Below are 72,089 nucleotides of genomic sequence, written 5' to 3' on the forward strand. Positions count from 1 at the left end.
TGAATTTGACAGTCTTTTAGTACTTATAAATATTTTAGCTTTATCTTTGTAAATATGAAAAGATATAGGAAGTCGCCCTTTGTGCCTGAATAAATTAATAAATTTCATTATCACAAGAATTGACTCAATTCAAGCCACTCAAGCTCCTTTTTAATTTCTTTTTTACCTCAGTTTCTCGCTTTATTTTTATTTGTTACCGTGGACTTCTCAATATATATTTTATGTCATACTCTGGAGGCTTTTACCATAAATTATACAGACACACTAAGCTCTCCATTTGCAGGACAGATGTTATTTTTCACTGAAAGAAAGAATGGGGCCTGCTTCATAATTTAGAAGCCATGCTGTCCAGACCCAAGAATAAATAAATAACAAATAAACATACAAACAAACAAAAAAAATCAGTCCACACACACTCTCTTACACACAAAAAACTGTCTCCTGAGCATGACTGTAAACACACGCATGAATAGATACAGCACACATAAATAAAGCATGCATGATATCATGGGCATATTCACAATAAACTTAAGATTTCTGTAAAACTAAATTAAACGGTAAAATTGGGTGTTAGTTTGACAGCATTTTTGTATTTGTGCATAAATAAATGAAAACACAGTAATCAACAGAATAGCAACTGTCTGTGTCTGGGCCTTTTAGTTATTAGTGCTTAGTAAAAAAAAAAAACTCAATTCAATCCATTTTAGACTGGAGAAAACACGTTCAGATATGCTCACTGTATCAGTGCTCAGTGGATATCCTAGGTTTTTACACAGCAATCCCATAAAATGTGCATGAATGTGACTGTCAAAGAATCAAGATACCAAGCGTCTCCCTCCATCTGATAGCGAGGATGCATTTAGATTGTGTGTGTGTGTCTCTCTCTCTTTCATTTATTCATGATGGGAATATTTAGACACTAGGTCATCTGGCTATCTGTCACACCACAGTTGAGGACAAACAGAGGAGACAGATGCGTGTGTGTGCGCATGTTTTTGAGTAAGTGATGCAGGTATTCCCAAATCAAATAGACACAAAAGGGTATGTCCTGAAATTTTAGGGCTATTTTTGTCCTCATGAGGTAAAAATAAAAAAATATGTTTTTTAAAACTGTAAAGAAAATAAAAATACAATAAACATGAACACAAAAATAACTGATGGATTTTATCAACCTCTTACAGACTTAAAGATCTCAATTATTGTCTTTCTCACGTTTTTGAATTTCTTTGAATCCCGACATGCTGTCTAGCTTGTGAGAATCTTTTGGTCTATTTCACAGGTGCTTTTTAATGTCTTGATTGTGAACAGGTGTGACCGTAATCAGGCATGGGTGTGGCTAGAGAAATTGAACTTAACTTATGTTTTAACAGGGGTGCAAACACTTTTTCACACAGGGCTAAAGTGTTACAAAGTGCATTGTGAGTTTGCTTGTATAATCTTTGACTAATATTTAAATTTGTTTGATGATCTGAAACAATGAAGTGTAACAAACATGGAAAAAATAAGGAATCATTCAATCATCTTCTTTTCGGCTTAGTCCCTTTTTTAATCCGGGGTCAACATATAAGGAATCAGTAAGAGGCAAACATTTTTTCAAACCACTTTATGTATACAGTGTATTTATAAACAACTTGTTATAAAAAACTTTTAAAAAGCCATTTCTAAAACTTAAAGGTTGTAAGAGAAAAGAGCAATTATCTAAAAAGGGCAAAAAACATGGAACCGTAGAGACCATTCCCAGGATTGGCTGGCTGACCAAATTATCCAAAGATAGCAACAACTCATCCAAGAGGTCACAAAAGACCCCACAACAACATTCAACTGCAGGCCTCAGTTAAGGTCAGTTTTCATGACTCCACCATAAGAAAGAGACTGGGAAAAATGATTTGCATAGCAGAGTTCCAAGATGACAATTACTACTGATTTAAAAAAAAAAAAAAAAAAAACAGAGACGAAAACCCCCCATAAAGGCACTGTCTCAGTTTGGCCAGAAAACATTTTGATGATCTCCAAGACTTTTGGGAGAGTACTCTGTGGACTGACAAGAAAAAAGTTGAACTTTTTGGAAGGTGTGTGTCCTATTATGTGTGGTGTTAAAGTAACGTTTCAGAAAAAGAACACAATACCAACAGTAAATGGTTATTAGGTAACCATTTAATATGTTAGGTGGTCAAACACTTCTTCGCACAGGGCTGTGTAATTTTGGATTTCGTCTCCCCTTAGTAATAAAAACCTTCATTTAAAACCTGCATAATGTGTTGCCTTTGAATAATATAAATTTTTTTTTGATGATCTGAAACCTTAAAATGTGACAAACATGCCAAAAATATGAAATCAGTAAGGGGCTAATACCTTTTTCTACATCACTGTATAAAGTGAGTAAACTACACCCTCTAGCCAATCAGAATCTTGCATTTAAACAGACCATGGAATATTTATTTATTTATTTATTATCTCAAGTTGAATGTGTATCATTATTGCATGTTCAAACATTAATATCACTCAACAGGTCAAAAGCATTTCTTTTTGAGTATATGATAAAATATATGGGACATTTTCACTAAATCCAAATAACTCAGATTTTACAAAAATCTTCTGACATTTAACTGGTTTAAAGTAGACTAGCTTGACAATTAAGATGACAAAAGTTTGATTAAAACTAAATGGATTTTAGTCAAACGAAATAAATTCATTTTATGTCAAAACTGACATTGTAGTTAAACGTAAAAATCATGTCTGTGAAATGTCCCTATAAACATGGATGCAAAAATATATAACAAAAAGAAAAATTCCTTTTTTAGCATCATCACCATCAGAACAATACAGAAATTTGGAAAAAATCAGTTTACTATTTTATTAATACTAACCAATTATTAGATAAAATTTTGTAGCAGGTATTTATAAAACCGTGTGTCTCAGTGTACCATAATTTGTCCAGATGAGGGAGCTGTTCCCAAACAAAACCAACAGCTAAACAGGACAACTCAAAAACACGATAGGAAAGAATTTCCCAAATACAAGGCGAAAGATATTATTTTTAACTAACAGATATACATTTTTTTCATAACACAACTAAATTAGGTATTTTTAGTTTTCAATTAATGATCAATGATTTGTAATCAATGATGATTTGTAATATTAAAGCTGAAACCACTGTCATCAAGAATAATAAACGAAAAGAAATACGTGATAGAAACTTTCTGAAAACATTTTTCAAAAACTGAAGTATATCAAATATTAATGTAGATTTTTATTCTCTCACAAAGTTTACTTTCTATTTTTATGCAGCACAAACAGCCAAGTCATATAAGACAATAAGCATCAATCTAAAGGTGTTAGACGTGGTTTTTTCATGTTTATTTAAATAACCCTTCGCTTACGTCATGTATCAGTTGACTTTTTGTTCTTCTGTCCCAGGCGCTCTGGCTCCTCGCCAAGGACGCACGCGCTGACAGCCGCCACTGATGCTGGTGATAATACAGATAGTCGAGATGAAACGGGACAGGTCCTGGCGAGATCCTCATTCTTGAAACAGCCAGGCTTCCATCAGCTTCATATTTTAGCTGAAAAAAAGGACACGATGATGAACTGACAGGTAATACAGCAGCAGCTTAGCTGTGCAACAGTATACTGCATTTAAACATACACAAACCTTTTTATCTATCGAATTTTTATGAAACTCTATAACTGAAAATGTATAACCCGAGCATTGGCATAATAAACAAAATTAGGTTTCAAGCATTAGCAATAAAAGCTCAATGATGATGATGATAATAATATATTTTTATTATTATTATTATTATTATTATTATTATTATTATTATAATAATGATTATATTAATGATAATAATGACTCCCATGCAAACAGACACACGACATACACTCACACACTCATAGGCTAATGTCATTCAAGGTAACTCCAGTTTATATGCCACCAAAATTGATGTTTAGAATCATTTGGTGACACATTAAAAGACTATACAAGACATTGCAGGTCTAAAATACAAGTTGTCATTTTGATTCATTGTCATTTGTTACCAATAGTTGTTAAATACATAAATAAAACAGTCATTGCATATTTTATATATTTTATTATGGATATTAAATATGTTTTAAAATTGGTTAGATATATCTTTTACACTGAATGACGATGGAGTGTTATTTATGCTGTGTGCTATTATCACTATTATTATTTTACGGGGGCATTTATAAACACCCCTGTCCATATAAATATAAACAGAATGCAATAAAACATGAAAACTTTTTAAAAATATGATAAGAATGAAATATTGTAATATCTTTAATCACTTTCTGTTGTATTTTCCCTGAGCCATGCTTCATTTCAGACCATGTTTTTTCCCCCAGTAAAACTGATTGATAGGTTTCAATTCATGGAATTTGGCATTTTACAGTTTTCCAAATGATTTATGAACATACAGAGAAAGTGAGAGAGAGTGCACAGGATTTAAAGAGTCAAGGGGGCTGGCAGCTGGGGCAGGATGGAAGTGGCGAGATAAGGGCCTGGATATAAAAGGGGTCATGGGGCCAACAGTGCTGTGAGAAGGAAACACGGGACTAGGAAATTGATACGAGCAACTTGAGGAAAACGAAATTAGAGGTGCAGTTGATCCCTGTGCTGTATGAAAAAAACGTGAAGATATTTAGAGAGAGCCCCCAAAAACTGATTGTTAATGCAAGCGAATGTACATTTACTCTTGTATCGGCAACAGCAAGTGCGCTCTCTCTCTTTCTCCCTCTCTCTGCTTAGTCAGCTCATTATCCGATGGAGCCTCAGACAGAATGGGTTTAAATCTCAGCATTGCCCCCAGCTCTCACTCTTCCCGTTGCATCCTCTTACCTAGTTTGTTTTCTTGCATCTCTTATGTCTTTGTTTTTCATGGCATCTTCTGAAATCTTTTATCACCACACCTCCACCTTGCTCATTCCTGTGGCCCCGCAGCACCCACGTCTGCTCTTTTAAGGGCCTTTTTAGAGGCCCTGGGCTAACATTTCCCATATGCTCACAGATTGTTGAAAGAGGGGAGATTTGTATCTCATTGCTGCGCTGTTTTTATGTCCTCTTTTACTCTGTTTCACCTTTAAACAACATCTGAGGTTTATACGTAAATGCCCTCCGGTTCTCACATGCTACTGAACATTGCAGTTGTGTGTTGAATATTTGAGATAGAGGCTACTGTATGAGAACAAATCTTAATGTTGAATATTTCTTTGAAAGATATTAAATATGTGCTAAAATTAATATTATAGTTATAAAATTATATGCTTAATTAGTCATGACAGCACATGGTTTTAGGTCATTATAACTTATTGAACTAAGTTAATTATGTTCTAATTTAATTTCAAAAGTTACGCAAGCTGTTTTAAGTCAGTTTAATGTATAAATTCAATAGACTCATAAGGATAATTTGATTCAGCTGAAAAATTTAAGGCAACCAGGATTTTTTTACAGTGTAAAGTCAAATACATAAATGTGAATAAACTATGTTTCCATTCAAAAGAGCGAATTTGTCTTATGAGCAGATTTAGAATATTTTTAATATAGGCTTAATTACAAAAACAAAGCACAAACTTGTACAGTGGATAAGTGATTAACAGCAGCATGCATCTGAAGTGCAGAAATAATCCATAATTTTTAATATAGCTTTAATATTAATATATTTTAACAAATCCCCAATTATTTTATCAGGCCATTCGATATCTATACTTTTTTAATAATCATTGATGAATTTAATTATTCATAGATGTCTTTCCGTCATAGTTTACATACATTTTTTAATGTGCATTTTATGAAGTTAGCTACAGAAAATAGTCAACCAAATCTTAAAAAGTAGTTATAATGTAAAGACATGAAAACGGATAAAGATCTTTAAGCTCAAAACCTATGTTGTTGAAACAACAATACTTGATGTTTTGTGCATAAACTTACTTGTATTATGTTCACTTAAATATGCACTCAAAAATGATTACTGCTGCTTGTTCAAACTACCTGTTTAAATAAGCGGAAACATCACAATTCTTGTATTTTCTTTGGCCAATTTATTTGTTTTTTGTTCAGTGCGCTTACATTTGTAAACCATTAAGTAACTTAAGCATTTTGTGTTGGACAACATGAAGGAATTGTGTTAGTCCAACTACCTGGTGAAGGGATTTGTACTTCCCAGCATACTTTGCTTGGGGTTGAATTAAGAGAGCGAAATGATGACAATAAAAGTAATTTCAGGTGTTTAAAGTTAATAGAAGACTTGTTAGAGTTTAATCTTTACTTTTAGTTTGAAGATTAAGAAGATTTTCACGTAGTGCTTTGAGTTTTGAGATTACCACCTCGCAGAAGTACCCATGTTTTGGCTGTTGGTAGCTTCATTAGCAATAATGCAGTTTGTTGCTTTGCTCAGTGAGCAATAAATGTCCTAAAATTAGTTCGGAGATCAGTCTCAATCAACTGTATATGTAACAGTTATGTAACTGAAATATGCTTAAAATGGTTGTTTTAGTTCATTTAGGAAAACTTCAAATAAACTAAGAGAATTTGAAATGTAGACACATAACAGACATACTGTAGTTTATATATATATATTATATATATATATATTATATATATATAGATATATATATATATATATATATATATATTTCCCAAATTATGTTTAACAGAGCAAGGACATTTTCACAGTATGCTGATAATATATTTTTTTTCTTCTGCAGAAAAGTCTTATTTGTTTTATTTAGTTTAGAATAAAAACAATTTAAAAAATTTTAAAAGCCAATTTAAGGTCAAAATTATTAGCTTCTTTAAGCAATATATATTTTCGATAGTCTACAGAACAAACCATCATTATATAATAACTTACCTAATTACCTAACCTGCCTAATTAGCCTAATTAACCTAGTTAAGCTTTTAAATGCCACTTTAAGCTGTATAGAAGTGTCTTGAAAATATCTGTTCAAAATATTTACTGTCATCATGGCAAAGATAAAAAATCAGTTATTAGAAATGAGTTATTGAAACTATTATGTTTAGAAATGTGTTGAAAATAATCTTCTCTCTGTTAAACTGAATTCGGGGAAAAAAATAAACAGGGGGGCTAATAATTCACGGGGGCTAATAATTTTGACTTCAACTGTACTTATATTTTAAGTTCAATAAAAATACAAATCTATTAATTTTTCGATGATAAAATCATGTTGGACCAACTTAATTGCATTTAATTGTGGTAAATAGCTTTTTTTTTTGTTGGTATTAAACAAATTTGTTGGATGGAAATCCTGCTCAAGTAAATCGAGTCCATCCAATCAGTTATTTTTTTTTATTTGTGTAAAACGTCATCATTTAACTTTCATGTTGTTCCAACACAGATTGATTGTGTGGTAGCCCAGTATTTTTTACAGTGTAAGGATTAACTACAAATAAGCTAAATGTTTTGGGAGTGTTCGCATCAATAATTTATCTTTGTTAACCAATAATTAATACATGATTTCCTAGGTCTTAATGAAAAATAACCAATCCAACCTTCCAACATCATTATAATGCTTTTGACAAAGCATACCTAACACACAGCACTATCATGTATCACATGGCAATAATTCATAATTCATTATTGGAGCTCACTTTTCATTGTTTACCTCTTAAGTACTGATTGATTTACACAAATTTTGAGCAACCCTGAAAGATAGTCTCATCCTTATGGTGGATCGTTTAACCCTGTTTAATTCCCACTGGAATATTATGTTGTGAATTGTTTCATATTTGCTTAGTAGGTCAATTTCTGCAGCACTGCATTAATGCTATCAACTACAATGGAGATGATGCTGAAAGTGAATTGTAAAATGACATAAGGATTAATATGTTTACATTGTGTAAAGTATGTGAACTAACAATGTATAATTGCAGCATCTATTATTAATATATTTTTATCATGTCTATTATTAATATAGTATTTGTTAATGTTCTTTAATACAAATATTCATGCTCATGTCAGTTCATGGTGCATATGTTTATTAGAAGTAAATTAAGTTTAGTTGTAAATCCTGAGATTAACTAAGATTAATAGTGTTTCAGATGGATTGTTCATTGTAGGGGTCATTAACTAATATTAATAACTAGTAAGTAATAGTTCACCTAAAAATTAAAATGATAATTTAATCACCCTTAGGCTATAAGTTTTCAGTATTCTTCAAAACTAATAAAAACCAGTCAGTTCTATTAAATAATATAATTATTATTTTTGTGATGGAGTGAATGGTGCCTGGGTTTTTGAAGCTCCAGAAAGTGCCATCCATCTATCTTAAAGTAATCCAAATGACTCCAGTAGGGTTATTAAATGTCTTCAAAAGTGAAGCAATGATAAAAAAAAAATCCATATTTATATAATTAAAAACTTCATATTTATGCTATGGATAATTTTTATCTTTTTAAGCAACATTTGGGCACCATTTATAGTCATTACAGTACTGAGAACTAACAAGTTTAGGTTCTAAGAACATTTATAGTTTTTGGACAATGTATTAACATTATTTTTTATGGAACTAATTTAAAGCTTTTAGCAATATTACAGATGTTTTGAGAATGCTCTGTTAGCCTGGCAAGAGGCAGGGTATTATTTAATGTATGAATAGGGGCTTCAGGATGTACACTTTTTTTTTAACAAGAATTTAATGATTTATTCAGCTCCAGTTCCCCAATAATCCAAAGACATTGCGCTATAAGAGAATTGAATAAAACTAAATTGGGCCATAGTGTATGTGTGTGAATGAGTGGGTTTGGGTGCTTCCCAGTACTGGGTTGCAGCTGGAAGGGCATTTGCTATGGACCCCCTGATTAATAAAGGAGACTAAGCCGAATGAAAGTGAATGAATTAATGTTTCCAGTACTGGGTTGCAGCTGAGAGGGCATTCTCATCTCAAACATAAGCCAGAGTAGTTGGCAGTTCGTCCACTGTGGTGACCGCTGATAAATTAGGCACTTAAGCCAAAGGAAAATGAATGAATGAATTGAAATGTATATTCATGAATAATCCTTTCCAGAATAGAAGAAAAAATATATCATTGATAATAAAAATTACTGTAAATACTACATTTATTTCTTGAATTGCTCCAGAATGATCATATGGAGAGCTCATTTAGTCTCCACTTTCCTTCCTAATCTGTAACTGCCTCTCTGGCTATACCACTAACTGTACTCCCTCTCAAACCTCCCTGCTCTTATAGTTGTGTGATTTGCTTCCTTGTCCTCATTTGTAAGTCACTTTGGATAAAAGCGTCTGCTAAATGACTAAATGTAAATGTAAATACTGAAGTAATAACACTCAAAATATATGTTTTAATTCATTTTAGTAATATTACAATATACTTGAGATTTTTGCAGGCTGAGTGTGCATAAAACATATTCTGGATAAGTTGGCGGTTCATTCTGCTGTGGTGACCTTAGAATCATAAAGGGACTAAACCGAAGGTGAATGAATGAATGAAATACTTGTTTTACTGTATTTGTAATCAAATAAATTCAGCCTTAATGAACACAAGCGGCTTACTTAAAGTAAACTCAAAAATAATTACAAGCTTTTGAACAGTATCAATAATTATGACAAGAAAGTAGTGGATATAAATAAATATACTATTATAAATAAACATGAATGGGATTTTTTGTCAAAACTACTGAATCATAGTATCAACATCTGCAAAAACATACAGTAGGCTATTTAATGTCTGTAGTTTTATAGGGTTATGCTTCAGTCAGATTATCAGTGTCCAAAGAATCGCATCATGTTTTTTTGGTCAGTTTGATTATTTAATATAAATTCAGGTAATAAGCTGCTAACCAATATCACAAAATATCAAAAAACAACTCTAATTAAATTCTCTTCAAAAGTAACTGGAGAAGCCCCTCTGCGTGATAGAGCGAGGCATCAGCTGAAGGATGACCAGATTCACACTCGTTCCTCCAGGAATTCAGCTTGACACTCTTGACTCTGTGGTTTTTTCCTCCTCCTCCCTGGGGTCAAATCCAGAGCGAAGGATCACAGCGATACCTTCCACACCCTTTAAAGACCCGAGTGCTACTCAAGGGGGCATTCAGACGCCAGCGGCCCGTGTGTGAAGTGTGTAATGTGCGTTAGGGAGCCCTGGAGGAAAAGAGCCGCAGGCTGTTCAACACGCTTGAATATCTGTGGCTCTCCTCTCGCTGCAGCCCAGTAGACCAGCGCTTTCTCCAAACACACGCACATCTTTAAATATTTCAGAGCCAGGAGGAGGGCGGAGGGACCGGCGACAACTTCATAAATACTCAATGATAAATGGCCCGCCTTGCCACCACCTGTCAAAGCCAGCAATGATTTATTGATTTCTTTATTTGTCACATAAAAAGAAGAGAACTCTCGCTCTCAGTCTATCCTTCATACCCCCCCCCCCTCTCGCTAACAGAAAACCAGCAGTGAGCAAATTGCTGCTTGATTGAAAGAGAGAATTCCTATCCTGATCCATCGAGGAGGACAGAAAGATAGTCAAAAACAAATCCCTCACTTTGTCCTCTTTATCACATGCCGTGTATCTCTTTGATCCCTGTGTTTCCTTCTGAGAGTTCATTGTTTGCTTTGGTGTCCTGTGTAACGTTTTTCAGATTCAATTCATTACATCGATTCGTTATCATTGAGAAAAGAGGATTTTTATTATGGATTTGATGTCACAAACCACATGATGAGCTCATGGGCTGTTAAAGTTAATATGCACCATAAATGACATGATGTTTCATGAATATTACTGTCATGTATAATCAAACTATGTTCCAGAACAGCTATGTTATGTTATGGTGTTGTTAAGTGACATTACAGCAGCAAATTTTCCCAACGTTTCTGTAGGTTTATATAAAAATAAAATACATAAAATTGGATCATGGCGCAGTGGGTAGCGCTGTCGCCTCACAGCAAGAAGGTCGCTGATTCGAGCCCAGCTAGGTCAGTTGGCATTTCTGTGTGAAGTTTGCATGTTCTCCCTGTGTTCATGTGGGTTTCCTCCTGGTGCTCTGGTTTCCCCCACAGTCCAAAGACATGTGGTACAGGTGAATTGGGTATCCTAAATTGTGCGTAGTGTATGTGTGTGAATGAGTGTATGTGTGTCGCAGGGATGGGTTGCAGCTGGAAGGGCATCCGCTGCGTAAAACATATGCTGGTTAAGCTGGCGGTTCATTCCGCTGTGGCGAACCCTGATTAGTAAAGTAACTAAGCCGAAAAGAAAATGAATGAATGAGTGAATGAAAATATCATATCAGCATCCACTGTATATTTCAAGTCTCAGACATATCATTCAAAGTTCTGTAGTCAAAATTTGTTAATTTAAAAAAAAAAAGTAATTGCATCCAGGTTGCATGGTGGCACAGTGGGTAGCACGTTCACCTCACAGCAAGAAGGTCGCTGGTTTGAGCCTCGGCTGAAAAGAAAATGAATGAATGAATGTTATTGCATCCAGTGATAATATAAAAATGACTGTTTAATAACATGTAGCTTAAAATGACAAAAAATAAAAAAATTAAATATTATATTTTTGAAGGATCATATGACACTAAAGACAGGAGTAATGGTGCCGAACATTCTGCTTTCCAAATTTAATACATATTTAATAATTAAATAAAAAACAAGGGATGCTGTTTTACTGTACTTTGTTCATAAACACAGTAGTTTGCAAATAAATAAATCAAAACCAAACATTTTGAACAGTACAGTTTAAATGTTTACGTTTTAATCACAAAGTTTCATTACACTGTAAAAATTCTGGGTTCCACACAATTTATTCATGTTGTCCCAACACAAATTGTTTAAGTTAACTGAACACATTTAATTAGATTGAACAAAATTAAGTTGTCAAGAAAAAACATTCTTTGAGCTCATTTTAAATAAAATTTATAAATAAATAAATAAAAAGTATTTAATTGGTAGCTAAGTGGTTAGAACTGTCACCTCACAGCAAGAAGGTCGCTGGTTCGAGTCCTAGGTCAGTTGGCATTTCTGTTTGGAGTTTGCATGTTCTCCCTGTGCTCGTGTGGGTTTCCTCCAGGTGCTCCGGTTTCCTCCGCAGTCCAAAGACTTGCTATAAACTAAATTGGTCGTAGTGTATGCGAATGAGCGTGTATGGATGTTTCTTAGTACTGGGTTGCAGGTGGAAGAGCATCCACTTTATAAAATATGCTGGATAAGTTGGTGGTTCATTCCGCTGTGGCAACCCCTGATGAATAAAGGGACTAAGGCAAAGGAAAATAAATTAATGACTTTGAAAAAGCTGCAAAAAGCGGGGCAGGTGTGCATCTGAGGAGGATCAGATTTCAGAGGTTCCGGATCCTGATTGTGCCGGCACAAATTAAGCCCTGCATGGACTACATTTGATTCTCTAGTGCATGCTTTGAAAGTTTAAAAGTCTTGAGTCCCATTCATTGTAACTGAATCCACTACATTCTTCAAAATTTCTCACATACTGTAAACCAGAGATCCAAACTAGGGCCCGCGGGCCAAAGTTGACCCATGGTAACCTTTGATTTGACCGCCCATGCCATCTGAGAATGGTTTAATGATTACATATTTCCAAATTTAATGTAACCTTATACTTGTTTTATTGTTAAACTAAAAAAAAAGCTATCTGAAATTAAACGTTTTAATGTAAATGGTGTAATTTAATCAGATTTAGTTTAAAGTGTACATGTGATGGAGAGAGACAATGCAGAGACTTTGGCCAGCGAATCAAGGCAAAGGCAGACTCTGCTTGACAGCATTGAACGCCACTGTGTTATAAATGTGATTGTTTTAATTGCAAGTTATATTAGTAATAGTTATTATATTAAGTTAAGTTATAAAAGTTATACTGCATTAGTTAATATGATCCAAAGTAATGCTTTCTATTTATTTTTATTGTTATGAAATTAATAAGGAAATTGGCCTTGCAGATTTTAAAGTAAAAATAGTTTTGTATCATTATCTTTGGCCCAAGGCTAACAGTGATATTTGGTTTTTGGCCCTTCATTCTAAAACGTTTGGGGACCCCTGCTGTAAACCATCCCTTTAAAAAAACATACAGCTGTTATTACACCTCTGCTTGTACAGCCATTATATACTACGTGTACATATCAACAATTTCTTTCCTTTTAGCCTCTCTCTTGTACCCCCGCCCCCCTCTCTTTCTCTCTCTGTCTCTCTCTCTGCTTTATACCTCTTTGTCCCTCTTTCTCATCACTCGGCTCCTGTCTCTCGTTCAGTGGTCCAGCAGCAGCCTGTCGATGAGAGTCATTGGTCGGCGGCAGGCGCAGTCAATGACCCTGACAGTGCGCAGTTATCGCCCTAATTAAGATGCCACACTTGAGTTAAACCGCTGCATTGATTTGATGGGGAATTGATCAGAGTGTCACAGGCCGCGAGAGCAGTCGAGAGAAATGAAGGAGGAAGGTCGGCTCTCGCTGTCGATGGCGTCTGAAACGCTCGGGTCAGAGGTTAAGACAATCCTTGATTCCAGTTGATCACCTCACTGTGTCTCCGCTCGATGGATTAATTACTATGATATTGAAGCCGCTTTCAAGCAAGTGTTTTGCATGGGCTGTATGCGCTTGTGTGTGTGCTTGCGCTTGTGTGTGTTGTGTGGGTCAAAATTAATTACTCTGTTATTCAAGCTGTGTAATCTCAAGTGGACTGTCAGGGATGTGTGTGTTTGGAGCATCAGGATTAATTACGCTGTTATTGGAGCGGTGTGATCTCTGGTGGGCTGTCAAACATTAGGCTGATCTGACTGTCAGGGGACGAAGGGACAAGAGGATAAGGAGTAGGTAATATCTGTGTAATGTTGCTGTCCCTCTTTCGTTTTCTGGCTTGCTGGTCGTGTATACACACATTCAGTTGGTCTGTGCAGTTTGAAGTTCTTAAAGACATAATTTTCGGTGCAAAAATCGGATAAAAAAAAAAGTAGTCATCTTATTTATGCTCACTCATAAATTTTTTAAATATATATGTATACGTTTTTTTCTTTTATCCCTTTTCAAGAGGTACTACGGATGCCTTGGTTGAATTATAGCCAGGTAGCAAAGAATTCTGGCCCAGATTTGGTATGTAGCTGGCACTGCAGGCATTCATCCAGCACTGGCATACAGCCTGTGGGCCAAACATGGCTCAGGTTTTACAGAAGTGGCACCATCTTTAAGGCGGCACATAAGACTTGGGCCAGATGTCAAATGTAGCATTTGGCTCAGATGTTATAAGTTGATATGTGGGCCATGTAGGTTTGGCCTATCTTGTAAAGAAAAAATTCTACCAATCGGGTCACTTCAAGAAAAAGTGTTACTATAAAGTGAAATGCTTCATGGGTTTATCAAATTCATTGCAGTCGTAACACCAACAATTCTGGCCCAGTTATGGGTTTATTAACTTGGCTGAGACTTGGCCCAGTTATGGTCCATGTTTGGCCCTTGAATGGAGGCCAGACTTGGTCCAATCATGTGCCGTCATTCACTGCGGAATGTGGGAAAGCAAAAGCTGATTGTGTGGGCCAGATCTGGACCAGAGAAATTTTGCTATGTGGGTGCATTTGTTCTTTTAAAACGTTATATGTAGTTAATACATTATGAAATAAATTTAATATAAATGAAACATTGTAGCTTCGTTTGTACAGTACCAAAGGTTTGTCACAATGAAAGTTTTACTTTAACCAAATCCTTTTTTAGACTTTTGCTCAAGTCTTTGTGGCTTTTGTCACACTATAGACTTGTAATACACACCCACAAAAAAGTGAATACACTACTTTAAGTACCAGTTCTCACTAATAACTAGTGGCACTTGTCTATTATAAGGATATATAAATATAAAGTACATATTCTGCATGATCTTATTTTACATCCCTAATCCCTAAAAACAACTACCTTAATAACTACTGTTAAGCAGTAAATTAAGAGTTTATTTATTTATTATTTAATGGTTTGTTAATAATGAGAATTGTAACTTGAAATAAAGTGAGCTAAAAGTGTATTTTATGATTTTTTTGTGATTTTTAATAAAAATCTTTCAAATTTATCCCAATGGAGTATTTTAAAACAATCTGGAAGTAAGATGTACTGTTGGTTTTCTTCTTTCAGCACTGAGTGCATTTAAAATTGTTTGTGTGCATTATAATATGTGTGATGATGCATGTTTATACGCCTGACTGAACAGATCCAAACAAAGCCATTATATGTGCACACTCTACACAGTGAACCAAACACAGAGACTAATGTAAGAGAAATAAAGAGAGAGAGAAAAAAAAACATTCCTGCCATTTTTTTATTTTATTTTAGTTTATTTTCTCTTAGTTTATTTTAGTACAATACTAACATTTTAGTTCAGAACAAATGACGTAATGTATGATTAAAAACATCATTACAGTACATTCAATACATGAGTCATCGAGGGTTTAGGTAGGATTAATAATAATAATAATAATTTAGTAAAGCTGTCATAAAATCTTTTACAATACGTTATTATGAACTAAGGATCCTTTTTTTATACACATGTTAACCAATCCAAATAAATGAATATATAATACACTGATTTATTGATTGATCGATTGATTGTCTACAGAAACAATTAAGTTAATAGAAATGTTTTGCACTTCATCGTCATTACTATCCTAATTAACTTTTTTTGGTACCAAAACTGTAGACTTTTTGCATTCCATCAATTAGCTGCCAATAAAAAATAAGTAAATAAATAACAGAGCAAAAAAAAAAAAAGTGTGTTAAAACGGAAACTGGTGGAATTGATGGAGGTCAGACCATCATTATAGGATGCTCCACTTTTGTAATAAACCAGTATCAGATTAGCATAAGAGTGACCAAGCGGCAGTCATAGTCAATAAGAGGTCAAATAGTCATGAAATAGGGTTATATGAGGTCACATATCTGCTCATCGCTCAGTGCATAAAAGTGTTATGTGTGGTTTCCAAAATAATGCATTTACTACATAATATCATGGTCAATTTCCTTGCCCCATCCTAATTCTTCACTCTCCTTTTCTCATCTGCTCGCCTTTCCTCAACCAGGCAAACAGAAAATCTGCTCCTTACCTCTCCTTTTGTACACTAGTCTTTCTATACATGCTTCTGTTCACAACCATCTCTCTCTCTTGCTCTCTCTTTCTCATAGGGTCATTTGCCTTTTCAGATGAGATTATGAGCTGTAATGGAGGGGGAGGTGGAGACTGCTGAGACAAGGAGAAATGGCCTGCTGTGAGGATGGCAGATTTGATGGCTAGTCGATACAGAGGTAAGAGAGAGAGAGAGATGAAGAGGGTATATGGAAGAACTGAAAAGTTTCTGTATCATGCTAAAAATAAAAATAACATACTTTGGCCACATGATTGTAGGTCTGCTTCATTAATAATCAATATTAATCAATAATCAGAAATAGATGCAGTTTTATTTTGCCTATTTTTGGGTGGATTGTAGATTTGAAAAGATAACTTATGGCAGGGGTATTCAATTACAAATTTAGTTGGGCCAGATTGTCAAACCAAGAATGTTAGCTGGGCTGGTGATTTTAGCGGCAAAGCAGCTCATATGGACAAATTTTAAAACCAACACAAACAAATTTATTGAAAAATGAGCACGCTTGCGTCATTGATGCGCTGTTCAGTTTAAGATGCGCTCTCGAGCAGCACAGTCAAGATTTCTTTATACCGTTATATTTTAGTGGTTTAGGATGCAGTGATATGCAGTCAAATATTTCGCCGAACAGATCAGCCACTTTTGACGCTCATAAACAATCATAAAATCCTCATAATGCCGGAATTAGAAGGTTTGCGGAAGGTGCAGCTGTGGTGCAGTGAGCGGTTTCCATCTTTAATATCTACGACAGTTTGCATTCATTAAACAGTAAGAATGATTAATGAATTTATATGAAACAGGCCCTTAAAAGTCACGTCTCGTCTTCAGTTTCGAGTGAACCGTGCTCAGGCACACCACTTCCAATCGGGCACGCTCTGCATTGTTTGCGTGTTGCAGTCTACGTAATTTATGTAGGAATTTGCGTATTTGGTAGTGCTGTCACCTCACAGCAAGAAGGACGCTGGTTCGAGCCTCGGCTGGGTCAGTTGGCGTTTCTGTGTGGAGTTTGCATGTTCGGGGGGTTTCCTCCGGGTGCTCCGGTTTCCCCCAGTCCAAAGACATGCAGTACAGGTGAATTGGGTATGCTAAATTGTCCGTAGTGTGTTGTGTGCGCGTGGGTGTGTTTGGATGTTTCCCAGAGATGAGTTGTGGCTGGAAGTGCATCCGCTGCGTAAAACATGTGCTGGATAACACTGGAATGTATCACATCTGGTTGGCTGGTCGCATACGGTCTAGTTCCAGGAGTTCAAATATTTCAACGTAAATGATCGGATCTCCACGCGCCCGTACTACTCTCCATTGGAAATGAATGACTTCCGGTCTGTCGCTTGTCATTTGTCGTATGCAGTGGAAAGGCGGCTTTTGTATGGGAGTCAGTTGCTCTAACAAGGAGGCTAAAGACCATGACCTCTATCGTCTGTTGCTAGTGAGGTTTACCTGCATAACACTCCACTAGCTGGCCTCCGTTACACTTATAATAGCAGACCTTAGTTTTGAACTGAAAGTTTTTGTATTGATTGGCTGATTTTTTATTATTATTATATTATTATATTATTATTATTATTATTATTATTATTATACCTAATATACCTAATATTTTATGTATTAAAATAATAGTTATTTAATAATAATAAATGTTTAAATAGTAACTAATTTTTACTACTAAATCAATGAATAACACCACTGTTCAAAGCTTTGTTTCATATATGGAAATATTATGTTAAACTTGTAAAATGTAAAAAAAAAATTTTATTGTAACAATAAGTTTTGTTCTGCATAGTGATACAGTACAAAAGAAACAAAACGTTTTTTCCACAATAATTTCGTGATTATATTACACTTTTGTTTGTGTCTTCAAAACGTATTGACCTTATGTTCTATACCTGAAAGATCATAGACTCTTCTGAACTAAAATATATATTTAAAAAAAATAGATAAATACCACTACTACCACCAGAAACACTGCTCCTTAAGAATAGGCTTCTTTAAATTAATTTAAAGTTCAATTGTGAATGCACGTTGTAGTTGCCAGAAAATAATGGCAAAAGCCTGTGTTTGTTCTTGTGTTAAAACTTGCGAACACAATGATTTACATCATTTCCAAGAACAAAAGTGACTATCCTAACTTTTGACTCAGAAGATGCCAATTGCTATTGTCAATCCATGAGCATGTGCCTGTATTTCTCTACAGACTCTGTAGTCTGTGCTGCTGAACTTACAGTGTGAGATGTGACCACTCAAGCTCCTTAAATGCCCTTTATGGGTGCTTTGGGAGACAATGGAGCGACGCTTGCCTAGCATCCCACTCCCCATGTCCAATGTAATGGAGCACTCCAATGGCACGCTGAGATGGATGGAGGATACGGATTAACCTTGGCTTTATGGTTGAGGGGCGGGGCTTGATGGAAGACCCCGCCTTTATGCATCATAAACAGGCCAAATGGTGCATATGCAAAGTGCCTCCAAACGAGGAACAATCCATCAGAGTCTTAACGAGGGATTTCTAATCAAACAGAGGTCAGTGTGAATGGGGACAACGGCAGGAGAATGGGGTGCATCAGGAAATTGAAAAGATTACACTTTCTCTTTCTCTTTTTATGTTCACCCCATTTTCTTTTCTATAGTGCCCTGCACAAATATTGGCATCCTTGGTAAATATGAGCAGATAAGACTGAGAAAAAAGCCTTTGTTTATTTTAATTAATCAATTAATTTATTTTTAACGTCTGTTGAGTATCTTTTTGTATGAGAACAAGTTTTTTCTGAGACCAAACAAATTTTTAGCCATCACAATTTCTTAAAGGGGTCCTATTGTGCTCTTTTACAAAGTTGTTGGTTTTGTTTGGGGCGTATTAGAACATTCACATGCTTGGTGGTTCAAAAATGCATTACTTTTCACATAATTTACATTATTACAATGCCTTTCTCCCCAGCCTGGCACAAAGAGCTCCATTAATTGTTTGATGAAGCTCTCTCTTCTGAAATACAAAATGTGTTGTGATTGGTTAGCTGTTCCAGTGTGTTGTGATTGACAAACAGCTTATGGGGACTAACTAAATGTATTTTTGAACTGAGCAAGTATGGGACAGCCATCAAAAATATTTGTTCTCTCTAAAAATCTAAATTGGTGTGACTGTGGACACCATGTATGCGTGTCGGCGTTAAATCAATGAAAAGAGTTAATGAGGATAATGAAATTTAGTAGATAACCAACAATCGATTGGCATTCAATCCAAAATTTCAGGTCATATTAAAATGGAGTCAAATAATAACTGAATTCAAGTTAAATTACTTTGTGTGAAGAAAACACATGCAATAAACCTTCAACTTTTATTTCTGTCTCCTCTGGATAGTTAAAGATAGCGTCAATATTGCCATATCAATTTGAGCCAGACCCTGATAGTATTGATCAAAAGGATAACAAAGAACCTTTGAATGCAAAAATATTGATAGACATATCAGAGTGGTAATGTTATTTATTTATTAATTTGTCTTTTTTTGGCTGAATCATATTTGAGATTCATTATTGTACTGTCAGTAATTTATAAAAACATATTCCTAAATTGTTTTAGGATTTATATTAATAATCTTTCAACGGGCTCCTTTGTGACATCACAGAACACCCCAGAAAACATCACTGTCCATAAACAACACAACCCACATAGAAATATTTCTCTGGCCCAGCTCTGGCCATGCTTTGAGGCATGCTTTTTCTTAAAGTGACCAGATGGTAGAATTTTTTTCTTTACTCAAAAATAATTTAAATGTATTTAAATGTTGGTCAAAATAAGCCAAACTTGTGTGGGCCCACATATCAATTTTTAACATTTGATCCAAACACTACAGTTGAAGTGAGAATTAGCCCCCTGTAGAGAAGATTCTTTCAACACATTACTAAACATAATAGTTTTAATAACTCATTTCTAATAACTGATTTATTTTATCTTTGCCCTGATGACAGTAAATAATATTTGACTAGATATTTTTCAAGACACTTCTATACTGCTTAAAGCAACATTTAAAGGTTTAACTAGGTTAATTATGTGAACTAGGCAGGTTAGGGTAATTAGGCAAGTTATTGTATAATGATGGTTTGTTCTGTTGACTATGTAAAAAATATAAATAGCTTAAAGGGGCTAATAATTTTTACCTTAAAATGACTTTTAAAAACTTAGACTTAAAAACTGCTTTTATTCTAGCCAAAATAAAACAAGACTTCTCCAGAAGAAAAATTTTCCTTGCTCTGTTAAACATCATTTGGGAGATATTAAAAAATTCAAAGGGTGGCTAATAATTCTGACTTCAACTGTACATCTGACATCCCGCCCAAAGACTGTGCCACCTTATCCAAACCCTGGCCATGTTTGGCCCGCATGCTGTATTCCAGTGACGACTGAATGCCTGCTGTGCTAGCTTTATGCCAAAACTTTGCCAGAATTCTTTGCTACCGGGGTGTAATTCAAACAAGGCATCCGTTGTAGCTCTTGAAAAGGGATAAAAGCAAAAAACATCTCCCTTCAGAGTGGATTTGTAAGTTTGTAGTTTTGTTTTTATGCAAACATAAACTGTACACCTGATTAAAATTCAAAAAGTGAAAAAGCATAATAGGACCACTTTAAATATTGTTCTAATGGTGATAATGGTTTACACATTTTGTTCTTGGAGCATTTATGAATGATGAGGGAGTTTTGCCTCGTATTCATATTCATGGTTGAACACTAGAAACCAGGTATACTGAAAATGTTTAAGTCCTGTGGGGAAAGCTAGAGAAATATGTTTGGTCGTATGAATTCATTCATTCATTCATTCATTCATTCATTTTCCTTCAGCGTAGTGCCTTTATTCATTAGAGGTTGCCACAGCAGAATGAACCGCCAACGTATCCAGCATATGTTTTACACAGCGGTAACCCAGTACTGCATGGGAAATATTCATACACACTTCATTCTCACACACACTAAGGCCAATTTAGTTTATCAAATTCGCCTATAGCGCATGTCTTTGGACTGTGGGGGAAACCGGAGCACCTTGAGGAAACCCACACGGACATGGGGAGAACATGCAAACTCCACACAGAAATGCCAACTGTCCCAGCCAGGTCTCGAATCAGCGACTTTCTTGCTGTGAGGTGACAGTGCTAACCACTCTGTCATCGTGCCACCCCATATGAATTCATAGGATTACGTTTTTTGTTTTTAAAACAGATCTGTTTTTAATTTTTGTTCTCAATGGCAGTATAGTTTTGTTAGTTTTAATAACTTGAGCAAAAGATCAAACGATTATTCAATAAAGTCTTTTCCCCTACAGCCTTTTTTGCTCATATTTACCAAGGACCAATATTATTGGAGGACCCTATATATTTGTCATATAAAGTCAGACATATATTGCCTGTATTATGTATGTAAATAGATACATACACTTAACAGTGCTTTCACAATGCCTGACAATGTCACTTCTGTTAGCATCAATGGACAGATGAAGTCCACCTGTCCCCCATGCTGTCAGACTGTTCCTCTCTGTTTGATGATCATGGTCTCCTGGGTGTAGAGGCTAAGAGAGATAGACCTCTATTTAGGACACACTCAAAGCTGTTTTGGATTGACACCTGAAAGTTGGTCAGGGGGTCAAAGCAGACACTTACACTGAATCGACTCTGCTGTTTTTTCAGTTTTCTTTGTAGTTTGTGAGATGCTTTTGCCTGTGCATTATGTCTGTACTTAGTTTCTTTTCTTGTACTTTCTTGTTGAACTTAAGCTTTTCCATGTTTACAACCAATGGCTGCTGTTTCTTTTAATAATTTTTTTTTTCTTTTAGTTTTATTTACTGTAGTTAAATATCGAACTGCATCAAACTATTCAGGCTTTGAAAGGTTTATATTTTTTATTGACACTATAACATTCAAGTTTTGCAGGTTTGTTTGTCAATGACCACTGCTTTCTTATGTTCATTATTTTTTTATTTCTGTTATTTAATATTATTATATTATCATCATAGACATCATCATTTTTATTTTATTTCTATGTTTATTATGTAATTATATTATTGCTATATTTATGTTAGATAATATTTAGATACTAATCATCATTATTATTATTATTATATTATTATATCATTCATCATTCATTTTCTTTTCGCCTCAGTCCCTTTGTTAATCTGGGGTCGCCACAGCGGAATGAACCACCAACTTTCCAACATATGTTTTACGCAGCAGATCCCCTTCCAGCTGTAACCCATCACTGGGAAACACCCATACATTCGCATTCACATACATATGGACAATTTAGCTTACCCCAATTCACCTGTACCACATGTCTGTGGGGGAAACCAGAGCACCCGGAGGAAACCCATGCGAACACAGGGAGAACATGCAAACTCCACACTGAAATGCCAACTGACCCAGCCTAGGCTCGAACTAGCAACATTCTTGCTGTGAGGTGAGATCACTACCCACTGTGCCACTGCGTCGCTTATTATTATTATTATTATTATCATCATCATCATTTTATTTTATTTCTATACATTTTTATTACGTAATTATATTATTATTGTTATATTTATATTATATAATATATACTTTTATTATTATATTAATATATATTATTGTTATTATTATCACAATTTAATTTTTTTATTTCTATACTTTTTTTAATAATTCAAATTATTTTATATTTATATTAATATTTAGATACTTATTGATTATTATTATCATCATCATCATTTGATTTATTTTTGTTCTATACTTTTTTATTATGCAAATTATTTTGTATATTATATTATAAAATATTTAGATATTATTATCATCATCATCATCATATTTATTTTTTGTTTCTAGTTTTTATTACGCAATTATATTATTGTTATATTTATATTATAAATATTAGATATTATTATATCATCATCATAATCATCCTCATCATTTTTATTTAATTTATTTCTTACATTTTTATATACAATTATATTATTATTGTTATATAATATTTAGATACTTATTATTATTATTGTTATTATTATATACTACTACAAATAGGCAAATAACTATCAGTGTCATCAGTATCTTGTGAATTCAGTCTCTCTCAGTGTGATTTCTAATCCAGCGCACACACATGCCGTAAGGCCCATGACTGAATCACTGGTGAGGGTTTCCCCTGATTGCTTGTGAGTGATTCCCCCATCAGGAGGAGACACAGGCCAGGCTGTTCCTCTCTAATAGTGTGAGAGTGTGTTTGTCTCTCTCTGTCACCCTGTGGCTGTAATGTGAGGGGACAAGTACGATTGACCTCCACATCACTGCTAACAGAGTGTCCAGCCAGTAATGTGCTGTAAAGAAAGACAGACTATTAACCCTCCTGCCCTGCATGCACCGTGCAATGGGGTTGTGTGTGTGCACGTTATTGGAGGATGTCGAACCCTAACATGTCACTGGTCCATTTTTATGACCATGTCAGTAAAGACACATTAACAGCAGAAAGCCTCTTTTATGGTTTTCATACAGCCACTCAGTGGATCATATTTGGTATGAAGGCAGGCTTTAACCCCCACTCCGCTCAATGCGAACGGACACTTTAAGAGATAGTTCAGCCAAAAATGAAAATTCTGTCAACATGGATTCATGATGTTATTGCAAACATACATGACCTTCTGTCTTGTGTGGAGAAAAAAAAAGTTAAGCAGAATGTCTGTGCTGCTCTTTTTTTTTTAGTGGATAAGTTAAAGGGACTAAGGGCATTAACTATAGTAAATAAACAAGACACAGGTGAACATAATCAAAGGAGTAATACATAACCATATAAACAAACCAATAATGGGAACAAAGACAGGAACTGACATAAACATAATTTCCTTTAATCCCATTTTATGCAGATATATTTTGTAATGGAAATAAAAAACAAAGTACTGTAAACATAAGACGTGTTTAGTGTATACTAAAAGACCACTTCAAAGTTCTTACTTTTGATATGTGCTTGTGTGTGTAAAAGCTAGAAGTGAAATTCTAGAAGCTAGAAGTAAATAGTAAATTCTTAAAAAGCTCTACTTCTGAACATCGCTCCTGTCTAGTCAGTGGCTTGCAGGAACATTGAGAGAACACGTATATTTGGGATTTCTAATGTTCTCTGGACATTAGAAGAGCATCAGTTTCCAGCGTGCAGATAATCTGAGGTGACAGCTTACCGCCATCAGCCTGTCGGCCTGTCATCATGGCAATAAAAGCTGATGGAGGGTGATTGGAAGCGATCCCTGTCCCCTCTTAGTGTCACGCTGGATGACAGCAGTCCTCAGGCGGGGGATGGAGTGGACGGAAAAGAGAGGGAAAGGATGGAAAAAGAGGCAGGATAGCTGAATGACCGTGGCAGACTGTCCCAGAGGATCTGTCCCTTCACTTTGACCCTCTGACCCTGAGGACAGATGTGCACCTGGACAACAAAACCATAGATACACATGTAGAAACAAAGATGAGCTCAAATAGATACGGGGGATTACTGTGCTGAACTGCATTCATTTATACTGGACCGCACAGAAAGCAATAAAAAAGTGATTATATATATATATATATATATATATATATATATATATATATATTATGTATGTATATGTATGTGTGTATATATATATTATATATATAATATATATATATATATATATATATATATATATATATATATATATATATATATATATACATATATACATATATATATATATATATATATATGTATGTATGTGTGTATGTATATATATATTATATATATGTGTGTATAGTATATGTATGTATGTGTGTATATATATATATATATATAATATATATTATATATAATATATATATATGTGTATATTATATATGTGTATGTATGTGTATATATATATATATATATAATATATATAATATATATATATTAATATATATATATATATACACACATACATACCAATATATATTGTATATATATATATAATATATATATAATATTATATATATATATATATATATTCTTAAAATGCTGTTTAAAAATTATAAACTTCTAATAATTCTGACTTCAACTGTGGTTGTATGTGTGTGTGTGTGTGTGTGTGTGTGTGTGTGTGTGTGTGTGTATATATATACACAGATTACAGAGAGAGAGAGAGAGAAAGAAAGTATTCATAGAGCTTTACTTTTTTCACATTATTTTATGTTACAGCCTTATTCCAAAATGGATTAAATTCATTTATTTTCTCAAAATTCTACACAATACCCCAAATTGACAATGTGAAAAGCGCTATGAATACTTTATGAATATGAAACGCTATGAATATTTATGTGTGGGACAATCACGCTTTTGTTTTTCCTTTTTGTGCCTTGTTGTGACGTGTGTGTGTACGTGGGTTAGTATTTCTCCATTCAGCCATTTTAGTTGCTGCCACCTTGGTATTTAATAAAAAGGCAATTTAGCAGGATAAGTACATCCAGGTTGAAGTCATCAGTATAAAACCTGACAGGCTTACTGGCAGCCCAACACAAGCAGATAACAACCGCCTGGAACTTTATCCCTTAACAACTAAGTAAATGTGCATTATCCCTTACTTAGAATTATACTACTGTATATTACTGATAGGCCTGCAGGTGCTATTATCGCACTACTTTTGTGATAGAATTTTTCCACTCCAGCAGTTTCTCCCTGTCTATTCACAGATGAAAAGAAGTCACACAAGTTTTGAACAACATAAGGGTGAGTAAATGACAGCATTTTTGTTTTCAGTAGAAATTTTTCAGCTCAAACAAAATTTACAAAGTTGATTGAACATTATATCTATAATATCTGACTCATTTGCAGCAGTTCTTATGTCAAGGCTCAGGATTTACCCAGCACTTTTGTTCTGTCCATCCTCTCCTCTGCTCTCTCTCCTGGCCCCAGCATCGATCTCTGTCAGTATCCAATGTCAAAGACACATTCAGAGATGCTTTTCCTCTCTCGTTAATAATTCACATTGCCTGAATCATCAATAATAATTCTCACCAAGCAATCATTCAGCTTTACCACCATTCACCCCGGGTATCCTTCTCTTCCTCTTTGTTGGTTCTCTCAGTTTTCTTAGATCACAGTTGCCTTTTTCTTTAGGTCAACATTACTGATGAAAAATTACTTTCTCAATGAATGATTTTATTTTACTGTTAGCGATTTATTACTGCTTACTACACTGATATGTGGATATCTGATTCTGATCAAGGTATGTTATTCACAGATAACAACCTATTAAATTGACACAGGTCCATCTGGGTATTTCAAATCATCTTGATCGTTAGTGAATATTCATAACATATGCATACAGTATCTGTCACTCTGCCGTTTTTAACTGTTTGCCACCATCTTGTGACTGAATAATATAAGCGGAATAGTGTAGGCTGAATCCAGCCATTTGTTATAGATCAGTTTTCTTTTTGCATGCTTTGTTTAATTAAAAAGTCAAATATAGTCAAGTAAAATATACAGATCAGATCAATGTTTTGTGTCCAGTTGTTTAGTTTTGGGGAAAGTAGCCATGTAATGAGTGAGATACTGCACATTCAGCTGGTTGTTTTCACAGAATAAATCCCTTCATTCTTATAAGAGCCTGGTAAGACTGTCAGTCGTTATTCTGCATTAACATCTGACTGAATACATATTGGGGGCAGCACGGTCGCCTAACAGCAAGAAGGTTGCTGGTTCGAGTCCCTGCTGGACCACTAAGCATTTCTATGTTCCCCCCGTGTTCGCATGGGTTTCCTCCGTGTACTCCAGTTTCCCCCACTATCAAGGAGATGCACTATAAGTGAGTTGAATAAACTAAATTGTCCATAGTGTATGTGTGTGTAAATATGAAAGTGAAGGGGTCTTTTCTAGTACTGGGTTGCAGCTGGAAGGGCATCCGCTGTGTAAAAAATATGCCGGTATAGTTGGCGGTTCATTCTGCTGTGGTGACCCCAGATTAATAAAGAGACTAAGCTGAAAAAGAATGAATGTACATTGCTCCTTACATATTATTAAAAAATTCATAAAAATTATGGACTTAATGATCAAAATGTACAGTAATAACAACGTTGGTTATAGGACAGTTCATCCAGTAATTTACATTTGCTGGTAATTTACTCACCATCAGGCCTTCCATAGATAACATAATATTTAGCTGAAAGCATTGTTCTTGATCATACTGATATGTTTAAAATTCATAAACCATTAATAGGCAAAGTAAAATTAATATCCTTTGCCCCTGATGATATCTTTGAGTCTGTTATCTGTAGAGCAAATTTTAATCTGTTGGTGTCAACTATTCCTTTTTTCAAAGACTTCTTTTCGGCTTAGTCCCTTTATTAATCTGAGGTCGCCACAGCGGAATGAACCGCCAACTTATCTAGCATATGTTTTACGCAGCGGATACCCTTCCAGCCGCAACCCATCACTGGACATTTCAGAAGACTCAATAATCACATTTTTCTAGGACACAGGTGCAGTGATTTGTACTACATCATGCTTATTATTGAATGTAACATAAGCATTGCGTTTCATATTTTCATTTGTAAATGAAAGTATTTATTTCCCTTTTAAATCACATTAACAGTTAGCTGGGAAATTCTCCAGCATGCGATACCGCAGAGTCTCTATACATTCTCTATTGCACTATTCTCTGAAATGACAGGCGCCATTGCAGAAAAAAGTCAGCTGAAGCAGCAAGAATCAACTAGGAGAAGTATAGTTTTGTTTACATTCACTTTATTTACAAAACCTATTAATTGCTCATAAGCAGGATGTAGATAAATCTTTAAAAGCAAATTCAGAAGAATCTGTTTAACATTTAAGCCTAAACATGACAAACTCCAGTTCATACAGTTGTAAACAAACATATTTTTAAGCATGAACAGTTGTTTAGCTACTGAGATTTATCTGTCTAGGCTATTATTGTATTGTAAAACAAGGATTTGAGATTTCTGTAGGAACATTAACAACTATAACATTTTAAAGCACCGTTTTGAGGTTTTAATATAGTATTTACCAGTAATTTTGAGTGAACATTTCAGCTTTATTCATTTAGCTTCAATTATTTATCTGTTTACTTTATTTCTAAATAAATTGTGCAGCTGCATATATAAATTTGTAGTCATTTTAAAACCAAACCCAGGTCTTTGAGATATAAACCCAAACATTCTTTTAAAGGCTTTTCTGTGGTGAACAATATTTTGAAGACAGAGATATGTTTTTATTTCCTCTGTTAGACAAAAACTACAATATCAGAGCTCATCCAGCCACACGTTTAAATATATGTACCTGCAAAGAAAGGGAGAGAGAGAGAAAGGAGAGACTGTCTAATGTGTACGTAAAATCTCCAGCGGGGCTCGTGCCAAGTGTAAGTGGTTGAGTGATATTGGCAAAAAGACAGAGGAGGGGAAAAAAGAGCACGTAAGATTTAGGCATTTTCCTTAATGCTATAAGAGGTTATTGATATTTTGATTTTTGCTGTGGGGCAGCCCATGCTGAGACAGCATCTTTGTAGCCGTCCGTTTATGGGTGAAAGACATGCAACTCGCTCCCAGAAAATCCTCCTCTGGGAAAGCTGAGGTGAGAGAGACAGAAACCAGAATACTTACAGTACAGAGAAAACAGAGCGAATTGAGACACTGCCAATTAGCAACCCTCTGTCTAACTCTTATTTAGCCGTTGAACTATTTCTGCCCTAAAATTAATCATTACACTAAAACAGATTGATTCTCTCCGTTATTAAAAGAGCCCATTCTGATAATCTTCCAGAGTCTGCGGCCAAATTGCAGCACTTACCCGAGAGAGAGCCTCTACTGTATAAACAATATTTTAATGACACATTTAAAGCAATAATCTAAAAGTAATCTTAATAATTATGAGCAAACATTACAGTATACTTTTTTTGGATAATAGAGAACAAGATAGATATACAGAATTTACTACTGTTTGGTGTTGGTGCTTTAGTTTTTTATGCTTCTAAAAGAAGTTTTAATGTAAAAAGTAATTTTTTCTGTTTAACAGAGAGAAGACTTTTTTTCAACACATTTCTAAGCATAATAGTTTTAATAACTAATGACTGATTTATTTTATCTTTGCCATGATAACAGTACATAATATTTGAGATTTATATTTTTCAAGACACTTCTATACAGCTTAAAGTGACATTTAAAGGCTTAACTAGGTTAATTACGTTAATTAGGCAGGTTAGGGTAATTAGGCAATTTATTGTTAACGATGGTTTGTTCTGTAGACTATCGAAAAATATATAGCTTAATGGGGCCAATAATTTTGACCTTGAAAAGTATTTAAAAAAATGCTTTTATTCTAGCCAAAATAAAACAAGACTTTCTCCAGAAGAAAAAATATTATCAGACATACTGTAAAAATTTCCTTCCTTGCTCTGTTAAACATAATTTGGGAAATATTTAAAAAAGAGAAAAATTCAAAGGGTGGCTAATAATTCTGACTTCAACAGTATATATTATATAACATTACATATAATGCATTACACAATACACAAAATAAACTAATACACAAAATATGATAAAACTAAAATGTTAACTAAGCAGTTTCTCAGTAGATTGTGGCTGGAAGCTGCGTAAAACATATGCTGGCATAGTTGGCGGTTCACTCTACTGTGGGGACCCCTGATAATTAGGACCAAACTGAAGGAAAATAAATGAATGAATGTTCTCCATACCAATAATTACTGCTGACTGAAAGTTTCTTTCATCCGCAATTTTTACTGTAATTAATGATATATTATACATTTCAAAAGGACAGCATTTATTGTAAATAAATAATATTCATCATTATATTTGTATTACTCTTAGTTTGCTGATTCATTTCAATCAATCAATCAATCACCTCAATTTCGAGTTATGTCAATGACAATATTTCTCATATTATTATTTTAGTGTCTGCAATAAATACATTTTTCAAAAGTAATTTAATTTCCAGTATATTACATGTAAGTAAAATAGGTCTGCTTCTGTAAAAAGAGAATGTCAAAATACAATCAAAATTATGTTCCATATTCCTTCAGCATTAATTATATTTATAAAAAATGATAAACTATTTTTAATTTATTTTATTTATTTTAAATATATCAATAATCAGTTATCATGCTAGATTTTAAATGTTTTGAAAATATTCTAATATTTGAAATGATAGTTAATAAAATTTCGTGCTACACCATGATCTTTAAAGCTTGCAAAGCACTTGGTAATTTAAGGCTTGGATGTAGCTTCTGTCCCAATAAAACTATGTGCGCACTCTATGCATCTCTAAAAACAATTTCTTGTAATTAATAGCACTAGGATTGTTACATTGGTTTAGTTAAATATAAAATAATGTAAATTTATAAATGTGAACAAAATAAATTTGTTCATTTTTGTGCATATCCAAAGCCAAAACTGGTACTAATCTAACAAACAACATCCAGTCCAAAAATTAGTAAACCCAAATTAATATGTTGGGGATTGTATTATATTGTATTGTATTATATTATATTATGTTATATTATTATATTATATTATATTATTATATTATATTTATTTATATTATATTATATTATATTATATTTATTATATTATATTATATTTCCATTCCTAAAGAAGTTAGGTGATCAAACACTTATTTTAATGGGTTTAACTGTTTAATAAAGCTGTGTTGTTTAAATGCACCAACCATTATTTGTTATGTTCACTGAAATTGATAAAACATTCATTTTCAAAAGGGGTGTACTCATTTAAGCTGAGCACATACACATTTTTATTAAAATTCTATATAAACAATCATTAATATCAGTTGATATTAATAAAAGTATATTCTGGCAGCTCTTCTGTGTCAGCGCTCATCCCCCAAGACATGACAGTTAATTGATCAGCCCCTTTCCTGACTGAGAGCAGGGTAAATAAATATTAGTCCCTCGTTCACTCTCTTTAACCACCGGAAAGCAGTAATCACAGAAGACCATAAACCTGGCATACAGTACACACACACACACACACGCATTAGTCCTTGGTGCTGTTGTTTAACGAGTCCCTCAGGGATGAAGGGAAGCAGTCCCTCGCTGCTTCACTGGGAGAAGAGGCCTGTTGCACCACTGTGCTATAGTTTTTGTCTTGGCTGTAATGTATAGGGATACATGCTACTAGATTTTAGTGTGCCACGCTGTTAAATTTAATTACAACAAAACTCCAGTTGAACTAGCACACACAGTGGGACACAGTAATAAACACTCTACATGTTGTCTCAGTTTGTATGCGGATGTTTCTGAACATTGAGTCTAATTAGTTCTGGAGATAAAATTAGGTTTCCATAAAATGATTCATTTAAAAATAGTTACACATAAAGGATGTTATTTGACATTTAATCAGCAATAACAGAAATTAATTGTGACTACAATGAATTGTCATGTCTTTGTGGATAAATGTAGACTTTGGTGTTCTTGTGAAAAGCATAATTATTTCAGAAATAGAACAATTTTAAATGGAGATTTACTTAAGTGCATATTAAATGTAATGTTTTCAGATTTAAGTTCTTGTTAATTGCAATTCATTTCCAAATTCATAAATTCAAAATTTATTTTCCTTCAGCTTAGTCCCCTATTTTGTCTGGGGTCGCCACAGGGGAATGATCCACCAACTATTCCTGCATATATTTTACATAGCGGATGCCCTTCCAGCCGCAACCCAGTACTGGAAAAGCAACCAATTTTAAATGTTTAATATAAAATGAATTAATCAATTAGCTGAACTTTAGATTGCTTTAAGTATAAAACAAGGAATCGTTGCTTGCAAATTCATAGTTTCCTTTAATGTCTTTGAAATATGCTTAAAGTACTAAATATTTCATATACATTTAGAGTAAGCTGATAAAATTTAAGCTCTGTTAAATTTTTTTACATCTATTTTGTTTAAAAGGCACATAGTTTACCCATTTTTTATGATTTAATATTAATATTATGGTTCTTCTGAGTGTGCCAGTTTAGGTTCAGTTCAAAACACAGTTCAGGTTTTTTTACTATAATGTGTTAAAAAGTGTTATTTCAGGGGCATATCCACAGCTCGCTGTTTTAGGGGTGTGTTGCTTCATATGAAAATTAGTTTTGACTTCCCGCCCAACGTAACAAGGGGGCGGAGCCAAGAGCTCCCCCGCTCTGTGTTTGGCAACAGACAGGCAGACAGAGAAAAGCAACATGAGTGAGAGACCAGCATTCAGCCGTACATGTACAACTCGGACACAGACCAAGCAGAGTACAAAATCATTTGTGTCTTTGTATAGTTTTACAACCAACTGTGTGCTAGTTTAAAGTGCTGAGCTTGTACACAGAAACTAATAACCACGCACACTGAATTAGCTTTGACTGAGGCATCGGAGCGGCGTAACACGGCACACCAGACATGCACATTCGGATGTTATTTAAAATGAAACTATTTAGATAGCGCACTAGACAGACAGCCGCCGACTTGAAGCACCGCTGTGTGTACCCTGATAGAAACCTATGTTTAGAATTCTAAAATGCATGGCGCTTCTGGTGTACGACCTGCAGGCAAGTTCGTTATTTTATTTCCAATGGAGAGACGCGCACATAAGGCAACGTGCTCGCACTTTCCAGCTGCACCTAGTTAAGATCACAGGGAGCTTCTGTGACCGCGAGAAATACAAACGGCTGAAGTTTAAGGTAGACGCAATGAAAAGTACACGTTTGCAAACCTACATAAAGTTACAAACAATAATTCCGATTAGAGCGATCATGTGGTCAATGTTGATCTTGTGTTGAGCCCAACGAGCCTTACATCTAAAATAGGGCAAGGGTGTTCCTTTACTGACATCGCTTTGACTCACACGCTGAAAATGGCGGACGTGAAACGACAAACTGAGGATATGGTAATGCGCGCCTGTCAATCAATATTGGTGGGCGTCAAGTTGCGGTCGGTCTGAAAACAGCTCCAATTGGTCCACCATTTTTTATGTTAAATTGAAAAAAAGGACTGGGTGTGTTTATATCACCCCAATATGACAGCCTATACTCTATACCTACACATATGTCTTTATTTAATAAAAGTTAGTAATATTTAATAAAAACATTGTTTGTTGAAGTTTGTAACCTCCATTAGGGACATAATTAACAAAAAGTACTCATCATAGTAAATGTGTGCTGCTGAGGATGTGACAATAAAAGTGATTTGATTTGATTACTTGAATACATTTATTAATCCACATTCATTTTTAAATTTTACATTTAAATCTATTCATTTAGCAGATCCAAATTTATCCAAAATTTCAACAGAATTTATATTTTTATGTAACACTTTAGTTTAGATCACAATTCTTGCTATTAACTACTGTCTTATTATCTGCCTATTATTAAGATATTCATGGTTCATCCTGCTGGATGTAGCATCAGAAGATGGGTACACTGTGGTGATAAAGGGATGGATGTGCCAAGAAAATGTCCCCCACACCGTTACGCCACCAACACCAGCCTGAACCATTGATACAAGGCGGGATGGATCCATGCTTTCATGTTGTTGATGCCAAATTCAACCATCCGCTTGTCACAGCAGAAATCGAGACTCATCAGACCAGACAAAGTTTTTCCAATCTTCTATTGTCCAATTTTGGTGAGCCTGTGGAAATTGTATCCTCTGTTTCCTTTTATGTTCCTTTCCTGCTGTAGCCCATCTGCCTCAAGGTTCAACGTGTTCTGCATAACTCTGTTGTAACGATGGTTATTTGAGTTACTGTTGCCTTTCTATCAGCTGGAACCGAATGTTCCATTCTCCTCTGACCTCTGGCATCAACAAGGCATTTGCGCCCACAGAACTGCCGCTCACTGGATAATTTCTCTTTTTCGGACCATACTTTGTTAACCCTAGAGATGGTTGTGTGTGAAAATCCCAGTAGATCAGCAGTTTCTGAAATACTTAAACCAACAACCACAACCATGCCACATTCAAGGCACTTAAATCCCCTTTCTTCCCCATTCTGATGCTTGGTTTGAACTGCAGCATATCGTCTTGACCATGTCTACAATCCTAAATCCATAGGATTGCCAAAGGAGTTGCTCATATGTGATTGACTGATTAGAAATTTGCGTTAACGAGAAGTTGGACAGGTGTACCTAATAAAGTGGAAGTGTAAATTTCAACTGACTTTGAGACGGCTATGTTATCACTCAGGTTCTGAACGACTAACAGCTCTTCAGGTACTGTATATCTTGTGAAGAACATTACATTTCATACCCTTTTAACAAACAAAACAAAACAAAGCATGTGAACAAAATGTGCCATTTTTTTCTGTTAATCATCTCACTGTATAGGATATAAATGTTCTGTAACTGTACCTTCAGTGAACGCCTGACTGTCCTCTTATTCAGTCATCAAGGCTGCATCACTGCGGGCCAATGAAAACACAGCAGTCCTAAAGAATCATCCAACTCAGGGATATGTGACACCATATAGGACGCATCACCTGTGTACGTACGTGCGTGTGTGTGTGTATGTGTGTGTGTGCCTGAGAAAAGTGTGTAGAGAGCTATAAAGAAAGGTTAGTCTTCGGCTTTCAAAATAACAAATTCTCAGTGACAGATTCACCTGGTCGTGTAAGTGTGTGTTTTTGAGGAGCTGAAGGAAAGAGTGGAGAGAGAAAAAAGATAGAGAGAGACTGAGGTGTCATTTAAGGGTCAGTGCTTGCTCTCACTTCCTGTCTGTATTGATAGTTGTTTCCTGCTGGTGTAGGAGAGGCAACCACGGTAACAGGAGAGAGTGTTTGCACTGCCACACACTCTGATTGTGTCTGCAGAAAAAAAGCCCTCTTGATAAATTATGAATGAGAGACTGATGGAGGGGATAGGAGGATGAACGAAAGCGGGAGGAGGGACAGCGCGGGGATGAGATGGGGTGACGTTTGGTGTTATCTCTCCGGCTATACCAAACAGCTGGAGAATGAAAGAGATATAGTACTGTACCACCAACATGCACACACACACGACACACGCACACAGGCAGGATCTATGGGATTTTTAAATGACCCCCAGAAACAGTTATTCATAGATAATAGGTCCTGAATCCCTATTTCATTATCTTGATCTCAGTTGACCTCAAGTGTACTTTCCCCCCAATTTTACTAACCATAAATGTGAATGTTTTTGTACTCGCACGTGTTTTTCTCCATGTGTCATTCCATTTTTAATAAAAAAAAACTTTATATTAATTCATTTACCTTTTTTATTAACACGTCACTTTTATTTCTATTGCATTTTATACTATGTAGATGGTGTCGAAGGCGTAACAGTGAAAACACTCATGTAAACTCAAGTATGTAGATCATATTGTGCAGTGTTTTTGGAAACACATTGCAAATATAGTGAATTATGCAATTAGATTACTTTTTTAGATTACTAATACGTAAAGTAATTCATTGCTTTGTTAATTTAAAATTAAAATATTTATAAATCAACTTAGTTTAAATAAATCTTTGGTTTCCTATGTATTTACTTACAACTCCCTATCGCTTTGCTGTGAGAAATCAACAGTAAGTGTAGAGATGTTGTGTGAGCTGATGTTTACTGTGTTTAAATATGAACATGTTTAAAGGTGATTGTCTTCAGAAACATTTTTTGTTGTGCTGGTTGAAAGTCTCTTCACATTCCAATAGTAATGATTAGAAAATGATCTAAATGTATTTATATGTATTTTTATATTCTGGGTAAGGCAAAAGACAAAAATGTTCATCCAATTAAATTTGTCAGGCTGACAATTCCCCTAATTCTGATAAGTAGCCCAAACTGTTTGTAAACAAATGTAGATTTGTACATCTGCGACTCAGACAGTCTTCGTTTGCACGGCACACGCGTTCACCTGCATATGAGAGAGTGACAGCAGTAAAACAAATGCTGAATCGAAAATTTTTACAATCCTGAATCAATATTGGAGTTACTTTTGCATGCTGGAGGAAGGATGACACCATGGCTGAAGTATTTCTTTTAGACAGGTATGTTATGTTTTAAAAGTCCGCAAGCTTATGTAGATTTTTTTTGTTTATGAATGGGTTATATGCACAGAAGTGTTGTTCAGCCATGAAACGTGCAAAATATAATATAGGTTTTCATTTGAAATTGTAAGTACTATAAAGTTTTCTAACCGGTGAAGACATGATCTTGTGGATTGTCTACTGTTATCTTTACGGTGTGCATTCGTGATTTCAGGAGGTGGGGCTTTGGACGGCAGGGAAGGGACCAGATCACCTGCTGCACCTTTAAGTATGAACAGTCATTTAACAAATGCACTCAGATTGTAGTTCTTCTTAAAAAGGGGGCGTCACCATCATATGGCCTGACATGCATATAGTGAGAATTTTCAAGGATCTGTGACTGGGCATTATTTTTAAATCTAAAAAAACGTACTCTCAAAGCTAACGTACCATTAAAAAAAGAATTGTTTTGATATTGACTTCATAAAATCTTCTGACATAAAACTGTTAACGATTGATCCAGGAAATTTCATTGTAAAATATGGAAGTGAGGCCTGACAGGTCAGTTGGCATTTCTGTGTGGAGTTTGTATGTTCTCCCACAGTTCAAAGACATTCAGGTGGATTGGATGAACTAAATTGTATACTATAGTGTATGAGTGTGTGTGTGAATGTGAGCATGTATGGGTGTTTTCCAGTACTGGGTTGCTGCTGGAAGGGCATCTGCTGCGTAAACATATGCTGGATAATTGGCAGCTCACTCTGCTGTGGCGGCTGCTGATAAATAGGGACTAAGCCGAAGGAAAATGAATGAAATATGGAAGTCTTATAACATGTATTTTTATATTTACTAAATGTATTGAATCATTGAATACAAACATCATCCCTCCTGTCATTTTATTTTTTAATATTTCCCAAGTGATGTTTAACAGGGAAATTAAATTTTCACATCATTTCCTATGTAAATATTTTCTCTAAAAAAAAGTCTTATTTCTTTAGTTTGGCTTATATAAAAGATGTTTTAAATTGTTTGAAAATAATTTTAAGGTCAAAACTATCATCCCAAAACTATTTGGTCCAATAATTTCCTAAATAACATGTCTTTGGACTTTAGGGGGAAACCGGAGCACCCCCCACACAAACGCAGGGAGAACATGCAACTCCACACAGAAATGCCAACTGACCTAGCCGAGGCTCGAACCAGCGACCTTCTTGCTGTGAGGCGACAGCAACTACCTACTGCGCCACTGCGTTGCCCTATAGAGTTTCATTGTAATAAAATGAATATTTATGCAAAAGATTATCTTAGCATTACTCCAGTTGTGTTTTTAGATTGTTTCCCAATTACATTTAGGATTAATTTCTGTTATTTATTTAGAATATAATTGTCTAATAACAATAATACAGTTATTTATTTATAATTTATATATATATATATATATATATATTATCTATATAATATATATATATATTATATATATATATATATATATATATAAATTATTATTATTATTTATTTTTTTGTAGGGGGAACTGTGCCCAAGTAGAGCTTTAAGTTATGCAACGCCCCTGCTGGTTACACTAATTAACCAAGTTAAGCCTTTAATTGACTTCATAGTATCTTGCAAAATACTAGTTAAATATTATGTTCCTTCACAAAATCCAGTTTGGGAAACTCTGATGTAATATGACATCACCTTTTTTTGAATCACTGATTAGAACGTATGACCCTTAATCTTTTGTACTCTTTCACTAACAACCATTTTATGCCCACTCAAATGTAATTGAACACACTGTATTGTCTCTCGTTTTTAAGTTCAAGATACTTTTTTAGCCCAGTAAAGAGGGTGAGAATTAAAGAAAGATGTAACGGTAAACTAAATTAAAGCCTGTCTTATATTTGATCCATAATTGATTATGTTCATGTGGGATGATATGTGAGGAATAAAAAAAGTAAAAAGAATGCGCGAGAAAGGTAGATGGTGGGGGTGGTGGCTAACAAGCTTGTCTCCTTCTGGATGACGGCTTTGTGACCGCAGGTTGAGCAGAGACGGGCTCGCTTTTCCCTGCTTGATGTTTTGCCTTTTTTTTTTTCTTTTTAATGAGTGTCAGGACTGTTCTTTTTCTTTACAGGGAGAGGAGAGGGGGGGAAATCAGAACAACAAAACAACAAGAAAGCAGAAAGAAAGACCAAAAGAACAAGCGTTTTTGATAAAGTGCTTACAGAGCGATTACTGTGAGTTGTGCAGAGCTGGTGCAGTGCTCACACAGGGCGAGGAAGCATGGCAAAGACATGTGCTCACCTACCATTTGATTCTGGAGAACTAAACAAAACATCTTAATATGATTTATGCTAATATAAAAAAATTATATTTAAATTAAAAAGCATCTTTTATAATGCACAGTTCATCCATCATATTTCTGTCAAGTCATCATTCAAACTACAAGTTTCAAAGTGGTCATGAACTGCCTTTTGTTTAGTTTTGTACCATAGATATATCGCATACGGACCCTGAGCATGCGTCATTACTGCTGCCACATTTGCACAGTGCTCCCAGGACACAAGTCATTCAACCGCACTAGTCAAGACTAAAGCCAACGAAGATGCTGGACTTTAGCGGTGTGTACGGGTGTAGTAACGATCAAACAAAGAAAACAAAGCATGAAGTCAGAACATTTCATAGGTAAGATTTCTTTTTTTAAGTTTTTGTATGTAACGCTACTGATGATAATACAGTCACTTACTGCACTGATTATGAAGCAAAGTAGCACCAACTTAAACCAAATTCTAGGCTTATGCTAATTGTATTGAATAAAATCAGCAAACAATGTAAATGAATTGACAACAAGATGCTACGCTGCCAGAAACTTGTAACATTGTCGATTAAGTGAAGTAACGGCTAGTTTTTGAAGTAGCTTATAAGGGTGCCTGATAACATAACAGTGCCTGTGCCTCAGTGTGCATACTGTCCACTATAAATTATTGAATATTACAAATGTTATATACCATTTAGATCAGAAAGGTGGATATGCACATTGAGATGAAAGGATATTGATGGTTCACTCAAGTCGTTGGTAATGGAGATTCATTCACAAATGAATTGCTTCCTCTGTTAGAATTAGAAGTGAAAGCGGGAGAGGTGGTGTGCTTCAATGCCTGTGCGGTCACTTATCCATCGATGTAGAAAAGTGATGTAAAATTGTAATTTAAAAAAAATATTTGCATACTGACCACCGGGAAAACTCCAGATCGTAGATATATGTATAAATGTTTACATATCAGTCCTCCACTACATGTCGCTACTCGATTGAATGGGGATTTCAGTGGTTATCAGCTGATAGATATGGGCCAGTAGGGGCCTTCTGCGCCTACTGGTAGGCTCAGAAGGCTGTTATCATCCATCCACATAACATTCGAATTTGCTGGTTCTGACAACTTTTGATGCTGAAAAATCACTTTAATGAAGTTAGTAATATGCTTTCAGTACTTCTGTAATTTTATGGGTTTATTAGTATATTTTTTATGTGAATACTTTCACAGCTGAAAAGCATTGTTCTGTAAGTCACACATTCACAATAAATCGCATCTTTAGAAGCTCATTGCTTACAGTATCAGCTACCATATCTGAGCTTTATCATAGAAACAAACAAACATGGCAATTGAACAATCAGAATCATGGAGCTTCAAGTTGTATTCAATCAGAAAACAAACCAAGCGTATGATGGCAATCTTTTGAACTAATGCCATCTGAAAAAAATACTATAGTAATTTATAATAAAAACTATAGTGTTTTTGAATCATACTTTAGTGCACTATACTGTGCATATAACAGTATTCACATCTTAAATACTGTAATGTATGGCAGTGTTTCCCAACCCTGTTCCTGGAGGCACACCAACAGTACATATTTTGGATGTCTCCATTATCTGACCCATTCATTTCAGGTTTTGGAGTCTCTTCTGATGTTATGATAAGATGATTCAGGTGTGTTTGATTAGGGAGAGGTTGAAAATGTGGACTGTTGGTGTGCCTTCAGGAACAGGGTTGGGAAACACTGATGTATGGTATGTAATGCTGTAGTATTAACCACCATGAACTGATAAACAGTAATAAATACTATAGTTTTTACTACATTAAACTGTGGTGTATTGTAGTGAAATATATCCTGTAGTTTTGAAACAACATGTAAATAACGACAGTATTTTAATTTTCTTTTTTGGAGCAAATCCATGTCAGATTTGAGTGTGAGATGCTCCAATTTTTCAGCAGATTACTTTAAGTGAGAGGTTTTAATACTGAGCGGCAATCCTCTCAGACTCATGAATCGCACCCGAAGGAGACATGATGAAATGGACAGACAGTATTTGAGGGTCTTCACGCTCATTCATCACATCCGCGCTCACACATCCAGAGTCCCTCACCACAACGTCTCTTCATTAAAGTGCGTCTCCTGTCAAAGCTACGACGATTATCCAACCTTTCAAGTGACTGGAGAGAAGCGACTGAGCTCTTTAATAAAGTGATGAAATGAAAAACAAAAGGAGGGAACAATGAACACAGGCTATTATTCTCCCCCAAACTGACTTTTATCTGCATTTAGATGTGACAGGAGATAAATAATGTTTCACTGGCTGTCAGCAGTGTTCTTTACTGTTGCAACACTGAGGCATTGCAAAGTTTTTAGCGCCTTTTAAATGCGTATCCTTTGAATTCTTCATGAGAAACGTGAACGTGAAAAAAATAAACACACCGAAAAGCCATGAACAAATGAGACCAGGCAAGTTGCGGTCTACTTAACAGTAAATAAGACTGACAAAGACAGCAGAGGAAGTTCTGTTGATCCTTTTGGTGAATATAGGGAATGAAATCCACGCTGAGCTCTCTGTAATTGCTCTTGAAAGCCAAACTACAGGCTTTCTCTTCCTCGCATCATCTTCTCTTGTCCTTCTCCCGTTATTCCACCTGACCAAGGCCTGGATCCTTCCTGACTGTTGGAGAGGTTGTTTGGAGATTTGTGGTGACTGGTAGCTTTTTAGGTGCTGCCACAATGGGAGATATAAAGACTGTGACAGTTGCTGTGCTGCCCCTGCCTGGCCTTGTCACCTTGGTTATAGTCTACCTTTAGTGTGTGTCAGTGTCGGGCAAACATACCCACACATACTGACTATACCAGTGAACTCCACTCAGACATGCTAGAAAGAGGCCAAAAAATCGAAAGAACATTCTGACGACCCAACAAAACAAGCCCTTTACACATGGTTAATTTACAGCATCAAGCCAAAATAACAATGGGCTCTATTTAACCATTTAAGATCTAAAGAGGTGCACTTAGCACATGTACAATACACTTTTGCCATTTTATAGATGGGAAAATAGTTGGTGCACCCAGCACATGGTCTAAAGGGGTTTCCTTATTCTGTTAATGAGATATGGGTGTGTTTTGAGTGTAACATGCATTAGACCAATTAGGTTCTCATCTCCAGTTCCCTTTTAGACTGAGTTTTGCTAAAGCATTTTATATGCTAGTTACATGGTGGAGTTTGTAAGCAGAAAAACTGAATGTTTCACTAGTGAGGAAAGGATTCTGCTTATCCCTCAGGTTAAAGCAAACTGTATGTCACCATCTACGGAACGAGTCAGATTCCACCAAAGCTTCAACATAGGCTCATTCTGAAAACGTAGCCCTATATCCATTTCTGGAGATCGCAAATTATGTAGCCAGAAGTATGCATGGCTGCATTTCATTTTTAAAATGAATGCTATGGGGCAGTATGACACCTTTACTTTGACGCTTGCCAGCTGTACGATCACCTCACAGCAAGAAGGTCGCTGGTTTGAGCCCCGGCTGGGCCAGTTGGCATTTCAGTGTGGAGTTTGCATGTTCTCCCCGTGTTCTCATGGGTTTCCTCCGGGTGCTCCGCTTTCCCCCACAGTCCAAAGACATGTGTTGTAGGCGAATTAAATAAGCTAAATTGTCTCTAGTGTATGTGTGTGAAAGAGTGTGTATGGGTGTTTCCCAGTGTTGGGTTGCGGCTGGCATCCGCTGTGTAAAACATATGCTAGATAAGTTGGCAGTACATTCTGCTGTGGCGAGATGATTAATACAGAGACTAAGCCGAATAGAAAATGAACGAGTAAATGCAATCAAATGACCCATAATCACTCTATAGTTACTTTTTATTGACTTCATATTATAACGTATATCGTTTTTTTGACCTTCGCTAATTGTTGATGCTGGAAATAGGGATTTTTATTGAAACATGGAAGACTCTGTTGGTGTTCATTAATGCTTTTTCATAGACCTTAGTGGTTTCTTCAATTGTTGTGACATAAAACCCCTTATTTTTTTTAGGATTTTGGTCATCTCAAAGAATATATATATTATATATATATATTATATATATATATATATATATATATATAATAACAATGAATAAATTAAATGAAAAGTTAAATGTTGTTTAAGTCTTTGATCCACTGTTGGATCAGCAACATACACACAGAATAATAATAACTACATTTTACAATACTCAGAATCAGATTACTATTACTTCATATTGATTAAATATCATACATAAAGATTTATAGCTGTGATATGATGCCTGAATCATATAAAGTGGCCCTCAATATTATTGATTCTGGAAATCTCAATCCTAAAATAAAAATCTATATACCTGATATACTTTGGCAGTGTAATGCAATTTTTCTGTTTAGTCATTTTTGTTCATTTGCTAAATTTTCAGTCAGCCCTTTGACCCAAAACAATTATTGGTGAATCAAAACTATTTTTACAATATTTTATTGAGTTGAATTGAATAATATTTCAATTATATGGTCAAACCTAATCTAAACGTTCAAGTAGGAGTCTAAAATGTGTAAATAACTCAAATTCCACACACACAGTACATACGTAATACAGATACAAATAAATTATAAGCAATGTTTTTTGTTGAATTAAATGATTGGTTTGTGTGTATACCTCTCTCTCGCTCTCTGTGTGTGCGTATGTGTGTGTCTGTGTGCATGTGTGTGTTCATGAGCGGTGGATGATTAGATTTCCATTAACGAGAGGGGATAATGATGGGGTGGGTGGACGCTTCAGTATGGGGGGTGAATTAAAACAGCATTGACTATGTGGCAGTGCATGCTATAAATTAGGTGTGGTGTGGTCAGTCTGCCAAAACTCCATTACATCTTCCTAGCCATCCCAGATTAGAATATCCCTCCATCCCTCCGCTCCTTTAGCCCTCCTCGCTCTCCCAGCACAGGCCTGTGGCCCACTGCGTATAATCAAATTAATTAACATTCCCCAGATCTTTAGCTCGTTAATCTATTTGTAGCGGTCAGCATAAATGCATCACAGTCTTTTTTTTCAGGCTGTGGTCGTATTCATGAAGAAAAAAAGAAACAAGGCTAACAATCTAAATGCACATTTACCATTTACAGCACATACATTGACTTCTGTTGCTTTAAAAGACAGCATTTATTTACCCATGGTGTTTAAAGGTTTGGGGTCAGTTAGAGTTTTTAATGGAACAGAAGTTTAATATGTCAATTTATTAGTTCAAAACTAAAACAGTAATTTGTGAAATATTAATCGATTTAAAAATTAAATAAATACTTAAATAAAACCTATTACAGATTTTTTCAATTGTTTGGCCACAAATTTCAGAACCCCGAGGTTCAATTTGTCTGGACACAAAATTCTAAACAATCACTAATTATAACAGACTCTCCAGTGTTCAAAACTCTGCATTTGCAGGATCTTTGGTTCACATAATCCTTTTATCATACAGATTTTACAGGAACTCAATTTTAGATCACCACAATACACATTGTTTCAATAAACAATCATTAAATATTGTTGTTTACATGATATGATACAGGTTTGATTATGGTTTATACTTAAATGTAGAGGGAATAGTACAAACAGTGGAATCACTGAACTAAAGTTTTATACATGGAATCATAATGTAGGGTTACTGTAAACAACAACAACAGAATAGTAAAGTTCTAATGTTATAGGTAATGTATTTGCACATATATGTACATATTTGTAATTCTAAAGGTTGACAAAAAAGGCATTTTTTGCAATTATCTTGACATGTATGGCATATTTTATATATGTGAAATTCAAATATGAACTAGTATGTCACATGTGCATTTGCATATAGGTATTTCCATATATCAGATTTCTATTTGGATCTGTGTTTCTATCAGTCTGGTTTTGTGGATTTTTTGCCACAGGTTCTCCTCCACATAACAGTGGTGATTTTATTAGTCAGACATCTTGAAAAGAACCTTCTGTCAATGTGAACCCAGGCCTGACATTGGTCTGCTGTTATTGGACTTTCTTGCAGTAATGACAAATATGAAAACGTTGTCTGTAAAATGGCTAAATGGAACATAGAAACCATATCTGACAAAGAATGAGGATGAAATCTATATATCGAAAAATAGTCCAGCTGGATCAATCTTCTGTAGTAACTGATGTCATTTCATTAATCCTGAAACATCTTCATCAGTTTTTATGCATCAAGAGTAATGCAACAGTTATTTATTATTTTGAGCACTTGTAACAGTTGATGGTTACATCATGTTAATTAAACAAATACAAAATTATTTCAAATGTGATGTGCGAGTTGCATTTTGAAATGAGATGAATTTGATGTTCAGTTGTATTGTATTTAAAATGGCATTTTAGACCAATGGCCAAAGCTTTGTGGATTGTATCCAACCATTTGAAAACAGAGTTAAGAGTTTTGTAAAAATGTGATATAGTTGATAACAGTTGTGTGTTTTGTGTCTAGAGTTCAGAAAATTGACATCAGGGTTCTGAAATTTGTGGCAAAATTACTGAAAAAATAATTGTAAAAAGCAAATGCAGATTTGGCTCTAAAGAGATTATTATTATTATTATTATTATTATTATTATACATTTTTAATTTTAATTGTCTTTGCTGTTACTTTAAATCAGTTTATTGTATCCTGGTTCAGTAAAATTAACAATTTATTTTTATCAATCAATCAATCAATCAATCAATCAATCATCTTTCTGATCCTTAAATTTGTAATAGTAGTTTGTGTGTGTGTTTGTATGTATTTTCTCAGCTATTGGCAGTACTATTTACGTTATGGGGTGCCCACAAAATATTATATATATATTTTAACCTATACTGTAATTTCTGGGGAATGATGGATGTACTGAAGAACAGACTCCATAAGTTTCCATTGTTTTTATATATACAAACTGTATTTTCTATCAGCCTACTCCATCCCTATTCATAAACCCGCAAAGGAAACTTTAAAAAATCTGTATGATTCTGTATGATTTTTAAGCCTTTTAATTAGTTTTTGTTAAACCTGTGTCATAACCACGTCATTAAACAAATTTGTGTCCTGATATGTCACAAAAACACGCAGACACACACACATGCGCACACTTTTTATCCACAGTGCGAGCTGTTAACAAAACAAAAACAACGTGACAAATTATTCACATCAAAACATCAATACAATCCCACTTTCGAAACACTTTTGCATAACATAATGCAAAACAAAATGTGAAGTCTTCAAATCACCATAATATAACGGCAAACTCTCACGCTCATTTCACACACCCCGATCCCACAGAGCAAACTCGACTCGACTCGATAAAAACACCTGCTTTAGCCAGGAGACAAAGAGTTCGCTCTCACACAGATGTTGGGTTTATTTCAGAGCATCTCATCTGCTAATCTATTCAAATATTACTCCTCAGCTCTTCTCTACTTGTTAATATATTCACCTACGACAGCAGAGAGAGGCATCGTCACCTCGTGGAGCACAGGTTAATTCCCCTACGGTGGTCTTTTTGCCCCCCTGCGCTCCAGAATATGTATGCGTCTTTACCCCCTGTTCTTCATCTACAGCGAGGAGCCACCGCTGTTACTTTCTCACCTCCATGTCAGCGAGTCCCCAGAGTCTCTCTCAGGTTCACAAAAGCAAATATCTGGCTTTTGTTCATTAACACCGGTGAACTAGAGGAAGAGCTAATTGCATAGCTGATGCGGAAAGCTATTTCGGTTTGCTATAAAACTGGTCTCACAACATTTACAGTGCCATCCACTTATATTGGGAGCCTTGCTTAAAATGGGTGAAGAAAGTGGTGAAAAAGTGTTTATTGTTTAATCTTTTGATTATTATTCGAGAGAGAGAAAAAAGATGCTTTCACCAATTTGCAGTGATGGTGAGGTGAAAATCAGATTGTTGCTTGTGAGACTAGGTCTCCAGCTGTGACTCTTGCAGATTTTTAAGCACTTGAACTATCCTTATGGACCTTATTCTTCACTGCAGATGTGCGCTCGTTTTTCTGATTGTTTTAGAACTTCCGCTTCAGTCACCTATGGGAGAAATGACTAGGAATAATAAACAGGCAGGAAACAGTCAAACTACTCGCTCTACAAACAAGTGGTTCATGACTATACATAAAAACAGGATTAATATAATAAGAAAATATCAGTTTGCAACATCAAGCAGCAGAACGAGCTGTTAAAGTCTAAAAATGAATGGAGGAATGAGATAGGAAGTCTTGAGCCAAAAATTTCAAATGGCTGCACCCTCTCGTATGCGGAGAATAAGGTCAATAACAGTGCTTTTGTGCAAGATTGACACTCGGGATGATTCATAACAGTTATTTAGAAACAAAATAAGATGCAATCAGCCAAAGCCAAAATTACAAACTTAAATAATAAAATCACAGTAATAAGTCACAACACAATAAGCAGTAAAATTAATAAATTGATGCATTTATTAAAACCCACTTTGATCAATGGCTAAGTTTGGCCTGCGTGTTATCTCATATTTGTTGTCCTGAAGTTCATGGTTAAACAATAGCAGTGTGAAAAACGGAGACAAATATATTTTGTTCATATAAGGTTACAGGGGTGCTTGGATTGCATAATTTAATTAGTATGTATTATATTAATAAATTCATTCATTCATTTTCTTTTTGGCATAGTCCCTTTATTAATCTGGGGTCACCACAGCGGAATGAACCGCCAACTTATCCAGCATATGTTTTACGCAGCGGATGCCCCAATCACTGAGAAACATCCACACACTTATTCACACGCACACTCATACACTATACACAATTTTAGCATAACCAATTCACCTATACCACACGTCTAGGACTTGTGGGGGAAACCGGAGCACCCAGAGGAAACCCAAGCGAGCACAGGGAGAACATGCAAACTCCACACAGAAATGCCAACTGACCCAGCCGAGGCTTAACCAGTGACCTTCTTGTTTTTAGCATAGGCATCCATATCTGCCAGTAGCCAGAAATTAGTCAGGGGAGTTCATCAAGATCTACCTGAGCTCAAACTCTCCTTCCACCCTGCTAATGGGAGGGAGTCCCGCGCTTACTTATAAGCTCAGGTCCTCCTCCCGGGACAGCATGCCAAACAAGCTTATTACCAATCATCAGCTAAGTGGGAACTCTTGAAAGACATTTTATTATTTCTTCCCTGACAATATTAGGTACTGTATTTATCCATTGTACAAATACTGTATATATAATCTATTTCTCTCTCTTCCTTTCTTTTCTTTCATTTTCAGTCTGCTTCTAGGTTCATCAATTTCCCAGTCAGTAAGCACAACTGTTGTTTGGTTGCTGTTGTCTTTACCATGTCAGACTGTGGCTGTCCAGGTGTAGTGAGGATCAGGAAGAGAAAGCTGTTTGTCCTCCTGAGAAAGCTCAGCTCTGATCCATCTCTTTCTTTCTGTTCTCCTCGCTCTAACAAGGGAAGATTTGTGCAGATTTCCCCTCCATCGCAGGAAGAATAGATCCCCTTCATCCTTCTCTCTGTCCATTTATCTTTCTCTTCCCTTCCCAAGAGCAGCAGCAATCCCAAAGCTGCATCAGAGACTGCCAAGAGGGAGAAAGAAAGAAGAGAGAGAGAGAGAGAGAGAAAGACAGAAAGAGTGTCTACCATAAGTCTCTTCATCTGTAGACTTAATGTGCACACTCACAAATACAAACAAACAAATACAATATTGACATGTTTCTTTCTGGTAGAATACAGTGGATGGACTTACGGTTAACAAATTAATTTCATGATAAAAACCCTAATTAATCTAATGGAAATATGTTTTATTAAATATAGTTCGTTTCCCTCCCAGTGTTAGGTTGCGGCTGGAAGAGCATCCGGTGCATAAAACATGTGCTGGAATAGTTGGCGGTTCATTCCGCTGTGGTGACCCCAAATTAATAAATGTAATAAGCCGAAAAGAAAATGAATGTATGAATGAATAAATATAGTTCAGTTAATTAGTTTGTCTTTTCGAAAGCCATAATTAGCCACGGTTATTGGAAGCTCTACAAATGATTGAGTAAAATGTCTCTAGAGTATATTCCGATTCATACTTACATTCCTTAGCATTCTACATTCGGTGTTAGGTTCGTTTGATTAGACCAAATCAATCAATCAATCAAGAAAGATGCAATTCCATATCATCTTGTTGATTCATCACTTTTATCATTTTGCTCAACACGTTTTTGATGCGGTCTTCTGCTTTTCTAATTCCCATATATGCCTCCGCTATCTTTTGATCAACACTAGTGAGTTCGTTGATGATTTCACTTTGTTGTTGTTTTGTGTCTTTGCGAAAGTGCCTTATCTCCTCCAGAACTTTTGTCAAACCTGCTATGTCACTCAGGTGAATAGCGTTGTTAGCATTAGCTTTGCCATCTGGTACATGTGCAAGAGAGCTGTTGTGTAGGTTTTCTTCATGTAAAGTTTCTCCAGCAGTGCATTTATTTGTTTACGTCTCTTCGTACTTGCTCCACTTATCAAGCAACATGGGTCAAGAAATAATATATTTGATTGTTTAGTGGGGTTTATAAATGATTTTCTTGGAGGAGCCGTGGTTTAGGTTGCCATTCAGAGAGATGACAACACCGGAACCCCCTCCATATCATCATAACCTCCTAGGCTAGAGTATTTTTGCCCTTAAGTGCTTATTTAAAATACTTTAAATGTTTTATATTTTGTTTTAGACATGCAGTGTCATCCTGCAACTGTTTTGCAGCTTATGAACTGTCCCAAACACAATTTTATCTGTCCTAAAAGGGATAAAATTAGTTTTTACTGTCTGATAGTCAAAGCAAGTTAAAAAAATTAAAAATTCTATTTTAAATATGCATTAAAAGAATTCAGGGAAAAGTGTTTTATGTAAATTCGGACCACGAGTCCACATATATAATTTTTCTCTAAAAGTACATCGTATCAAAAGATGATACTTAGGTTTTTATTCTAATTAGGTTCTAATAAGCCCAAATAGCAAAGAGAAATAAAAATGCATGTAAAAAACACCTTAGGCCTTAAGAGGTTCATGCACAGTGAGGATAGTTTGAGTGTTCAAAGACTGTTCAAAGAAGCATTACAGCTAGAGAATAGCAGCAATTAGTTTTTAGGTCAGAAGATCAATCATCAATCAATCAATCACCAACCAACCAATCAACCAATCAATCAACCAATCAATGGAAAGTGTTGCGTTCGCAAGTCTGTGTGTGTGTCTCTCTCTCTCTCTCTCTCTCTTGATTTTCCCTCGTCATAGTTCCCGCCCTAATTACATCGTCAATGTCACCGGGGATAGGCTGGAGTGACGTAGGGCCTCTTTTAAAAAGTGGAACGGTCCAGGAGAGTGGAGAGGGAGTTGGTTGGCATATAGTTTGAAGTTGTTGGAGAATACCGATACTTGGTGTTGGTTGTGTATTCCTATGTTGTGTGTAACTTTGGTTTTCATGTTGTTGTGATTTCTCCAGTGTCCCCCCTCCTGTAAATTTAGTTTTGGCCTTATTTGTTACTATCCCTGTAAAAAAGTAAAAATATTGTATACATATACATGGTTTGGCAGCAGGGGTTTGTTTCCACACTTTTTGTTTATTGTACATATTGTACATTGTACATATTTCTCTTGTTTTTATATATAGGAAGGAAGTTAGGTTTAGCATTGTATTTTTATTTCTGTTATTTTCTTTGTGAGGTGTAGGTAGTTTTATTGTGGGTGTTTAGGTAGAGTGCGCTTTTCGTTTGTTGTTTTTTTTTTGGTGGGTCCTCTCCGAGGTATAAGCTTCATATAGAATAGAATTAAATTGAATTTAATTGAATTGAAACTTTTTGTTTTTTTTATTAACATAAATGGTCCTATTATACACCCGGCGCAATGCAGCGCAAGGCGCGACGCAATTGTTGTTTGCTAGTTTCAGCTTGGCGCAACAGTCATTTGACGTTTTGCACCACGCTGTTTAAATAGCAAATGCATTTGCGCTCATATGTGCGCCTATAGGCGTTCTTGTCTAAAAAAGGAGGCGTGTTGAGGCGCATTGCTGGCGCGTTGCTATTTTGAGAAACTATAAAAGATTGTTCAATAGCTGGACATTAGACCGGCTTTGATCTGGTCTATTGAACAATCCATTATAGTTTCTCAAAATAGCAACGCGCCAGCAATGCGCCTCAACACGCCTCCTTTTTTAGACAAGAACACCTATAGGCGCACATATGAGCGCAAATGCATTTACTATTAAAACAGCGTGCTGCAAAACGTCAAAACTCTTGCGCCAAGCTGAAACTAGCAACAACAATGCGTCGCGCCTTGCGCGCATTGCGCCGGGTGATATAGACCATTATGTTAATAAAAAAAACAAAAGTTTCAATTCAATTAAATTCAATTTAATTCTATTCTATATGAAGCTTATACCTCGGAGAGGACCCACCAAAAAAAAAACAACAACGAAAAGCGCACTCTACCTAAACACCCACAATAAAACTACCTACACCTCACAAAGAAAATAACAGAAATAAAAATACAATGCTAAACCTACTTCCTTCCTATATATAAAACAAGAGAAAATATGTACAATGTACAATATGTACAATAAACAAAAAGTGTGGAAACAACCCCTGCTGCTTCAAACCATGTATACTGTATACAATATTTTTACTTTTTTACAGGGATAGTAACAAATAAGGCCAAAACTAATTTACAGGAGGGGGACACTGGAGAAATCACAACAACATGAAAAACCAAAGTTACACACAACATAGGAATACACAACCAACCAAGTATCGGTATTCTCCAACAACTTCAAACTATATGCCACCAACTCCCTCTCCACCTCCTGGACCGTTCACTTTTTAAAGAGCCCTACGTCACTCCAGCCTATCCCCGGTGACATTGACGATGTAATTAGGGCGGGAACTATGACGAGGGAAAATCAAGAGAGAGAGAGAGAGAGAGAGACACACCACAGACTTGCGAACGCAACACTTTCCATTGATTGGTTGATTGATTGGTTGATTGGTTGGTTGGTTGATTGATTGATTGATGATTGATACCTTCTGACCTAAAAACTAATTGCTGCTATTCTCTAGCTGTAATGCTTCTTGAACAGTCTTTGAACACTCAAACATCCTCACTGTGCATGAACCTCTTAATGCCCAAGGTGTTTTTTTACATGCATTTTCATTTCTCTTTGCTATTTGGGCTTATTAGAACCTAATTAGAAAAAAAACCTAAGTATCATCTTTTGATATGATACTTTTAGAAAAATTATGTCCATATATGTGGACTTGGTCCGAATTTACATAACACTTTTCCCTGAATTCTTTTAATGCATATTTAAAATAGAATTTTTAATTTTTAACTTTCTTTGACTATCAGAGAGTAAAAACATTTTTGTCCCATTTTGGACAGTTTAAAATAGTGTTTGGGACATTTCATAAGCTGCAAAACAGTTGCAGGATGACACGTATGTCTGTAACAAAATATAAAACATTTAAAGTATTTTAAATAAGCACTTAAGGGCAAAAATACTCTAGCCTAGGAGGTTATGATGATATGGAGGGGGTTCCGGTGGTTTCATCTCTCTGAATGGCAACCTAAACCACGGCTCCTCAAGAAATCATTTAAAACCCACTAAACAATCAATATATTATTTTCTTGACCCATGTTGCTTGATAAGTGGAGCAAGTACGAAGAGAAGTAAACAAATAAATGCACTGCTGGAGAAACTTACATAAGAAAACCTACACAACAGCTCTCTTGCACATGTACCAGATGGCAAAGCTAATGCTAACAACGCTATTCACCTGAGTGACATAGCAGGTTTGACAAAAGTTTGGAGGAGATAAGGCACTTTCGCAAAGACACAAACAACAACAAAGTGAAATCATCAACGAACTCACTAGTGTTGATCAAAAGATAGCGGAGGCATATATGGGAATTAGAAAAGCAGAAGACGCATCAAAAAACGTGTGAGCAAAATGATAAAAGTGATGAATCAACAAGATGATATGGAATTGCATCTGTCTTGATTGATTGATTGATTTGGTCTAATCAAACGAACCTAACACCGAATGTAGAATGCTAAGGAATGTAAGTATGAATCGGAATATACTCTAGAGACATTTTACTCAATCATTTGTAGAGCTTCCAATAACCGTGGCTAATTATGGCTTTCGAAAAGACAAACTAATTAACTGACTATATTATTCATTCATCATTCTTTTCTTTTCGGCTTATTACATTATTAATTTGGGGTCACCACAGCGGAATGAACCGCCAACTATTCCAGCACATGTTTATGCACCGGATGCTCTTCCAGCCGCAACCTAACACTGGGAGGGAAACGAACTATATTTAATAAAACATATTTCCATTAGATTAATTAGGGTTTTTATCATGAAATTAATTTGTTAACCGTAAGTCCATCCACTGTATTCTACCAGAAAGAAACATGTCAATATTGATTTGTTTTTTGTATTTGTGAGTGTGCACATTAGTCTACAGATGAAGAGACTTATGGTAGACACTCTTTCTGTCTTTCTTCTCTCTCTCTCTCTCTCTTTCTTTCTTTCTCCCTCTTGGCAGTCTCTGATGCAGCTTTGGGATTGCTGCTGCTCTTGGGAAGGAAGAGAAAGATAAATGACAGAGAGAAGGATGAAGGGGATCTATTCTTCCTGCGATGGAGGGGAATCTGCACAAATCTTCCCTTGTGCGAGGAGAACAGAAAGAAAGAGATGGATCAGAGCTGAGCTTTCTCAGGAGGACACAACAGCTTTCTCTTCCGATCCTCACTACACCTGGACAGCCACAGTCTGACATGGTAAAGACAACAGCAACCAAACAACAGTTGTGCTTACTGACTGGGAAATTGATGAACCTAGAAGCAGACTGAAAATGAAAGAAAAGAAAGGAAGAGAGAAATAGATTATATATACAGTATTTGTACAATGGATAAATACAGTACCTAATATTGTCAGGAAGAAATAATAAAATTCTTTCAAGAGTTCCCACTTAGCTGATGATTGGTAATAAGCTTGTTTGGCATGCTGTCCCGGGAGAGAGGCCTGAGCTTATAAGTAAGCGCGGGACTCCCTCCCATTAGCAGGGTGGAAGGAGAGTTTGAGCTCAGGTAGATCTTGATGAACTCCCTGACTAATTTCTGGCTACTGGCAGATATGGATGCCTATGCTAAAACAAGAAGGTCACTGGTTAAGCCTCGGCTGGGTCAGTTGGCATTTCTGTGTGGAGTTTGCATGTTCTCCCTGTGCTCGCTTGGGTTTCCTCTGGGTGCTCCGGTTTCCCCCACAAGTCCTAAGACGTGTGGTATAGGTGAATGGTTATGCTAAAATTGTGTATAGTGATGAGTGTGCGTGTGAATAAGTGTGTGGATGTTTCTCAGTGATTGGGGCATCCGCTGCGTAAAACATATGCTGGATAGTTGGCGGTTCATTCCGCTGTGGTGACCCCAGATTAATAAAGGGACTATGCCAAAAAGAAAATGAATGAATGAATTTATTAATATAATACATACTAATTAAATTATGCAATCCAAGCACCCCTGTAACCTTATATGAACAAATATATTTGTCTCGTTTTTCACACTGCTATTGTTTAACCATGAACTTCAGGACAACAAATATGAGATAACACGCAGGCCAAACTTAGCCATTGATCAAAGTGGGTTTTAATAAATGCATCAATTTATTAATTTTACTGCTTATTGTGTTGTGACTTATTACTGTGATTTTATATTTAAGTTTGTAATTTTGGCTTTGGCTGATTGCATTCTTATTTTGTTTCTAAATAACTGTTATGAATCATCCCGAGTGTCAATCTTGCACAAAAGCATGTTTTGACCTTATTCTCCGCATACGAGAGGGTGCAGCCATTTGAAATTTTTTGGCTCAAGACTTCCTATCTCATTCCTCCATTCATTTTTAGACTTTAACAGCTCGTTCTGCTGCTTGATGTTGCAAACTGATATTTCTTATTATATTAATCCTGTTTTTATGTATAGTCATGAACACACTTGTTTGTAGAGCGAGTAGTTTGACTGTTTCCTGCCTGTTTATTATTCCTAGTCATTTCTCCCATAGGTGACTGAAGCGGAAGTTCTAAAACAATCAGAAAAACGCGCACATCTGCAGTGAAGAATAAGGTCCATAAGGATAGTTCAAGTGCTTAAAAATCTGCAAGAGTCACAGCTGGAGACCTAGTCTCACAAGCAACAATCTGATTTTCACCTCACCATCACTGCAAATTGGTGAAAGCATCTTTTTTCTCTCTCTCGAATAATAATCAAAAGATTAAACAATAAACCTTTTTCACCACTTTCTTCACCCATTTTAAGCAAGGCTCCCAATATAAGTGGATGGCACTGTAAATGTTGTGAGACCAGTTTTATAGCAAACCGAAATAGCTTTCCGCATCAGCTATGCAATTAGCTCTTCCTCTAGTTCACCGGTGTTAATGAACAAAAGCCAGATATTTGCTTTTGTGAACCTGAGAGAGACTCTGGGGACTCGCTGACATGGAGGTGAGAAAGTAACAGCGGTGGCTCCTCGCTGTAGATGAAGAACAGGGGTAAGACGCATACATATTCTGGAGCGCAGGGGGGCAAAAGACCACCGTAGGGGAATTAACCTGTGCTCCACGAGGTTCGATGCTCTCTCTGCTGTCGTAGGTGAATATTAACAAGTAGAGAAGAGCTGAGGAGTAATATTTGAATAGATTAGCAGATGAGATGCTCTGAAATAAACCCAACATCTGTGTGAGAGCGAACTCTTGTCTCCTGGCTAAAGCAGGTGTTTTTATCGAGTCGAGTCGAGTTTGCTCTGTGGGATCGGGGTGTGTGAAATGAGCGTGAGAGTTTGCCGTTATATTATGGTGATTTGAAGACTTCACATTTTGTTTTGCATTATGTTATGCAAAAGTGTTTCGAAAGTGGGATTGTATTGATGTTTTGATGTGAATAATTTGTCACGTTGTTTTGTTTTGTTAACAGCTCGCACTGTGGATAAAAAGTGTGCGCATGTGTGTGTGTCTGCGTGTTTTTTGTGACATATCAGGACACAAATTTGTTTAATGACGTGGTTATGACACAGGTTTAACAAAAACTAATTAAAAGGCTTAAAAATCATACAGAATCATACAGATTTTTAAAGTTTCCTTTGCGGGTTTATGAATAGGGATGGAGTAGGCTGATAGAAAATACAGTTTGTATATATAAAAACAATGGAAACTTATGGAGTCTGTTCTTCAGTACATCCATCATTCCCCAGAAATTACAGTATAGGTTAAAATATATATATAATATTTGTGGGCACCCCATAACGTAAATAGTACTGCCAATAGCTGAGAAATACATACAAACACACACACACAAACTACTATTACAAATTTAAGGATCAGAAAGATTGATTGATTGATTGATTGATTGATTGATAAAAATAAATTGTTAATTTTACTGAACCAGGATACAATAAACTGATTTAAAGTAACAGCAAAGACAATTAAAATTAAATGTATATATAATAATAATAATAATAATAATAATCTCTTAGAGCCAAATCTGCATTTGCTTTTACAATTATTTTTCAGTAATTTTGCCACAATTTCAGAACCCTGATGTCAATTTCTGAACTCTAGACACAAACACACAACTGTTATCAACTATATCACATTTTTACAAACTCTTAACTCTGTTTTCAAATGGTTGGATACAATCCACAAAGCTTTGGCCATTGGTCTAAAATGCCATTTAAATACAATACAACTGAACATCAAATTCATCTCATTTCAAAATGCAACTCGCACATCACATTTGAAATAATTTTGTATTTGTTTAATTAACATGATGTAACCATCAACTGTTACAAGTGCTCAAAATAATAAATAACTGTTGCATTACTCTTGATGCATAAAAACTGATGAAGATGTTTCAGGATTAATGAAATGACATCAGTTACTACAGAAGATTGATCCAGCTGGACTATATTTTCGATATATAGATTTCATCCTCATTCTTTGTCAGATATGGTTTCTATGTTCCATTTAGCCATTTTACAGACAACGTTTTCATATTTGTCATTACTGCAAGAAAGTCCAATAACAGCAGACCAATGTCAGGCCTGGGTTCACATTGACAGAAGGTTCTTTTCAAGATGTCTGACTAATAAAATCACCACTGTTATGTGGAGGAGAACCTGTGGCAAAAAATCCACAAAACCAGACTGATAGAAACACAGATCCAAATAGAAATCTGATATATGGAAATACCTATATGCAAATGCACATGTGACATACTAGTTCATATTTGAATTTCACATATATAAAATATGCCATACATGTCAAGATAATTGCAAAAAATGCCTTTTTTGTCAACCTTTAGAATTACAAATATGTACATATATGTGCAAATACATTACCTATAACATTAGAACTTTACTATTCTGTTGTTGTTGTTGTTTACAGTAACCCTACATTATGATTCCATGTATAAAACTTTAGTTCAGTGATTCCACTGTTTGTACTATTCCCTCTACATTTAAGTATAAACCATAATCAAACCTGTATCATATCATGTAAACAACAATATTTAATGATTGTTTATTGAAACAATGTGTATTGTGGTGATCTAAAATTGAGTTCCTGTAAAATCTGTATGATAAAAGGATTGTGAACCAAAGATCCTGCAAATGCAGAGTTTTGAACACTGGAGAGTCTGTTATAATTAGTGATTGTTTAGAATTTTGTGTCCAGACAAATTGAACCTCGGGGTTCTGAAATTTGTGGCCAAACAATTGAAAAAATCTGTAATAGGTTTTATTTAAGTATTTATTTAATTTTTAAATCGATTAATATTTCACAAATTACTGTTTTAGTTTTGAACTAATAAATTGACATATTAAACTTCTGTTCCATTAAAAACTCTAACTGACCCCAAACCTTTAAACACCATGGGTAAATAAATGCTGTCTTTTAAAGCAACAGAAGTCAATTGTATGTGCTGTAAATGGTAAATGTGCATGTAGATTGTTAGCCTTGTTTCTTTTTTCTTCATGAATACGACCACAGCCTGAAAAAAAAGACTGTGATGCATTTATGCTGACCGCTACAAATAGATTAACGAGCTAAAGATCTGGGGAATGTTAATTAATTTGATTATACGCAGTGGGCCACAGGCCTGTGCTGAAGGGAGAGCGAGGAGGGCTAAAGGAGCGGAGGGATGGAGGGATATTCTAATCTGGGATGGCTAGGAAGATGTAATGGAGTTTTGGCAGACTGACCACACCACACCTAATTTATAGCATGCACTGCCACATAGTCAATGCTGTTTTAATTCACCCCCCATACTGAAGCGTCCACCCACCCCATTATCCCCTCTCGTTAATGGAAATCTAATCATCCACCGCTCATGAACACACACATGCACACAGACACACACATACGCACACACAGAGAGCGAGAGAGAGGTATACACACAAACCAATCATTTAATTCAACAAAAAACATTGCTTATAATTTATTTGTATCTGTATTACGTATGTACTGTGTGTGTGGAATTTGAGTTATTTACACATTTTAGACTCCTACTTGAACGTTTAGATTAGGTTTGACCATATAATTGAAATATTATTCAATTCAACTCAATAAAATATTGTAAAATAGTTTTGATTCACCAATAATTGTTTTGGGTCAAAGGGCTGACTGAAAATTTAGCAAATGAACAAAAATGACTAAACAGAAAAATTGCATTACACTGCCAAAGTATATCAGGTATATATAGATTTTTATTTTAGGATTGAGATTTCCAGAATCAATATATATTGAGGGCCACTTTATATGATTCAGGCATCATATCACAGCTATAAATCTTTATGTATGATATTTAATCAATATGAAGTAATAGTAATCTGATTCTGAGTATTGTAAAATTAGTTATTATATTCTGTGTGTATGTTGCTGATCCAACAGTGGATCAAAGACTTAAACAACATTTAACTTTTCATTTAATTTATTCATTGTTATATATAATATATATATATATATATATATATATATATATATATATATATATCTCTTTGAGATGACCAAAATCCTAAAAAAATAAGGGGGTTTTATGTCACAACAATTGAAGAAACCCTAAGGTCCATGAAAAAGCATTAATGAACACCAACAGAGTCTTCCATGTTTCAATAAAAATCCCTATTTCCAGCATCAACAATTAGCGAAGGTCAAAAAAACCGATATACGTTATAATATGAAGTCAATAAAAAGTTAACTATAGAGTGATTATGGGTCATTTGATTGCATTTACTCGTTCATTTTCTATTCGGCTTAGTCTCTGTATTAATCATCTCGCCACAGCAGAATGTACTGCCAACTTATCTAGCATATGTTTTACACAGCGGATGCCAGCCGCAACCCAACACTGGGAAACACCCATACACACTCTTTCACACACATACACTAGAGACAATTTAGCTTATTTAATTCGCCTACAACACATGTCTTTGGACTGTGGGGGAAAGCGGAGCACCCGGAGGAAACCCATGAGAACACGGGGAGAACATGCAAACTCCACACTGAAATGCCAACTGGCCCAGCCGGGGCTCAAACCAGCGACCTTCTTGCTGTGAGGTGATCGTACAGCTGGCAAGCGTCAAAGTAAAGGTGTCATACTGCCCCATAGCATTCATTTTAAAATGAAATGCAGCCATGCATACTTCTGGCTACATAATTTGCATCTCCAGAAATGGATATAGGGCTACGTTTTCAGAATGAGCCTATGTTGAAGCTTTGGTGGAATCTGACTCGTTCCGTAGATGGTGACATACAGTTTGCTTTAACCTGAGGGATAAGCAGAATCCTTTCCTCACTAGTGAAACATTCAGTTTTTCTGCTTACAAACTCCACCATGTAACTAGCATATAAAATGCTTTAGCAAAACTCAGTCTAAAAGGGAACGGGATGAGAACCTAATTGGTCTAATGCATGTTACACTCAAAACACACCCATATCTCATTAACAGAATAAGGAAACCCCCTTTAGACCATGTGCTGGGTGCACCAACTATTTTCCCATCTATAAAATGGCAAAAGTGTATTCGTACATGTGCTAAGTGCACCTCTTTAGATCTTAAATGGTTAAAATAGAGCCCATTGTTATTTTGGCTTGATGCTGTAAATTAACCATGTGTAAAGGGCTTGTTTTGTTGGGTCGTCAGAATGTTCTTTCGATTTTTTGGCCTCTTTCTAGCATGTCTGAGTGGAGTTCACTGGTATAGTCAGTATGTGTGGGTATGTTTGCCCGACACTGACACACACTAAAGGTAGACTATAACCAAGGTGACAAGGCCAGGCAGGGGCAGCACAGCAACTGTCACAGTCTTTATATCTCCCATTGTGGCAGCACCTAAAAAGCTACCAGTCACCACAAATCTCCAAACAACCTCTCCAACAGTCAGGAAGGATCCAGGCCTTGGTCAGGTGGAATAACGGGAGAAGGACAAGAGAAGATGATGCGAGGAAGAGAAAGCCTGTAGTTTGGCTTTCAAGAGCAATTACAGAGAGCTCAGCGTGGATTTCATTCCCTATATTCACCAAAAGGATCAACAGAACTTCCTCTGCTGTCTTTGTCAGTCTTATTTACTGTTAAGTAGACCGCAACTTGCCTGGTCTCATTTGTTCATGGCTTTTCGGTGTGTTTATTTTTTTCACGTTCACGTTTCTCATGAAGAATTCAAAAGGATACGCATTTTAAAAGGCGCTAAAAACTTTGCAATGCCTCAGTGTTGCAACAGTAAAGAACACTGCTGACAGCCAGTGAAACATTATTTATCTCCTGTCACATCCTAAATGCAGATAAAAGTCAGTTTGGGGGAGAATAATAGCCTGTGTTCATTGTTCCCTCCTTTTGTTTTTCATTTCATCACTTTATTAAAGAGCTCAGTCGCTTCTCTCCAGTCACTTGAAAGGTTGGATAATCGTCGTAGCTTTGACAGGAGACGCACTTTAATGAAGAGACGTTGTGGTGAGGGACTCTGGATGTGTGAGCGCGGATGTGATGAATGAGCGTGAAGACCCTCAAATACTGTCTGTCCATTTCATGTCTCCTTCGGGTGCGATTCATGAGTCTGAGAGGATTGCCGCTCCGTATTAAAACCTCTCACTTAAAGTAATCTGCTGAAAAATTGGAGCATCTCACACTCAAATCTGACATGGATTTGCTCCAAAAAAAAAAATTAAAATACTGTCGTTATTTACATGTTGTTTCAAAACTACAGGATATATTTCACTACAATACACCAGTTTAGTGTAGTAAAAACTATAGTATTTATACTGTTTATCAGTTCATGGGTTAATACTACAGCATTACATACCATACATCAGTGTTTCCCAACCCTGTTCCTGAAGGCACACCAACAGTCCACATTTTCAACCTCTCCCTAATCAAACACACCTGAATCATCTTATCATAACATCAGAAGAGACTCCAAAACCTGAAATGAATGGGTCAGATAATGGAGACATCCAAAATATGTACTGTTGGTGTGCCTCCAGGAACAGGGTTGGGAAAACTGCCATACATTACAGTATTTAAGATGTGAATACTGTTATATGCACAGTATAGTGCACTAAAGTATGATTCAAAAACACTATAGTTTTTATTATAAATTACTATAGTATTTTTTTCAGATGGCATTAGTTCAAAAGATTGCCATCATACGCTTGGTTTGTTTTCTGATTGAATACAACTTGAAGCTCCATGATTCTGATTGTTCAATTGCCATGTTTGTTTTGTTTCTATGATAAAGCTCAGATATGGTAGCTGATACTGTAAGCAATGAGCTTCTAAAGATGCGATTTATTGTGAATGTGTGACTTACAGAACAATGCTTTTCAGCTGTGAAAGTATTCACATAAAAAATATACTAATAAACCCATAAAATTACAGAAGTACTGAAAGCATATTACTAACTTCATTAAAGTGATTTTTCAGCATCAAAAGTTGTCAGAACCAGCAAATTCGAATGTTATGTGGATGGATGATAACAGCCTTCTGAGCCTACCAGTAGGCGCAGAAGGCCCCTACTGGCCCATATCTATCAGCTGATAACCACTGAAATCCCATTCAATCGAGTAGCACATGGTAGTGGAGGACTGATATGTAAACATTTATACATATATCTACGATCTGGAGTTTTCCCGGTGGTCAGTATGCAAATATTTTTTTTAAATTACAATTTTACATCACTTTTCTACATCGATGGATAAGTGACCGCACAGGCATTGAAGCACACCACCTCTCCCGCTTTCACTTCTAATTCTAACAGAGGAAGCAATTCATTTGTGAATGAATCTCCATTACCAACGACTTGAGTGAACCATCAATATCCTTTCATCTCAATGTGCATATCCACCTTTCTGATCTAAATGGTATATAACATTTGTAATATTCAATAATTTATAGTGGACAGTATGCACACTGAGGCACAGGCACTGTTATGTTATCAGGCACCCTTATAAGCTACTTCAAAAACTAGCCGTTACTTCACTTAATCGACAATGTTACAAGTTTCTGGCAGCGTAGCATCTTGTTGTCAATTCATTTACATTGTTTGCTGATTTTATTCAATACAATTAGCATAAGCCTAGAATTTGGTTTAAGTTGGTGCTACTTTGCTTCATAATCAGTGCAGTAAGTGACTGTATTATCATCAGTAGCGTTACATACAAAAACTTAAAAAAAGAAATCTTACCTTGAAATGTTCTGACTTCATGCTTTGTTTTCTTTGTTTGATGTTACTACACCCGTACACACCGCTAAAGTCCAGCATCTTCGGCTTTAGTCTTGACTAGTGCGGTTGAATGACTTGTGTCCTGGGAGCACTGTGCAAATGTGGCAGCAGTAATGACGCATGCTCAGGGTCCGTATGCGATATATCTATGGTACAAAACTAAACAAAAGGCAGTTCATGACCACTTTGAAACTTGTAGTTTGAATGATGACTTGACAGAAATATGATGGATGAACTGTGCATTATAAAAGATGCTTTTTAATTTAAATATAATTTTTTTTATATTAGCATAAATCATATTAAGATGTTTTTGTTTAGTTCTCCAGAATCAAATGGTAGGTGAGCACATGTCTTTGCCATGCTTCCTCGCCCTGTGTGAGCACTGCACCAGCTCTGCACAACTCACAGTAATCGCTCTGTAAGCACTTTATCAAAAACGCTTGTTCTTTTGGTCTTTCTTTCTGCTTTCTTGTTGTTTTTTGTTCTGATTTCCCCCCTCTCCTCTCCCTGTAAAGAAAAAGAACAGTCCTGACACTCATTAAAAAAGAAAAAAAGGCAAAACATCAAGCAGGGAAAAGCGAGCCCGTCTCTGCTCAACCTGCGGTCACAAAGCCGTCATCCAGAAGGAGACAAGCTTGTTAGCCACCACCCCCCACCATCTACCTTTCTCGCGCATTCTTTTTACTTTTTTATTCCTCACATATCATCCCACATGAACATAATCAATTATGGATCAAATATAAGACAGGCTTTAATTTAGTTTACCGTTACATCTTTCTTTAATTCTCACCCTCTTTACTGGGCTAAAAAAGTATCTTGAACTTAAAAACGAGAGACAATACAGTGTGTTCAATTACATTTGAGTGGGCATAAAATGGTTGTTAGTGAAAGAGTACAAAAGATTAAGGGTCATACGTTCTAATCAGTGATTCAAAAAAAGGTGATGTCATATTACATCAGAGTTTCCCAAACTGGATTTTGTGAAGGAACATAATATTTAACTAGTTATTTTGCAAGATACTATGAAGTCAATTTAAAGGCTTAACTTGGTTAATTAGTGTAACCAGCAGGGGCGTTGCATAACTTAAAGCTCTACTTGGGCACAGTTCCCCCTACAAAAAAATAAATAATAATAATAATTTATATATATATATATATATATATTATATATATATATATATATATATATATATATATATATATATATATATATAAATTATAAATAAATAACTGTATTATTGTTATTAGACAATTATTATTCTAAATAAATAACAGAAATTAATCCTAAATGTAATTGGGAACAATCTAAAACACAACTGGAGTAATGCTAAGATAATCTTTTGCATAAATTTCATTTATTACAATGAAACCTATAGGGCAACGCAGTGGCGCAGTAGGTAGTTGCTGTCGCCTCACAGCAAGAAGGTCGCTGGTTCGAGCCTCGGCTAGGTCAGTTGGCATTTCTGTGTGGAGTTTGCATGTTCTCCCTGCGTTTGTGTGGGGGTGCTCCGGTTTCCCCCTAAAGTCCAAAGACATGTTATTTAGGAAATTATTGGACCAAATAGTTTTGGGATGATAGTTTTGACCTTAAAATTATTTTCAAACAATTTAAAACATCTTTTATATAAGCCAAACTAAAAGAAATAAGACTTTTTTTTAGAGAAAATATTTACATAGGAAATGATGTGAAAATTTAATTTCCCTGTTAAACATCACTTGGGAAATATTAAAAAATAAAATTGACAGGAGGGATGATGATTTTGTATTCAATGATTCAATACATTTAGTAAATATAAAAATACATGTTATAAGACTTCCATATTTCATTCATTTTCCTTCGGCTTAGTCCCCTATTTATCAGCAGCCGCCACAGCAGAGTGAGCTGCCAACTTATCCAGCATATGTTTTACGCAGCAGATGCCCTTCCAGCAGCAACCCAGTACTGGAAAACACCCATACATGCTCACATTCACACACACACTCATACACTATAGTATACAATTTAGTTCATCCAATCCACCTGAATGTCTTTGAACTGTGGGGAGAACATACAAACTCCACACAGAAATGCCAACTGACCTGTCAGGCCTCACTTCCATATTTTACAATGAAATTTCCTGGATCAATCGTTAACAGTTTTATGTCAGAAGATTTTATGAAGTCAATATTTCAAAACAATTCTTTTTTTAATGGTACGTTAGCTTTGAGAGTACGTTTTTTTTAGATTTTAAAAATAATGCCCAGTCACAGATCCTTGAAAATATCTCACTATATGCATGTCAGGCCATATGATGGTGACGCCCCCTTTTAAGAAGAACTACAATCTGAGTGCATTTGTTAAATGACTGTTCATACTTAAAGGTGCAGCAGGTGATCTGGTCCCTTCCCTGCCGTCCAAAGCCCCACCTCCTGAAATCACGAATGCACACCGTAAAGATAACAGTAGACAATCCACGAATCATGTCTTTCACCGGTTAGAAAACTTTATAGTACTTACAATTTCAAATGAAAACCTATATTATATTTTGCACGTTTCATGGCTGAACAACACTTCTGTGCATATAACCCATTCATAAACAAAAAAAATCTACATAAGCTTGCGTGACTTTTAAAACATAACATTACCTGTCTAAAAGAAATACTTCAGCCATGGTGTCATCCTTCCTCCAGCATGCAAAAGTAACTCCAATATTGATTCAGGATTGTAAAAATTTTCGATTCAGCATTTGTTTTTACTGCTGTCACTCTCTCATATGCAGGTGAACGCGTGTGCACGTGCAAACGAAGACTGTCTGAGTCGCAGATGTACAAATCTACATTTTTACAAACAGTTTGGGCTACTTATCAGAATTAGGGGAATTGTCAGCCTGACAAATTTAATTGGATGAACATTTTTGTCTTTTGCCTTACCCAGAATATAAAAATACATATAAATACATTTAGATCATTTTCTAATCATTACTATTGGAATGTGAAGAGACTTTCAACCAGCACAACAAAAAATGTTTCTGAAGACAATCACCTTTAAACATGTTCATATTTAAACTACAGTAAACATCAGCTCACCAACATCTCTACACTTACTGTTGATTTCTCACAGCAAAGCGATAGGAGAGTTGTAAGTAAATACATAGGAAACCAAAGATTTATTTAACTAAGTTGATTTATAAATATTTTAATTTTAAATTAACAAAGCAATGAATTACTTTACGTACTTAGTAATCTAAAAAAGTAATCTAATTGCATAATTCACTATATTTGCAATGTGTTTCCAAAAACACTGCACAATATGATCTACATACTTGAGTTTACATGAGTGTTTTTCACTGTTACGCCTTCGACACCATCTACATAGTATAAAATGCAATAGAAATAAAAGTGACGTGTTAATAAAAAGGTAAATGAATTAATATAAAGTTTTTTTTTATTAAAAATGGAATGACACATGGAGAAAAACACGTGCGAGTACAAAAACATTCACATTTATGGTTAGTAAAATTGGGGGGAAAGTACACTTGAGGTCAACTGAGATCAAGATAATGAAATAGGGATTCAGGACCTATTATCTATGAATAACTGTTTCTGGGGTCATTTAAAAATCCCATAGATCCTGCCTGTGTGCGTGTGTCTGTGTGTGTGTGCATGTTGTGTGTGTACAGTACTTATCTCTCTTTCATTCTCCAGCTGTTTGGTATAGCCGGAGAGATAACACCATAACGTCACCCCATCTCATCCCCGCGCTGTCCCTCCTCCGCTTTTCGTTCATCCTCCTATCCCCTCCATCAGTCTCTCATTCATAATTTTATCAAGAGGGCTTTTTTTCTGCAGACACAATCAGAGTGTGTGGCAGTGCAAACACTCTCTCCTGTTACCCGGTTGCCTCTTCCTACACCAGCAGGAAACAACTATCAATACAGACAGGAAGTGAGAGCAAGCACTGACCCTTAAATGACACCTCAGTCTCTCTCTCTATCTTTTTTCTCTCTCCACTCTTTCCTTCAGCTCCTCAAAAACACACACTTACACGACCAGGTGAATCTGTCACTGAGAATTTTGTTTATTTTGAAAGCCGAAGACTAACCTTTCTTTATAGCTCTCTACACACTTTTCTCAGGCACACACACACACATACACACACACACGCACGTACGTACACAGGTGATGCTGTCCTATATGGTGTCACATATCCCTGAGTTGGATGATTCTTTAGGACTGCTGTGTTTTCATTGGCCCGCAGTGATGCAGCCTTGATGACTGAATAAGAGGACAGTCAGGCGTTCACTGAAGGTACAGTTACAGAACATTTATATCCTATACAGTGAGATGATTAACAGAAAAAAATGGCACATTTTGTTCACATGCTTTGTTTTGTTTTGTTTTGTTAAAAGGGTATGAAATGTAATGTTCTTCACAAGATATACAGTACCTGAAGAGCTGTTAGTCGTTCAGAACCTGAGTGATATCACATAGCCGTCTCAAAGTCAGTTGAAATTTACACTTCCACTTTATTAGGTACACCTGTCCAACTTCTCGTTAACGCAAATTTCTAATCAGTCAATCACATATGAGCAACTCCTTTGGCAATCCTATGGATTTAGGATTGTAGACATGGTCAAGACGATATGCTGCAGTTCAAACCAAGCATCAGAATGGGGAAGAAAGGGGATTTAAGTGCCTTTGAATGTGGCATGGTTGTTGGTTGTTGGTTTAAGTATTTCAGAAACTGCTGATCTACTGGGATTTTCACACACAACCATCTCTAGGGTTAACAAAGTATGGTCCGAAAAAGAGAAATTATCCAGTGAGCGGCAGTTCTGTGGGCGCAAATGCCTTGTTGATGCCAGAGGTCAGAGGAGAATGGAACATTCGGTTCCAGCTGATAGAAAGGCAACAGTAACTCAAATAACCATTCGTTACAACAGAGTTATGCAGAACACGTTGAACCTTGAGGCAGATGGGCTACAGCAGGAAAGGAACATAAAAGGAAACAGAGGATACAATTTCCACAGGCTCACCAAAATTGGACAATAGAAGATTGGAAAAACTTTGTCTGGTCTGATGAGTCTCGATTTCTGCTGTGACAAGCGGATGGTTGAATTTGGCATCAACAACATGAAAGCATGGATCCATCCCGCCTTGTATCAATGGTTCAGGCTGGTGTTGGTGGCGTAACGGTGTGGGGGACATTTTCTTGGCACATCCATCCCTTTATCACCACAGTGTACCCATCTTCTGATGCTACATCCAGCAGGATGAACCATGAATATCTTAATAATAGGCAGATAATAAGACAGTAGTTAATAGCAAGAATTGTGATCTAAACTAAAGTGTTACATAAAAATATAAATTCTGTTGAAATTTTGGATAAATTTGGATCTGCTAAATGAATAGATTTAAATGTAAAATTTAAAAATGAATGTGGATTAATAAATGTATTCAAGTAATCAAATCAAATCACTTTTATTGTCACATCCTCAGCAGCACATTTACTATGATGAGTACTTTTTATTGTTAATTTATGTCCCTAATGGAGGTTACAAACTTCAACAAACAATGTTTTTATTAAATATTACTAACTTTTATTAAATAAAGACATATGTGTAGGTATAGAGTATAGGCTGTCATATTGGGGTGATATAAACACACCCAGTCCTTTTTTTCAATTTAACATAAAAAATGGTGGACCAATTGGAGCTGTTTTCAGACCGACCGCAACTTGACGCCCACCAATATTGATTGACAGGCGCGCATTACCATATCCTCAGTTTGTCGTTTCACGTCCGCCATTTTCAGCGTGTGAGTCAAAGCGATGTCAGTAAAGGAACACCCTTGCCCTATTTTTAGATGTAAGGCTCGTTGGGCTCAACACAAGATCAACATTGACCACATGATCGCTCTAATCGGAATTATTGTTTGTAACTTTATGTAGGTTTGCAAACGTGTACTTTTCATTGCGTCTACCTTAAACTTCAGCCGTTTGTATTTCTCGCGGTCACAGAAGCTCCCTGTGATCTTAACTAGGTGCAGCTGGAAAGTGCGAGCACGTTGCCTTATGTGCGCGTCTCTCCATTGGAAATAAAATAACGAACTTGCCTGCAGGTCGTACACCAGAAGCGCCATGCATTTTAGAATTCTAAACATAGGTTTCTATCAGGGTACACACAGCGGTGCTTCAAGTCGGCGGCTGTCTGTCTAGTGCGCTATCTAAATAGTTTCATTTTAAATAACATCCGAATGTGCATGTCTGGTGTGCCGTGTTACGCCGCTCCGATGCCTCAGTCAAAGCTAATTCAGTGTGCGTGGTTATTAGTTTCTGTGTACAAGCTCAGCACTTTAAACTAGCACACAGTTGGTTGTAAAACTATACAAAGACACAAATGATTTTGTACTCTGCTTGGTCTGTGTCCGAGTTGTACATGTACGGCTGAATGCTGGTCCTCTCTCACTCATGTTGCTTTTCTCTGTCTGCCTGTCTGTTGCCAAACACAGAGCGGGGGAGCTCTTGGCTCCGCCCCCTTGTTACGTTGGGCGGGAAGTCAAAACTAATTTTCATATGAAGCAACACACCCCTAAAACAGCGAGCTGTGGATATGCCCCTGAAATAACACTTTTTAACACATTATAGTAAAAAAACCTGAACTGTGTTTTGAACTGAACCTAAACTGGCACACTCAGAAGAACCATAATATTAATATTAAATCATAAAAAATGGGTAAACTATGTGCCTTTTAAACAAAATAGATGTAAAAAAATTTAACAGAGCTTAAATTTTATCAGCTTACTCTAAATGTATATGAAATATTTAGTACTTTAAGCATATTTCAAAGACATTAAAGGAAACTATGAATTTGCAAGCAACGATTCCTTGTTTTATACTTAAAGCAATCTAAAGTTCAGCTAATTGATTAATTCATTTTATATTAAACATTTAAAATTGGTTGCTTTTCCAGTACTGGGTTGCGGCTGGAAGGGCATCCGCTATGTAAAATATATGCAGGAATAGTTGGTGGATCATTCCCCTGTGGCGACCCCAGACAAAATAGGGGACTAAGCTGAAGGAAAATAAATTTTGAATTTATGAATTTGGAAATGAATTGCAATTAACAAGAACTTAAATCTGAAAACATTACATTTAATATGCACTTAAGTAAATCTCCATTTAAAATTGTTCTATTTCTGAAATAATTATGCTTTTCACAAGAACACCAAAGTCTACATTTATCCACAAAGACATGACAATTCATTGTAGTCACAATTAATTTCTGTTATTGCTGATTAAATGTCAAATAACATCCTTTATGTGTAACTATTTTTAAATGAATCATTTTATGGAAACCTAATTTTATCTCCAGAACTAATTAGACTCAATGTTCAGAAACATCCGCATACAAACTGAGACATACATGTAGAGTGTTTATTACTGTGTCCCACTGTGTGTGCTAGTTCAACTGGAGTTTTGTTGTAATTAAATTTAACAGCGTGGCACACTAAAATCTAGTAGCATGTATCCCTATACATTACAGCCAAGACAAAAACTATAGCACAGTGGTGCAACAGGCCTCTTCTCCCCAGTGAAGCAGCGAGGGACTGCTTCCCTTCATCCCTGAGGGACTCGTTAAACAACAGCACCAAGGACTAATGCGTGTGTGTGTGTGTGTGTACTGTATGCCAGGTTTATGGTCTTCTGTGATTACTGCTTTCCGGTGGTTAAAGAGAGTGAACGAGGGACTAATATTTATTTACCCTGCTCTCAGTCAGGAAAGGGGCTGATCAATTAACTGTCATGTCTTGGGGGATGAGCGCTGACACAGAAGAGCTGCCAGAAATATACTTTTATTAATATCAACTGATATTAATGATTGTTTATATAGAATTTTAATAAAAATGTGTATGTGCTCAGCTTAAATGAGTACACCCCTTTTGAAAATGAATGTTTTTATCAATTTCAGTGAACATAACAAATAATGGTTGGTGCATTTAAACAACACAGCTTTATTAAACAGTTAAACCCATTAAAATAAGTGTTTGATCACCTAACTTCTTTAGGAATGGAAATATAATATAATATAATATAATATAATATAATATAATATAATATAATATAATATAATATAATATAATATAATATAATATAATATAATATAATATAACATAATATAATATAATACAATACAATATAATACAATCCCCCAACATATTAATTTGGGTTTACTAATTTTTGGACTGGATGTTGTTTGTTAGATTAGTACCAGTTTTGGCTTTGGATATGCACAAAAATGAACAAATTTATTTTGTTCACATTTATAAATTTACATTATTTTTATATTTAACTAAACCAATGTAACAATCCTAGTGCTATTAATTACAAGAAATTGTTTTATAGAGATGCATAGAGTGCGCACATAGTTTTATTGGGACAGAAGCTACATCCAAGCCTTAAATTACCAAGTGCTTTGCAAGCTTTAAAGATCATGGTGTAGCACGAAATTTTTATTAACTATCATTTCAAATACTTAGAATATTTTCAAAACATTATAAAATCTAGCATGATAACTGATTATTGATATATTTAAAATAAATAAAATAAATTAAAAATAGTTTATTCATTTTTTATAAATATAATTAATGCTGAAGGAATATGGAACATAATTTTGATTGTATTTTGACATTCTCTTTTTACAGAAGCAGACCTATTTTACTTACATGTAATATACTGGAAATTAAATTACTTTTGAAAAATGTATTTATTGCAGACACTAAAATAATAATATGAGAAATATTGTCATTGACATAACTCGAAATTGAGGTGATTGATTGATTGATTGAAATGAATCAGCAAACTAAGAGTAAATACAAATATAATGATGAATATTATTTTTATTTACAATAAATGCTGTCCTTTTGAAATGTATAATATATTCATTAATTACAGTTAAAAATTGCGGATGAAAGAAACTTTCAGTCAGCAGTAATTATTGGTATGGAGAACATTCATTCATTTATTTTCCTTCAGTTTGGTCCTAATTTATCAGGGGTCCCCACAGTAGAGTGAACCGCCAACTATGCCAGCATATGTTTTACGCAGCTTCCAGCCACAATCTACTGAGAAACTGCTTAGTTAACATTTTAGTTTTATCATATTTGTGTATTAGTTTATTTTGTGTATTTGTGTAATGCATATATTATGTAATGTTATATAATATATACTGTTGAAGTCAGAATTATTAGCCACCCTTTGAATTTTTCTCTTTTTTAAATATTTCCCAAATTATGTTTAACAGAGCAAGGAAGGAAATTTTTACAGTATGTCTGATAATATTTTTTTCTTCTGGAGAAAGTCTTGTTTTATTTTGGCTAGAATAAAAGCATTTTTTTAAATACTTTTCAAGGTCAAAATTATTGGCCCCATTAAGCTATATATTTTTCGATAGTCTACAGAACAAACCATCGTTAACAATAAATTGCCTAATTACCCTAACCTGCCTAATTAACGTAATTAACCTAGTTAAGCCTTTAAATGTCACTTTAAGCTGTATAGAAGTGTCTTGAAAAATATAATATCTCAAATATTATGTACTGTTATCATGGCAAAGATAAAATAAATCAGTCATTAGTTATTAAAACTATTATGCTTAGAAATGTGTTGAAAAAAAGTCTTCTCTCTGTTAAACAGAAAAAATTACTTTTTACATTTAAAACTTCTTTTAGAAGCATAAAAAACTAAAGCACCAACACCAAACAGTAGTAAATTCTGTATATCTATCTCTCTTGTTCTCTATTATCCAAAAAAAGTATACTGTAATGTTTGCTCATAATTATTAAGATTACTTTTAGATTATTGCTTTAAATGTGTCATTAAAAATATTGTTTATA

The 72,089-nt window shown here is 35.4% G+C and overlaps 1 long non-coding RNA gene across 1 annotated transcript; it reads left to right on the top strand.

Moving 5' to 3' along the window:
- Positions 1 to 3,527: 3,527 nt before the first annotated feature.
- LOC130230135 (uncharacterized) lies at positions 3,528 to 33,829 on the top strand. Its single transcript, XR_008837923.1, has 3 exons — positions 3,528 to 3,595; positions 16,157 to 16,276; positions 33,481 to 33,829. It is a non-coding gene; the product is annotated as an uncharacterized LOC130230135 (long non-coding RNA).
- Positions 33,830 to 72,089: the final 38,260 nt, after the last annotated feature.

Source organism: Danio aesculapii, chromosome 6 (assembly GCF_903798145.1).
Source record: "Danio aesculapii chromosome 6, fDanAes4.1, whole genome shotgun sequence".
Lineage (NCBI taxonomy): Eukaryota > Metazoa > Chordata > Actinopteri > Cypriniformes > Danionidae > Danio > Danio aesculapii.